Raw genomic sequence first — 53,755 nt, forward strand, 5'->3', positions numbered from 1 at the left:
GGGTCACATGGCGGGACAGGCAGAGATGCGGGGGACACATTCACGTCGCTATATCAAGCCACGGCTATGACAGCCTGCAAATATGCAGCACGAAGGTTAGGTGGTGTTCAACCCCTGCAACTGCGCTGCCAACTGTCGATCTTGGGCCTTGATGCGCCTCTTTATCTCCTCTGGTGAGGTCGCGTGCCGTCCGCGCAGCCGCAAGGGATGCTGAGGAAAGGGTAACATGGCGGGACAGGCAGAGATGCGGGGGACACATTCACGTCGCTATATCAAGCCACGGCTATGACAGCCTGCAAATATGCAGCACGAAGGTTAGGTGGTGTTCAACCCCTGCAACTGCGCTGCCAACTGTCGATCTTGGGCCTTGATGCGCCTCTTTATCTCCTCTGGTGAGGTCGCGTGCCGTCCGCGCAGCCGCAAGGGATGCTGAGGAAAGGGTCACATGGCGGAACAGGCAGAGATGCGGGGGACACATTCACGTCGCTATATCAAGCCACGGCTATGACAGCCTGCAAATATGCAGCACGAAGGTTAGGTGGTGTTCAACCCCTGCAACTGCGCTGCCAACTGTCGATCTTGGGCCTTGATGCGCCTCTTTATCTCCTCTGGTGAGGTCGCGTGCCGTCCGCGCAGCCGCAAGGGATGCTGAGGAAAGGGTCACATGGCGGGACAGGCAGAGATGCGGGGGACACATTCACGTCGCTATATCAAGCCACGGCTATGACAGCCTGCAAATATGCAGCACCAAGGTTAGGTGGTGTTCAACCGCCGCAACTGCGCTGCGAACTGTCGGTCTTATTGATGCGCCTTTTTGTCTCCTTCGGTGACATCACGTGCCGTCCGTACAGCCTCAAGGGATGCTGTGGAAAGGGTCACGTTGCGGGCCAGGCAGGGATTCTGGCGACAAATTCACCGCGCTACATCAAGGTACGGCGTTGACAGCCTGCAAATATGGAGCACGAAGATTAGGTTTTGTTCATCCGCCGCAACTGCGCTGCCAACTGTCGATCTTTGGCCTTGATGCGCCTCTTTGTCTCGTCCGGTGAGGTCACGTGCCGTCCGCGCAGCCGCAAGGGATGCTGTGGAAAGGGTCACGTTGCGGGCCAGGCAGGGATGCTGGCGAAAACTTCACGGCGCTAGATTAAGGCACGCCGATGACAGCCTGCAAATACACAGCACTAAGGTTGTGTGGTGTTCAACCGCCGCAACTGCGCTACCAACTGTCGATCTTAGACCTTGATGCGCCTTTCTGTCTCTTCTGGTGAGGTCACGTGCCGTCCGCGCAGCCGCAAGGGATGCTGGGGAAAGGGTCATGTCGCGAACCAGGCAGGGATGCTGCCGACAAATTCACAACGCTAGATCAAGGCACGGTGATGACAGCCTGCAAATATGCAGCACGAAGGTTTGGTGGTGTTCAGCCGCCCCAAAAGCGCTGCCAACTTTCGATCTTGGACCTTCATGCGTTTTTATGTCTTCTCCAGTGAGGACACGTGCCATCCGCGCAGCCGCAAAGGATGCTGAGGAAAGGGTCACGTCGCGGGCCAGGCAGGGATGCTGGCGACACATTGACGTTGCTAGATCAAGCCACGGCAATGACAGCCTGCAAATATGTAGCACGAAGGTTAGGTGGTGTTCAACCGCCGCAACTGCGCCGCCAACTGTCCATCTTGAGCCTTGATGCGCCTTTATGTCTCCTGCTCTGAATTCACGTGCCGTCCGCGCAGCCGCAAGGGATGGTGAAGAAAGGGTCTGGCGACAAATTCACTGCGCTAGATCAAGGCACGGCGATGACAGCCTGCAAATATGCAGCACGAAGATTAGGTGGTGTTCAACCCCTGCAACTGCGCTGCCAACTGTCCATCTTGGGCCTTGATGCGCCTCTTTATCTCCTCTGGTGAGGTCGCGTGCCGTCCGCGCAGCCGCAAGGGATGCTGAGGAAAGGGTTACATGGCGGGACAGGCAGAGATGCGGGGGACAAATTCACGGCGCTAAATCAAGGCACGCCGATGACAGCCTGCAAATATGCAGCACGAAGGGTAGGTGGTGTTGAACCGCCGCAACTGCTCTGCCAACTGTCGATCTTGGGCCTTGATGCGCCTTTTTTGTCTCCTCTGGTGAGGTCACGTGCCGTCCGCGCAGCCGCAAGGGATGCTGGGGAAAGGGTCATGTCGCGGACCAGGCAGGGATGCTGCCATCAAATTCACAACGCTAGATCAAGGCACGGTGATGACAGCCTGCAAATATGCAGCACGAAGGTTAGGTGGTGTTCAACCGCCCCAAAAGCGCTGCCAACTTTCGATCTTGGACCTTCATGCGCTTTTATGTCTTCTCCAGTGAGGACACGTGCCATCCGCGCAGCCGCAAAGGATGCTGAGGAAAGGGTCACGTCGCGGGCCAGGCAGGGATGCTGGCGACACATTCACGTTGCTAGATCAAGCCACGGCAATGACAGCCTGCAAATATGTAGCACGAAGGTTAGGTGGTGTTCAACCGCCGCAACTGCGCCGCCAACTGTCCATCTTGAGCCTTGATGCGCCTTTTTGTCTCCTGCTCTGAATTCACGTGCCGTCCGCGCAGCCGCAAGGGATGGTGAAGAAAGGGTCTGGCGACAAATTCACTGCGCTAGATCAAGGCACGGCGATGACAGCCTGCAAATATGCAGCACGAAGATTAGGTGGTGTTCAACCCCTGCAACTGCGCTGCCAACTGTCCATCTTGGGCCTTGATGCGCCTCTTTATCTCCTCTGGTGAGGTCGCGTGCCGTCCGCGCAGCCGCAAGGGATGCTGAGGAAAGGGTCACATGGCGGAACAGGCAGAGATTCGGGGGACAAATTCACGGCGCTAAATCAAGGCACGCCGATGACAGCCTGCAAATATGCAGCACGAAGGGTAGGTGGTGTTGAACCGCCGCAACTGCTCTGCCAACTGTCGATCTTGGGCCTTGATGCGCCTTTTTTGTCTCCTCTGGTGAGGTCACGTGCTGTCTGCGCAGACGCAAGGGATGCTGTGGAAAGGGTCACGTCGCGGGTCAGGCCAAAGCCACCTAGAAACTTCAAGGCCTCCGCACGGCGGCGTGACGTCACGCTAGTGCGATGGGCCTAGAAGTCGGCTTCACCGCGCCAGGGTCATACGTCGAGCGCAGGGACGCGCGCGGTGAATATTTTTAAAGCAGAATCAGTACGACGCGCGGAGGCATAGCCAGGGCGTGTCGTAACATGTATGGTTTTAAAAAATCCCCACTGTCCAGGAAGTAATACCAACCTATCCAAGTCAATACTTCTTTCCCTTCCACTGCATAACATGTAGAACTGCCACAGAAATAATTGACGCTGGTTGGTTCTTCCCGCTCAACACCACCATAAAGAAGTGAAATTCTGTACTACTTACATCCACTGTGTATATCCTCAAAAGGACTTCGCCAGCACTCTTACTGTCCTGCATGCTATTAGATCATTTTTGTCAAGACTGAAGTTATTTCCGCAGAATGGCGTTCATCTTCACAGCCCCCTTTCTGGGGTATTGAATAGCAAAGGAACATTTTGAAGGCCAAGAAAAAATTTATTTCATGAATATAAACAAATGTGATGCTGAAAGAATGGCACGAAAGGTACATTTATTATTAGGTTTTTCTTCACACTCCAATTAAAGGGTCGTTCACTGAAAACAATTTACCAACATGACAGCTTCAATGCACAAACTTGTCACAAAACAAGCCTTCACAGTAGTTCTTCCTGCTTTCTCACTAAAGAAGACACTTGATGATGATGATGATTGAATTTTAATGGCGCAAGGCCAGCTAGGGCAAGGAGCGCCAAAAACAGATGGTTAGCTACAACAGATTAAATGTGTATACTAAAATTGAATAGAAACAGAGGTAAAAACAAAGACAATGGAGATGGCTGGTGTAGAGGGCCAGGTTGTGATTATGCATGATATGTTACGAGTTTCAGAAATTGAACTTCTGATAGATACTTAAAAACACGTTTGACTGTAAACATTGGTTCATCGCCTAAGAAGTACGATGGGTGGAGTGGGATTTGTTGTCTGTAGATTTCCGGAAAGTGTTTGCGTCGTGTGGTGTGGAGTGCCTTGCATGTGATTAGTATGTGAACTACGGATAGGCCTTCTCCACACCTGCTGCACACGGGTCTCTGAGACCCAGTGAGCAAGTGTGAATGTGTTACATAAGTGTGGCCTATCCGTAGCCTGGCTAAGGCTACTTCCGTGTGTCTGTCTTGTTTGTCTGTTATGTATCTACCTAGGTGTGGCTTTATAGTGTAGAGTTTGTTGTCTGTTTGTGTGTCCCATGTTTCCTGCCAAGATTTGCGCAAGGCTGTCCGTACCAGTGGCTTCAGGTCGAGGTAGGGAACACACGGTACATCTATGCTACTGCGGAGAGCAGCCACAGCGGCACCCTGGTCAGCAATTTCGTTCCCCCGAATGCCACTGTGACCTGGAACCCAGCAAACAACTATTTTTAGTTTTGCGTGATCAGCAAATGTTAGAGCTTTAATTAGATGCTGCAGCACAATGTTTTTCGTAGGTCTGAAGCAATGCAAGGCTGTTACCACACTTAGAGAGTCTGTAAAGATAATGGAGTGTTCTGTTCTGGTTTGTGTAATGTGTTGTACTGCTAATAGGATACCATGCGCTTCTGCCGTAAAAATGCTGCTATTTCTGTGTAATGTCTTCGTACTGGTAAAGTTGGGGCCATATGCAGCACATGCGACGGCCGAAGAAGACTTTGAAGCATCGGTGTAGAAGGCGGTGTGCGGGTATTTGTGTTGTAACTGTAGGAAGTGCTGTAGTATAAGTTCTCTGGGCGCATTTCGTTTGTCGATGTGTTTGAAAGAAATATCACACGAAATTGCTGACCTCTCCCAAGGCGAAACGAGGTCAGCAATGGAAGACTTTATGCTCTCCTCAAATGAAATCCCTAGTTCCTCAGCGAGGGCTCTCACTCGTATAGAGAAAGGAACGGGTATCGACGGCCGTGCTGCAAACAACGGATCGGATGAAATGTTGTTTATGATAAAGCTACATGGGTGATTTTTTACAGAAGTCGCCTTAATAGCATACAGCAAGGAAGTGTAAGAACGCTGGTGTTCAAGGCTCCACCTATCACACTCTACATACAGGCTTTCAATGGGACTCGTCCGGAACGCTCCAGATGCAAGACGGAGACCCAAGTGCAGGACTGGGTCCAACATTTTCAGAGCAGTTTTACAGGCGGACCCATAGACGACACTCCCGTAGTCCAACCGTGAGCCAATAAGGCTGGTAAAAACGCGGAGGAGTATTTGTTTGTCCGCTCCGTAGGAGCAATGCGAGAGGACCTTCAGGATATTCATGGTTTTCAGGCATTTCTGCTTCAGCTGTTTTATATGCGGAATGAATGTCAGTTTTTCATCAAGTACCACGCCTAAAAATTTGTGTTTCTTTTTGAGAGGGATTGAGACACCTTTAAGCTTAATATCAGGATCAGCATGAATCCCTCGCCTCCTTGAAAATAGAAGAGAAGTACACTTTTCTGGATTCAGCTTAAATCCATTCCTGTCTGCCCAGTCAGCGACTTTGTTGACCCCAAGCTGGACTTGCCTCTCGCAAACCGACAGATTACAGGATTTGAAGGAGATTTGAACATCATCTACATAGAGAGAGTAAGAAATGGTTGGTGGCAAGCCTTTCCCAAGACAGTTCATTTTTATAATAAACAGCGTGCAGCTCAAAACACCCCCTTGAGGCACGCCGTTTTCCTGAACGTGAGCTCGAGAATATGTATTGCCCACTCTCACACGAAAAGTTCTTTCTGACATGTAACTTGCAAGCGTATTTAACATGTTGCCTGACACACCAAAAGACTTAAGGTCGCTAAGAATTCCATAGCGCCATGCAGTATCATACGCTTTTTCAATATCGAAAAATACTGTCATACAATACTGTTTATGAATAAATGCATCTTTGATGTAGGATTCTAAGGCAACGAGTTGATCATTTGTAGATCGACCTGCCCTGAAGCCTGCCTGGCAGCTCTCGAGAAGTCCGTTGTACTCCAAAAAGTACACAAGCCTTCTGTTAATCATCTTCTCGAGAAGCTTACACAGGCAGCTTGTCAGGGCGATAGGGCGATAACTGGCGGGGGAGGCTGGGTCCTTCCCCTCCTTCAGAAAAGCAATAACTATAGCCTCCCGCCAAGACCTCGGGATGTGCCCCGAGAGCCATATTTTGTTGTATAGGTGAAGGAGTGTAACAAGAGTGTCTGTGTGCAGGTGTTGTATCATTGTATATGTTATGTTGTCTGGGCCCGGAGCTGAAGGCTTACAGCCGCTCAGAGCAGCCCTTAGTTCATGAAGCGAGAACTCGGAGTTATATGAAGTGGCTGATCTGTTGTTGTCACATAATGGCTTCTTTTCAGCGGCCGTTTTATGTTTCAGGAAAGTGTTTGTGTAATGTGCGGAACTGGACACGTGTTGGAAATGTTGTGCGAGTGTGTTAGCCTGGTCTTCGAGCGTGTCTCCTGTTGGGCTAACCAGGGGCAGGCTGTGTGTCTGTTGCGCTTTAAGTTTCCGTATTCTTGTCCAGACTTTGTGGGTGTCAGTGTACGAGTTTATGGATGTGAGGAAGGCACGCCAACTCTCCCTCTTAGCCTCACGGCGCACGCGCTTCCCCCGGGCCTTCGCTCGTTTGAAAGATATCAGGTTATCTGAAGTAGGGTATCGACGAAGGATACCCCACGCCTTGTTCTGGGCCTCTCGTGCCTGCCTACAGCCCTGGTTCCACCAGGGCCTCCTTTGGTTGCGTGGGGCACTGGAGACCTGGGGAATGGACTTTTCAGCGGCGTCAAGAATGTGCGCCGTGACCAGTTGGGTTGCTTCCTCTATGTGTAGGTGTGTTATGGATGTGTGGTGTAGTTTAGATGTTTCCGTGAATGTGTTCCAATTAGCTCGCACTTCATTGAACTTCTTGTGGGAAGCGGAACTGTTTCGGCCTATATATGACAGGGAGGTAGGGAAGTGGTCACTACCATACGGGTTGGTGTCCACCTCCCATTCTAGGGAAGGGAAGAGAACTGCTGAGCCGATAGCTAAGTCTAGGTGTGAATAAGTGTTGTGTGCTATGTTATGGTATGTAGGCTGTTTCTTGTTAAATAGGCATGCTCCTGATGATGTTAAGAACCTTTCAATGAGGCGCCCCCGCGCATCTGTTCGAGAAGAGCCCCAGAGTGAGTTGTGTGCATTCAGGTCACCTAATAGTAGATAAGGTTCAGGTAACTGATCTATCAGAGTTTCGAAATCAGAACTTGTTAGCCGATGATCAGGAGGGATGTATATGGAGCATATTGTTACTAGCCTGTGAAAGATTATCGTTCGGATGGCAACAGCCTCGAGGTTAGTGCTCAGAATGACCGGATGACATGCTAAGGATTTTTGTGCGATTATAGCCACACCACCAGAAGAGGTTGGGCACCCAACTCTGTCCTTTCTGAAAACCAGATAATTGTTGAGGAAGTTGGCATGTTTTCTGTTTAAATGTGTTTCTTGTATGCACATGACACTTGTTTGGTTAGCATGCAGTAACTCGTATACATCATCAAGATTTTTAAGAAGGCCTCTACAGTTCCATTGGATGATATTTTGTCTTCCCATTATAGCCATTTAAGAGCAACTGGAGTTGTGTATGAGTGTGTATTCATGTGTTATCTCTCGGGGCTTGTACTCTTGGGAGGGGCTTTTTGGGCCTGTCTGTTGGCTTGGACGTCGAAGGCCGTTCTTTGCGCTGCGATGCAGGCAGATACGGCCCGACGTCCATCTCATCTCCAGATGTCCTGGGTGTGCCCGACAGACTGGGCTCCCTGGACCTGGATGTAGCACCCTTTAGGGCGGTTTTCTCTTCAACCACCACTGCCGAGGGCGTAGTGGGCGCCACGCGCGGGACAGGTGGTGGGGCGAGATTTGGAGAGGGTGTGGTTTCCTCCGTGTCCATTTCCACAGGGCTCTCGGGTGTGCTCGAGACCTGTGAGGCAGGAACAGGAGCGACTACGCTCCCATCATGAGTGGTCACCTCAACCACTGCCGGTCCAGCAAGTGGCGTGGTGACCGGGGCGGCTGCCACAGGCAGCCTCGTGGGGGGCGGAGGCGGGAGCAAGTCAGCTGAGCTGTATTGCGTCGCCGCCGAAACCAGGCGCCGCTCCGCCCCCCGGCGAGCAGCGTCGGCGTACCTTCCGGAGCTGAAGAGTGCAAACCTCTTCCGGGCCTCCGGAAAGCTGATGTTTTCATTGACCTTCAATGTGATGATTTGTTTTTCTTGTTTGAATGTTTCACACGATCGTGAATATGCTGCGTGAGGTCCATGGCAGTTAGGGCAAGTGAAGTTGCTAGCGTCGCAGTTGTCTGTGAGATGGTCAGGTTGACCACACTTTGCACATTTTGGTCTCCCCCGGCAAGAGTTTGTACCGTGCCCATACCGCTGGCATTTGTAGCAGCGGCGTGGGTTTGGCACATACGGGCGCGTGGGACATCGCAAGTAACCTGCCGTCACGAATTCTGGTAGTGGGGTTCTGTCAAAGGTCAAAATTACGTGCTTTGTTTTAATCTCTTTGCTATCTCGTCGTATTGTGATGCGCCGGACTGCTGTGACCCCTTGGTCACGCAGTCCTTCAAGGATGTCGGTTTCGGTTTCGTTGATTAGATCGAGTTCGGAGATGACGCCTTGAGAAGAGTTTAAGGTTCTGTGAGGTGTGATCGTAATTTCTAGACCATCGATGTTAGTTTGTTGAAGGAGCTTATTGGCCTGCTCTTTGTGGCTGACTTCAATGAGCACATCACCAGAAGTAAGTTTTTTCGCCTTGTAGTTTTTTCCAGCAACACTTTCAAGAAACTTTGCAACAAGGAAGACTGATTTTCCACTTGCAGGGGTTTCTTTGTCACGAGATTGCATAATGAGGAAGCGAGGAAAGATGTCATTGCTTCGGAGGTCAATGTTCAGAAGAGGTTTGGAAGTTACTTCGGTGCGGGCCCTTTTCAGGACCCGATCATTTGGTTTGGGGGGTTTAGATAATACCATAAGCTATAGTATAAAAGCAGGGGACGGGGGTACTTTCTTCGCTCGGGTTACCCTGATACCGAGAGAGGTCCCGGAGCTCCCTGCCTGGTAAACAGACAGGGAGCCCATCCGCCGGAGCTTGACCTGGGCTCCGACGGCCACCGTTTGAGGCTTCTACCCTTCACCTTTAAACACATCACCACGGTAGGTTACAGTTTATGTTGGGGGCTCGGGGTCCGCGGTGTCGCCAACACCGTCACCATGAATACTCAAGGTGCCCCGTGCGGGGAAAGAAGACACTTACACAAAAGAAATAGTAGCTTGATACATGAATGTTAAAAAAAGGCATACAAGCAAAACGGTATACACAAGCATACATATTGTTACCGTGTTAGTTACGGAACACTATGCCATCTGGTACGTTTGTAACAATATAGCTAAACAGAACACAACTATGTACACAAATAGTAGACAACAAATGAGTAGCACTTTTCAAGCCTTCAAGGTTTTTAGTTTTCGTTCGTTCTTGGCATGGGACAATTTATCATTTTCTCTGTGGCACAAAATCCAAGCGCATCCTTTTCTCTTCCGGTACTTCTCGAACTGGCGCTTATGGTCGGGATAAATATGCTGGGCACTTCGGAAACAAACTTGGAACTGAAGTTTGTTTCAGGCGAACAGTTTTCAGGGGAACTTCGACGACTTTTCCAGTTTTGACATCTGTGTAGGCAGTTGTGTTCACGTAATCTGTTGGCAGAAAATGCTTTTCACAGAGCTGAAATAAAATAAAAATCAAATGAGCATGAAACTGGACAAAACACGGAAATAATATAAAGCGCACCGACAAGTTCAAAGACCCTGTCTCTCAGCGGAAGAAATGAAGATCGTGAGCACGTGCGATGGTCCCGTGAGTAACTCAAATGATGCATTTGCAACCGCCAGCAGATAAATCGCGCGACGAAAGCTTCTTGTCTGAGAACACGGAGTAATGATGCAGAAAAGGAATGCTTACCACTGTGTACTTCGTTGGCAAGAAGTCTTTCCGGGGAACAGCTCTGGTCCATGCTGCCCGCATCGTCGGGTCTGTAGGAAATCTGTGCACTCGGACACTTGGACCACCGTCATAATTTGATTTGCAGTTGGGCGCACAGCAACAGCCAGGCATCGTTGCGTTCGAACCAAGGATAATCCCCCTTGGTTCGAACGGATGAAGACACAAAACAAAGGAAGTCCCCACAAAAGAAACGTTGCAGTAACAACACAGAACAGGGAGGATGTAACTAACAACGTTACAAAAACCACGAGTGATGAAAACATGACAAAAACGACCAGGAGCATCAGCAAGTGTTGCCAGCAACTGACGCAGTTAAGCTCAAACCTTCACACGAATCGGATATGATGACTACATATCTATATATACCGGTCTATATTATGATATTTCCAGCTAGAGGTGTATTCTTCTATTCTTAATTATTAAAGAGCGTAAAACTGAACGAGAAACAAAAATCGTTGTTCACATGCGCGACCCTGGAATATTATTTTCAAACCGTAGACGCAGTGAGAGTCACGTTCATCCAAGTCAAGCCAAGAATGATAAGCGCGTTTGCGGGGTTTGCGGCGCTGGGAGCGGCGCAGGCTGCGAGCGCCATCTGGGCACTCCCCCATCCGACTCGGCCATCTCACTACCGTGACGTAGCTGCCAGAGAGAGGAGGCGGCGCGGGGGCCTTGAAGTTTCTAGAAGGCTTTAGTCAGGCAGGGATGCTGTCGACAAATTTATGGAGCTAGATCAAGGCACCACGATGACACCCTGCAAACATGCAGCACGAAGACTAGGTGGTGTTCAACCGCCGCAACTGTGCTGCCAACTGTCGATCTTCGGCCTTGATGCGCCCTTTTCTCTCCTACTGTGAGGTCACGTCCCGTCTATGCAGCCCCAAGATATGCTGAGGAAAGGATCCCGTCGCGGGACAGGCAGGGATGCTGGCGACAAATTCACGACGCTATATCAAGGCACGGCGATGACAGCCTGCCAATGTGCAGCACGAATATTAGGTGGTCTCTAGCCGCCGCAACTGCGCTCCCAACTGTCGATCTTGGGCCTTGATGCGCCTTTTTGTATCCTCCGGTGAGGTCACGTGCCGTCCGCGCAGCCACGAGGGATGCTAGGAAAGGGTCACGTGGTGGGCGAGGCAGGGATGCTGGCGAAGAATTCACGGCGCTAGATCAAGGCACACCGATGACAGCCTGCAAATATGCAGACCAAGGTTAGGTGGTGTTTAACCGCCGCAACTGGGCTGCCAACTGTCGATCTTGAGCCCTGATGCGCCTTTTTGTTTCCTCTGGTGACGTCACGTGCCGTCCGCGCAGCCGCAAGGGATGCTGAGGAAAGGGTTACGTTGCGGGCCAGGCAGGATTGCTGGCGTCAAATTCACAGCGCTAGATCAAGGCACGGCGATGACAGCCTGCAAATATACAGCACGAATATTAGATGGTCTTTTGCCGCCGCAACTGCGTTGCCAACTGTCGATCGATAGCCTTGATGCGCCTTTTTTGTCTCCTCTGGTTACGTCACGTGCCGTCCGCGCAGCCGCAAGGGATGCTGAGGAAAGGGTCACGCCGCGGGCCAGGCAGAGATGCTGGCGACCAATTCACGGCGCTAGATCAAGGCACGGCGATGACAGCCTGCAAATATGCAAGACGAAGGTTAGGTGATGTTTAACCGCCGCAACTGCGCTGCCAACTATCGATCGATGGCCTTGATGCGCCTTTTTGGCTCCTCCGGTGAGGTCACGTGCCATCCGCGCAGCCGCAAGGGATGCTGAGGAAAGGGTCGCGTCGCGGGCCAGGCAGGGATGGTGGCGACAATCTCACGGCGCTAGATCAAGGCACGGCGATGACAGCCTGCCAATGTGCAGCACGAATATTAGGTGGTCTCTAGCCGCCGCAACTGCGCTCCCAACTGTCGATCTTGGAACTTTATGCACCTTTTTGCCTCCTCCGTTGAGGTCACGTGCCGTCCGCGCAGCCGCAAGGGATGCTGTGGAAAGGGTCACGTTGCGGGCCAGGCAGGGATGCTGGCGAAAACTTCACGGCGCTAGATTAAGGCACGCCGATGACAGCCTGCAAACATGCAGCACGAAGATTAGATGGTGTTCAACCGCCGCAACTGTGCTGCCAACTGTCGATCTTTGGCCTCGATGAGCCTTTTTGTCTCCTCCGGTGAGGTCACGTGCCGTTCGCGCAGCCGCAAGGGATGTTGAGGAAAGGGTCACGTCGCGGGCCAGGCAGGGATGCTGACGTCAAATTCACTGGGCTAGATCGAGGCACTGCGATGACAGCCTGCAAATATGCAGCACGAAGATTAGGTGGTGCTCAACCGCCGCAAGTGCGCTACCAACTGTCTATCTTGGACCTTGATACGCCTTTTTGTCTCCTCCGGTGAGGTCACGTGCCGTCCGCGCAGCCGCAAGGGATGCTGAGGAAAGGGTCACGTCGCGGGCCAGGCAGGAATGCCGGCGACACATTCACGGCGCTAGATCAAGGCACGGTGATCACAGCCTGCAAATATGGACAACTAAGGCGGTAAGTTGGGCGAGTTGGTTACTGACTAAGGAAATCATCGTACTAGCGAACACTAAACAGAGACAGAGGTAAAAGAGGCGACGAAACACACACTAGAACTTCAACTCAGTTTATGCAACAGAAACACGAAAAGGCTATATCTACATGAAGTGTGGAAAGGGTAAAAAGCAGTGAACAGAGACCAAATAAAATAAAATAAAATAGTATCGCACTCGTCACACTTGCTCATATAACAGAGCCACCTCACAGTGCCCGCCAATATCACTCGGCGTAAATTAAACTTACACGTGTGTTCGACTATCACCCCTCACCCGTGAACAACCTGCTCCCCCTCTCCAAAAAATCGATTTCCTTTTGAGACAGTGGCAAGGATGGATAACTGATGCACCTTTCCCTTTCTCTGTTTATCATGGAGGCCTCAAAAAGTTCGCGTTCTATCTGCGAGGAAGACCTATACGGGATGCGCGTGTGCAGAAAATCTGGAGTGCAATCCTTACACCTCCGGCAGTGATCAGCCAGGTGGCCAGCCCCCATCTGCGCCTTCACAACCGCTTGGTGCTCTTTCAGCCTTACATTAAGGCACCTGCCTGTTTGACCGACGTAGCATTTCTTGCACGACAGGGGGATCTTGTAGACTACGCCAATCGCACAATCCACAAACCTACTTTTGTGCTTCGTGTCAACACGGGGCTTTGTGCAAGGGTTGTTCACCTTACGCAGCATCTTGGAGAGCTTCTCAGGTGCCGAGAATACAACCTGCACACCGCACTTCCCACCGACCTTTTTCAGGCGGTGGGACACTTGATGCACGTAAGGAACAGCCACCACAGGCACTTTTTGCCTTTGGCTTTCCGAACCTGGCAAGCGGTCACTTTTCAAATCCTTAACAAGGTTCTCCGCCACAGAGGACACAACTTCTGATGGAAAACCTGCCGCTCTCAGTCGTTCAGCTTGCTCAAGCAAACTAGCCTGCATTTTATGCTGGCACGACCTGGTGAGCGCCGCCCTCATAACAATCTTCGCAATGCCACGTTTCACCAGCTTGGAATGGGCAGTTGACTGGTAGGGCAGGATGCCCTTTTTACTAAGAGGCGCATACTGCCAACACGGCTGATCACCGCCCAGGTGCAGGTGCAGGCCACCTGGCTGATCACTGCCGGAGGTGCAAAGATTGCACTCTAGATTTTCTGCACACGCGCATCCTGTATAGGTCTTCCTCGCAGATAGAACGAGAAATTTTTGAGGCCTTCATGATAAACTGAGAAAGGGAAAGGTGCATCAGTTCACCATCCTTGGCACTGTCTGAAAAGGAAATCGATTTTTTGGAGAGGGGGAGCGGGTTGTGCATGGGTGAGGGGTGATAGCCGAACACGCGTGTAAGTTTAATTTACGCCGAGTGATATTGGCGGGCACTGTGAGGTGGCTCTGTTATTCCGTGTGGTCATGCGGCCACGTGGCGGCCTAGAGATAGGCAAAACGCCGATAACCGACCTGCGCCGAGCCGTATTCGAGGCGGCCAAGGCGGGCGAGGAAGCCGGGCGCGAAGACACCATGCTCCCGAACCTCGCTCAGAATATTCTGGTCATCAGTACCCAGAGCTGGGAAAGAATGCTACAGTACGAAGTCGTGAAGAGGATCGCCATTGGCGGCAGAGAATACGAGACCTACGCGTACCGCGCGGCGCCGGAGGACACCTCTCGCGGCGTGATACGTGGAGTAGGCTTAGAAGACACCGCGGACGACATCTATCGCCACGTGGTAAACAAGCATAACCCCACCGCCGGTGACGCACACCGCCTCGGCCAGTCGACGGCGGTCGTCATCCTGTTTCACGGGAGCAAGGTGCCGTCCTACGTGTGGTACGGCGGCGTAGTCACGCGGTGCTACCTATACCGGCAGCACAAGGAAGTCTGTAAGATCTGCGGACAAATCGGCCACAGGAAAGACGTGTGCCCCACGCCGAACGCTCGCGTGTGCTTCGCGTGCGGACTGAAGAACCCCGGCGACGGGCACGAGAGCCAGTGCAAGCCACGGTGTCGCCTGTGCGGCGGCCCGCACCCCACGGGCGAGGGCTCGTGCAAACATAAGTTCAAGACCCCGTATCAAGTCCGCAAGCGGCAGTGGGAACGGAAGCTAGAAGAGGAACGAGCGCGAACGGCCACGCCGGCGCCAAAGATCCGACTTTCTCGAATAGACGAATTCCCCAAACTCGCCTCGCCACGCGGCAGCAGCCGCGGCAGGAGCGCGTCGCGCCGGAGCGCGGCGCGGAGGAGTGCGTCGCGAGGGGACGCGCAGCGCAGGAGCGCATCGCGCGGTCGTCGCGCCTCGTCGAGAGGCCCCGCCTCCTGGGCGGCGATCGCGACCGGCGCAGCTGGCGGAGCAGCTGCCGCGCCTAGTCGCCGGCGCTCAAAGTCCGCTCGCCGCGAGCGCTCGGAATCCAGACGGAGAAGCGCGAGCCGCCCGCCGCCGCGACGCAGCAACAACGACACGAAGCAAGCGAGTGCCTCCCCGGAGACCGTGGAACTGAGGAAAATGGTGAAAGAGCTGCAGGCCACCGTGCACGCTCAGCGAGTAACCATCGAACAGCTAACCCTAAAGCTCGAAGAACTGTGGGGACCGAGAGCGACCACGTGGTCCAAGCCCGCGCCCGCAGAGACGGCCACCGTCAAGCCGACGGAACGCCCAGCCCCGCCGCCGAAGCAGGTGGCGGAGCGCCAGGAATCCCCGGCACACGAACACGACGCCGAAGACGAGTGCGACGAGGACATCGACGACGCGGGCTCCAGCGTGTCGGCCTCCGCCTCGAACGCGATCGACCGCAGCAAGTCGGTGGGCTACGCCGGCCTGAACAACCGCTACCGCAAACTCGTAACCCAGATGAACCGTTGGGGGAGAGACCTCGAGGTCCTGGAGAAACGACTCACTAACAGGCTGATGCAAGTCATGCAGCGGCAGGTGCAAGCCTTCCAGCAGCAGCAGCAAGTCTTCCAACAAGCCATTCAACAACAACTCAGTCAACTGACGGCGCCCGCGAGAGGAGTCGTACAAGAGCACGGCAGCCAAGTCACCGTCACTGTATCGCCACCGTGATGACGACGACCCGCCACCGCACTTCGCTACGCATCTGGCACTGGAACGCCAACGGCTTTCGGTGCCGGAGGGCGGTCCTGCAGCAAAACCTTCGCACCCTGACGCCGGCGGAACAACCCGACGTCATCATGGTGCAGGAGACCCACGCCGAAGACGCCGGCGCGGTGTCCCTGCCGGGCTACAGGTCGCACGCCAGCCCGCCGAGCGCTCGCACCTGCGGGCGCGGAGCGGCGCAGGGCGTGTGGACCTTCGTCCGGAAGGGCATCGCGTTCATCAAACACGACTCGCTAATGGGCAGCCGCGGCCAGCGCGATCGAACTGTGCGCGACCGAGCTGACCGTGGCCATGGGCAAGCACAAGGACAAGAGCACGAGCACGACCGTGATGGTGGTCAACGTGTACAGTAATCCGCAGCACAACCAACAAAGGTTCAAGACGTTACTGCACAGAGCACGCGGGGCGGTCTCCGCATGCGACGGCGCCATCGTCGTCGCGTGCGGGGACTTCAACGCACGACACAAGGAACTCGGCCACGCCGCCACGACGGTCAAGGGCCGAGAACAGCTGGAGGACGCCGCCGAGGCGGACTACGTTCTCCTAACGGACCCGGCACATCCCACGCGCATCAGCACGTCCGTCGTCAAAGACACCACTCCGGACCTGGCGTTTCTTCACCTGCCCGACGACCGGTCGGCGAGCTGGACGAACACGGGAGTGAACCTGGGTAGCGACCACTACATCGTCGAAGTCGTCGTCCCGCTCCGACCCAACGGCAGGGACGGCGGCGACGCCGGAAACGGGCGCATCAAGCACCGACTCACGAATTGGCACGAGTTTCGCACCGAAGACCTGGGCGAGATTAAGGACATCGAGGAGTGGTCGCGCAACATCGTCGCGGCCGCGGCGAAGGCGACGTCCGTTACGGAGACGTCCGAGGAGACCACGCGCATGGACCCCCGGCTCGCGCACATGCTGGAGGCTCGAAGCTCGCTACAGCGACGGTGGAAGCGGCAGCGGCACAACCGCGCCCTCCGCAAGCGAATCGCCACGCTCGACCGAGAGATCGAGAAGTACAGCCGCCAGCTGTGCGCGCAGCAGTGGTTCGAGCTGTGCAACGAGGCCGACGGCCAGCTCCACCGAGGGGGCACGTGGAAACTCCTCCGCCACCTGATGGACGAAAGCCAAAGCAAGGAATACCAACGACACCGGCTCGCGCAGATCATGTACGCGGCGACGAAAGAGCTCGGGGAGCGGGAAGTGCACAAACGCCTCAACGAGCGCTACCTTCCCGAGACCGCTAGAGAACAGCACGGAGAGTACGCCGGCCCCCCCAACCCCTCGCTCGACCGCGACATCGAGGAGTGGGAGGTCCGGCGCGCCACCCAGGCCCTCAACTGCCGGTCGGCGGCGGGCCCGGACCGCGTCACGAACAAGGCGCTGCGCAACCTGAGCGACGCGGCCATAAGATCGCTCACGAAGTACTTCAACGAGCACTGGCGACCGGCAGCCTCCCGCGGCAGTGGAAGACGGCCAAGACAATACTCATACCCAAGCCCAACAAGCCGCCGGGCATAGAGAGCCTGCGCCCCATCTCCCTCACGTCGTGCGTGGGGAAGGTGCTGCAGCTCGTCCTCAACGACCGGTGGCAGCGGTATCTCGGGGACCAACGGCCTGTACCCCGACCCGATGCTGGGCTTCCGCTCGCGGCTGGGAACGCAGGACGCGATGTTGCTGCTGCAGCGCGAGGTGCTGGCTCCGCCGACGAGACCGACCTCGGACAACCGCGCCATCCTGGGCCTGGACCTGCAGAGCGCCTTCGACAAGGTGAAGCACTCGGCGATCGTGGCCCAAGTGTCCCGGCTCGGCCTGGGACAGCGTTCCTACAATTACATCCGGACCTTCCTGACCGGTCGCACGGCCCGGCTGGAGGTGGGCCAAACGCAACTCCAGGAGCGAGAGCTGGGCAGCGTCGGCACGCCGCAGGGCTCGGTGATCTTGCCGCTGCTATTCAACTTGGTAATGATCGGCGTGGCCCGTCGCCTGGACGAGCTGCCCGATGTGCGCTACACCGTCTACGCCGACGACATCACGCTGTGGGTGCCGGGCGGCAGCGATGGCCACATCGAGTCGGCGCTGCAGGAGGCGGTGGACGGCATTGAGGAGAGCCTGCGCCGCACGGGTCTCCGGTGCGCCCGGCAAAAGTCGCAGCTCCTGATCCTGCCCCCAACGGGACGTTACCGCAAGAAGACGTCGGCCGAAGCGGAGCGCAGCATCGTGGTGCGCGGGAGCGACGGCACGGCGATTCCCGAAGCGACGAGCATCCGCGTCCTCGGCATGCACGTCGACGCGAGCCGCCGCTTCAACAACATTACGGTAGAACGACTGGTAACGAAGATGGGCATCGCCACGCGCCTCGTCAAGCGACTCGCTACGCGCGCGCGCGGCATGAGAGAGGCGAGCCTGCTGCGCCTGCTGCAGGCGTTCGTGGTAAGCCAGGTGGCCTACGTGGGAGCATTCCACGACTGGCGGACCCAGGAGCGAGCCAAGATCGACGCGGCGATCCGAAAGTCGTACCGGGCGGCCCTGGGCCTACTCAGCAGCACGAGCAACGCGGCCCTCGCGTCTCTGGGAGTGCACAACACGCTCTCGGAGATCAGCGAGGCGCAGAGAACGTCGCAACTGGAACGCCTGGGGTCGACCCGGACGGGCAGAAGGCTGCTGCAGCGCGTGGGACTGAGCTGCCCCTTCGACGAGGAGGACGAGCTGGTCCCGCTGCGCGACGACATCGCCAACAGCTTGGTGGTGCCGCCGCTCCCGAAGAACGTCGCGCCGGGACGGAACCCGGAACGGAGAATGGCGCGGGCGTGCGCGCTCGCCAAAGAGTACAACGAGAGGAGCGACGCCGTGTACGTGGACGCTTCCAAACGTCGCGACAAGGAAGACGCCTACGCGGTGGTGGCGGTGCGTGCCGCCACGGGAGAACTGCTGAGCTCGGGCAGCGTGCGCGCCAAGTCCGCCAGATAGGCGGAGGAGGCGGCGATCGCGCTGGCCCTGCTCCACCCCGGGACGAGGACGGTGTTCAGCGACTCCAAGTCGGCCATCGCCAACTTCGCCAGGGGCACGGTGTGCAGGACGACGATGCGCATCCTTTCCGGCATCGGGGAGGGAGCGCGCACGAACATCGCAACGGCCGTACGGTGGTTCCCGGCCCACATGGGACGGGAGCTCCGCAACGGCCACCGAAACGTCAACGAGGCAGCCGACGCTGCGGCCCGTGATCTCGCCGCGTGCCGGGCCGCGCCAGCGACGGACGCCGACGACGACGAAGACTCGAGCAACGACGAAGAGGACAACGACGCAGAACCCCTGACTACGTACGGTGCGACGCTGTGCTGGTACAGGAGAGAGACGCAGGCCTACCCTCCGCCCCACCCGGGGCTCGTGAGGAGGGAGGCGGTGCTTCTACGACAGTTGCAAACCGGGACGGTGCTAACGCCGGCGCTCGCGCGCCACGTGTGCCCGGACATGTACGAAGATGCGGTGTGCAGTGTTTGTGCGCGTGTGAATGCGGACTTGGCACACTTGATGTGGGGATGCGACGAGCACGACCCGAGTGACGGGAGGCCGATCCTCCCTCCGGACGTTACGAACTCGATCCGCTCCTCGGAGCGCGAAAGCCAGCTGAGGGCCATCCAGCGGCTCGAGGCTGCCTTGGGCAAGCAACGGCGAAAGGGGAACCCGCACTCCTTTCGGCCTCCTCCCGCGGGAGCGAGGGCTAGGGGCGACCGCGGTGGCACTCCGAGTAGCCCGCGCCGACCGGACGCAGTCCTCGGGGTCGGCCCGACGCCGCGGTGAGCGGAGAAGACTACGGGACGGTGAAGCCCTGCGCGGCCTGATCCGTCCCCGACTGCAGGAATCTCAATAAAGTCCTTTCTCTCTCTCTCTCTGTTATATGAGCAAGTGTGACGAGTGCGATACTATTTTATTTTATCTGGTTTGTGTTCACTGCTTTTTACCCTTTCCACGCTTTATGTACATATAGCCTTTTCGTGTTTCTGTTGCATAAACTGAGTTGAAGTTCTGGCGTGTGTTTCGTCGCCTCTTTTACCTCTGTCTCTGTTTAGTGTTCGCTAGTACGATGATTTCCTTAGACTGCAAATATGGAGCACGAAGGTTAGGTGGTGTTGAATCGCCGCAACTGTGCTGCGAACTGTCGATCTTGGGCCTTGATGCGCCCTTTAGTCTCCTCCGGTGAGGTCACGTGCCGTCCGCGCAGCCGCAAGTGAAGCTGAGGAAAGGGTCATGTGGCGGGCCAGGCAGGGATGCTGGCGACAAATTCACGGCGCTAGATCAAGGCACGCCGATGACAGCCTGCAAACATGCAGCACGAAGGTTAGGTGGTGTTCAACCGCCGTAACTGCACTGCCAACTGACAAAACAATGTTTCCGCGACGTTTCTGGGCATGGGGCATATGGCAGTCGCGTCTTGTGGCTCGATTCGGGCGCTGTCTCGCCGGTAAATTAGTTTCGCACATGGGCGCGGTTCAGCACAGGTAGAAATGTTTGGCGCTCAATGGCGCAGCTGCTCCCCCCGGTACAATAGTTCACAATAGGCTTGAAACTGGCTGCATGATCTAATCCATAGTATCTCCGATCCTAATTAAGCCACCAAATGCCAATTCGCATCCACTTCTTCCCATCGAGTCATGGAGGAAAATTTGTAGAAAGCACCCAATTCCTGTCTAGGTATTTGCTGTTGCTGATGATGATGGCCCCTTCCTTTTGGCACCCACCTTTCATTCACCAGCCCCTAACTTCGTCCCGGCAACTAGCTCATCCTAGATGCCGAAACAGCCACGCTCCCCCAACATTTCTTTCCTTGAAGGAGACACGTAGGCATGCATGTTCAAGAGAGATGCGAAAATGAAGAGCGAAAATGAAGAACTTTATTGATGGGCTTTCGACCAATTCAAGAACGGTTCATCCGCTCAGAGCCTTCGCTACTGTGGTGGCAACGGTTCAGCAGTGGCGTCCTTGATGTCGTGCACCCTGAGGTAGCGCCTGATTGCCCGCCAGCAGTGGTCGTTGAGGGCGTCCAGCTGCAAGCGGCCGTCCCTGCTCGCATGGCAGGAGACGCGCTCCCTGACGACCCCGGCCAGCCGCATGAATTCGTGCAGGCCCTCGATGCGGCGCAGGCCTTGCTGGACCATGGTGGCCGCCCGCGCCTGGGCCACCTTTTCCAGCTGGGCCACCTGCTCCACCAGCTCGGGGTGGTCCTGCATCCGATCCAGGGCGAGGGCACAGCGCCTGTAAGGGAGGGCAGAACACAGGGCGAAAGGTCGTGCCTGGATGAGGAGGGGTCCTGGGCTCGATCAGAGATGCAAGACTGACCACAGTAGTGATGCCAGGGTTCATAGAGGCAAGAATTCAAAGATATTCAAAGACTTTCAAAGCCCTACCGAGGCATTTTCAAGGGTGCAGGGGAGAAATGTACCAACTTCTTACTACTGTTCTGCTCAGACGCCAAACATTTGCACCATTTGCTTTCATTTGCTAAACATTTACTTTTATAGCTAGCCAGGTACACTGCCATCAGTCCGACCTTTCTGTGTTTTTTCGTTTCAATAAAATTCCTCTCGCTCTCTCTTGAGAAAATTTTTTGGAACAGCTCCCCTAGGGAAGTGGTCAAATTAAGCACCTCCCCCAATAATACTGAGGGAGCTTTACGAAACCTATGCCATTTTGAACTTTTCTGAGCTCAGCAAATACCCTTATATACAGTCTCAAATAGGGTGGTACATGATTAATACCTTCCGCCATTCCCGGCCCCTAAATTTTTGTGTTCACCCAGGGATTGGGGGGGGATTGACTACTGACTCTGCCCAGCACCACACCCATCAAAATAGAATCTTCCTATAAAGCTTAGGAGCTAGCTGCACTGTGTTCTTACATTCACAGCCTTGCTTATGTCCTCATTTTTAGCCATCCTGGAGTGTCAACACCATTCGTTTTCAAGATGCAGTGGGGCATGGCTATGGTGGGGCACAACAACAGGAAGACATGAAAAATAAACCGGATGGGGCAATGCAGAAAGCAGTACCAAATATGGGGAGGGGGAAATCCGAATGAGCCATTGTATAAAGCAGCATGCCCGTACTCCCCAGCTGCCTCTGAATTGTAAAAGCAAATTTGTGATGGGTAGTGTGCCACACGGATGATCCATAAAAAGCACGTCACAAATTCGGGCTTTTTCGTTGCCCGAAGAATTGAATGGTTTTCGAGGAGGAAAGAACTCAAGGCTTTTTCAAGGCCCTTAGAAACTGAATTTGCAATTGCATAGGTATTCAAGGACCTGAAAAAACCTCAGCATCACGGCTGATAATGCAGGTGGCTAGCCTCAAAAGATCCTCATGCCTAGACAAGGCATGAAATTTACAACGTTGTTCAGTGTTGTGACAGCATAACAACTTAATATTGAGGCCAGATAGCGGAGGGATAACTTGGCTCGCCGAAAGATCCAGTGAAAAGACATTTTGGGCTGGCTGGTGGCTCTTGACAGCTACACGAGAAGGGCATATTCAAGACAGTGTCCGCTTTTTCTGCCACAGTGAAGAATGAGCACTACACACTCAGTCACACGTTCCTTTGGCAGTGTGGACAGGAGCCAGCAAGCCTGCCATCGGTTTTGCGAGCACCCAGAGGCATTTGAGAAGCATGTGCTGCCTAGTAACGTTCACAAGGATATAGCTGGTCACCTCCCTACGCAGCCCGGACGTTCAAGATTACGATTCAGCTCTCATTCACAACGGGTGGTGCCCACTTCACGTCCACGTCTGCCACATGCCAACACTCCAGAGTGCATGTGAAGCAAGTGCTGCAAAGCACAGCTGCTACACTGTTGCTCACCACGATCTCCGTGATGGTGTGACCGAAAACTCCCAGCTGGAACTCTGCACAGAATGCAAGAGCGTGCTCTCTCCTATCCTTTTGTTAGGCCTAGAATGCATTCAATGTGGAAACGTACGGTCACGTCACCCTCCTTGGGTACAATGCCCCCATCTCTCCGTCCACTGTTGGCCACTCTCTGCAGAGATATGCACTCAATGTAGTAGAGACCTGTGTTTGCAATGTGATCCTTTGCCTACACCAAGAAACAAGTGTTTTGCCTCTGCAGGGCTGTAAGCGGGCTTGGGCCTGTTGGAGCAGCTCAGGGAGCGGGAATAATGCCGTTTTGGGGCAGCTTTGGAGCAGTAAAAGGGTATTTTTGGAGCAGCTTGGGAGCACCAAAAGGTGAATTTTGGAGCAGTGCAAGTCTGTTTGGGAGCAGATTTCTAAAGCCTAACGTCATTCAATTGCAGTCTTTCATTTCTGATTAGCACAAAAAATATCCAAATGGCTTTTACTCAACACTGCGCCAATACTGAGCAGATAAAGCATCACAGCTGACAGAGCAATGACCAAGAAAAAACTAAAGATAAGCGATGCTTTAAACAGCTGCACCTAACTATACTTCATACAAGTGAAAAATAACACCATTAGAGCCATGAGAAACAACCAAGACCAGAGCTGGGCGAAATGGTCTGTCTTGCACCTAAGAAAAGGTTTAATTTCATTCTACACCTAACGAGACTACAGACAAATAAAAAAACCTGAGAGAGGGAGATAATCTGACTAGACCTCACTAGATTCAATAGAAAGTAAAAATAATAAGATGTCCACGTTTACAAAACAAGCAAAAACATATCCTAGAGCGTTATTGGCCAAGTAATATACACGCTTGCAAATAAGCAAAAATACTGTACAAGTGCGTCGTTTTATCCGAAGAATGCAAGTGCCAGTGCTTATCGACTTGTTTTCTTCTTGGAGTTAGAATGGGGGAGAGGATGCTCCTCTCCCCAGTCACCCCACCACCCGCATGAAGCATGCGGCGTTGGGCAAGACACACCTAGCAGCCGATAACTTGCAGATAGTTGCTAGCTTAAGAGAATCTCCCCTCTCGCTTGTGCAGATCATCACCTGTTATCTCATCCTGGAGGACAGGGCACTGTGGCATCTAACCTTTGGAATGGCGAGCGCACCTTGACAAGATAAAATGGCGAAGGTCCGACTGACCAATAAAAACTACTTAAATTATTGCTTCTTACATTAAGCACAAAAACTGCCATAACGGCTGGTGCTGACGCATGCCTCACAACGCAGTGCGTTGTGCGGCGAAGTTACATTTCGGACCAAACTTCGGGAATTCACCCACACCCCAAAATCACTCCGAAGTCCCGTGAAACCGCGCCGCCATTTGGAGACCGGGAAATTGTGACAAGCAACATCAAGCTCCGAGCATCCTTTAGGGAGTTCACCGCAGCGCGCCATGTCGTGAATGACATCTGAATGAATGGTGCCTACTGCTACGTCCTCAATGCAACTGTCATTGAACTTCACCTCACAGTGGCCTCACATTCTGCGGCGCCGCTATGGGGCACTTTTGGCGCGATTCCGCCTTTCGGAGCAGCAATGAAGCAAGAAAAGCGGATTGGAGCAGTGTGTAGCAAATGGAGCAGCACTCTTACCCCTGCCTTTGGCGACAGGAGAGAACGGTCGATAGGAACAGGAGGCATCCGGAGAATGGAAATAAACTTCGCGCTACAAGAACGGGACGAAAGAAGATGACACACCACACAGCGCTGTGTGGTGTGTCCTCTTCTTTCATCCCGTCCTTGTAGCGCGAAGTTTATTTCCATTATGTCAGACCAACTAGCCCGTCAGGATGCTTTAATGCATCCGGAGAACCCACAATTTGTTCGTGGTCGTGAAACGCCTCGGTAGATCAAAGTGGCAGAGTGCACCACGGACAGGAGGAACAGTGTTGGAGTGCAGGCCCAACACTGTCTACTCAGGAAGCAGCTCCAGCTCGAGGACATCCCCATGCCCGTGTGCTCAAAGCAGCTGTGCCATGCTAGTTGACTACCCGATGCCGGTCAGGATGCTAACAGGAGCCACAAGAGCGCCATGTCAGCAAGGGTGGACGGACACATGGCTGACACTGGCACATGTCCACACAGTCAATGGCCGAGAAGTGGGGTCCCTCTAAGTGCGCATGGCACCCGAACCGGCCTCGCACTTCCTCGGAAAGCACAAAGAGCAGGAATCACGCAACCTGTGCGTTGACTGCACCGCTCAGCACTAGCCATGCTCAGCAGGGTTTCACTGACCCTAGCAGAACTGGCCGTGTAGTGCGCCTCATTCACCTGTGCCTCGCTCACTGGGGGTGGCAGGAAATGCTGCAAAAGCGAGTTGGTAGAGTATGATGCTGATGGAAAAAACACAGTTACTACAAGGACCACGAGAAGTGCTACTGAATTTTTTTCTGCATTTACAACTTGCGCCCTGATGTTGTGACTTAAAAAGCACCAACGACCACAAAAAATCAATTTCTGCAAATTTCCCACACATCTGACAGTGTAACGCAACCTTTTGGCTCCAAAGAGAAGTACCGCACGCTTACAGAGGTGACCAACATAGCAGTGGTCACTAGACTTCTAAATCTTTACCCGAATGACCTTTACCTTCCAACAGAAGAAAATGCGACCGCTGACAGTGCACACCTAAACGGCCGCTCGCGAGTCGCAGCAGTAGTAGTAGCATGATGGTGTTTATGGCGCAAGAACATCTGCAGCCACAGAGAGCCAGAGCTATGTTAGTTGGCCATCCAGTGGGTCGTGCTGATGGTAAAATTACGTTTGAAACAGGCCCGGTATTTGCCAAGAGTTCTTTGATTCAAAACCTGAGCACGGTCACAATAGTAGATGATGTTGAAGATGCTTGAAACACGGAGGGCACACGGTGGGGCTACCTGCACACACACAAGGGAACTCTCAGGACCTCACCCAAGGCCGAGAAGGTGCGAGGCTACGCGCCGTACGAGACGACTCTCGGCACCTTCTGGTAGACCATGTTTTGTGTTGCTCTGGGGGCTGACGATTTGCTTTTCTGCTTCAAACTCTTCACACGATTGGGAGCAGGCTGGCTGGGCTATGTTACAGCCGGCACATTTCAGTTTGTCAGCTTTACGATTTTCAGACGGTTGATAGTGTCATGCACACTCAGAGCAAATTTTTCGTTCGCGGCAGGTGTTTTCACTCGTGCCGATACAGCTGACATCACAGGCAGCGGCGTGGATTTGGATTGATGGTCGGAGGTTGCCACGTGAGAATCCTGCACTGGTAATTGATGGGGGAGGAGTGCTCCGGTCAAAGGTTGGTTAGTGTTACACATTGGGTGGGTACTTTGATGCCCCCACACCTGGGCCTTATTCTCCCGACTTGCAGCACGGCCTCGCTCACACGTCCAGTGAACGATGCCAGAATTGGTTTCTTTGGCGAGTTCAGTTACAGGGGCGACGCCCGGTGAGCTGTCCCGGCTCTGGTGCGGAGGGATACAGATTTCTTGATGCCCTGTACACCAGTCTGGCCGAAAGTTTGCTAGATTGTTCTTTTGCATGTACTACACTGTAAACGCAAACTAGCCGGAAATGGAGTTTTAATCAAGTAATGTGCCCTGGAAAGTACCTATAGCAAAAAATGTACTCCCTAGGCATGATCTAAAAATGTGGACGAACCTCCATGGTAGTACCGTTGCCCATCCGTGTAGCAAAAGGGAGGATTTAGAACGACGTAACACCATTTGTGAGATGGCGTTCGGTTCCTTGTAAACTACCACGTCCACAATAAACTCCCCATCGGAGGTAATCATCTCAAGCGGGCGGTCGCCATGTTAGTCTTGTGTTGCTTCCGTGTATCAACACTTCAACCGTGGCCTAATGCCAATTAGAACGAGTAAGCAGGACGCGACGGTTGCATACAGCTACAAAACCGATACCGTACGTATACCCGTACAGATGCTTCAACCAGCGCGATCACGGGCAGACAGCGCGGCCGTGTTGTTTCAATCTGTTTATTTTGGCGATAGGTGTTGTCAAACTCTGCTGCTAACGAAGAGACAGTTCTCGCCGTTGCAAACAATTGCAATGTTCATCTGTTTCGCTTGCTTGCGCATATATAGACGATTTAAATTCTCGTGCCAGCGCGCCAACGCACCCGACTGCAGCGACTCAACTTGCCCTGGCGGCACGACTTGCTGCCCGGATGTAAACAACCTCCGCGCAATCAATGCAGCGCGGCCGGTGACTTGGTGCTGCCGGAGCTTCAAGCGCCTCGCCTTGGGCCATCATTTTTTCTTATTTGCGAAGGACTAGTAGTGCCATTTGGTGGAAAGATTTTTATGTGCCCCTGTCACACGACGAACGGCCGCTAACAGCATTTGGATACGGCGACAGTTGTGGACAGCTCGCTGGTAAGTGGTCTGTCATCAGTCAATGCGTTTGTCAAACGTTTGGATAGGCTTAACTGCGAAATACCCGTGCCGCACACAGCACGTACACGCACGGACAAGGAAAAAAGCGCTCACTCGTTTTATTTTACTTGTTTGTGGGTTTTGGGGTATGCATTCGCATTCTTTTGTAAGCCGGTTTGTAACAGGGCATTCGAGATAAAATCGCTTGTCGCGCACGGCGTCGTTTCAAAGCAACGTGACGGTTACTTCATGCTGGCGAAAATCAGCGCAGTCAGACGGAAGCGAGAAGGAACGTAGAGAGGTCGGGAAAGAGGGCGCTCATATTTAAAAGAAAGCGTAATGCAAGACGAGAAAAGGAACGCAACCCGCCTGCATTTCTCCGAACTTCAGGACAGAGCCGCACACGGGTACGTTGCCACAAACTCGAGCGTACGACGTCTAAAAGTACCGTATATTTTTTTCATTTTTTATTGTACAGGGCCTAATTCTTGTTAAGTCGTCCGATTCATTCAGTTCTGTTCTATTTGCCCCTAGAAAACGCTGGAATTTGTCGAACGAAGCGGCGCTAACGCGATCACTCGCTGGCAAGAAAATACCAAAATAAAAACTCCGCTGCTCAGCTTTCACCGAAGCTCAGTTCTGTCGAGGGGGCGAGCGTAGCTTTGCCAGTGCTAAGGCGTGTCGATGATTCTAGAAGGAAGAAAGGAAAGTGGTGCGCTCGTCGGCGGCGGGCGCGTTGCGGGTTGTGCCCTTTATCTCCGCGAAGTGCGCAGTTATAAAAAAAAGAGACTAGCGCCGAAGCAAGTTAGCTACGTTTGGGCGTCGTTCACAGGTAGCCGAATCGCCTCCGACAGCGGTGCATCGTCTGGCCTGGTAGATGAATATTGTGGGACTCTGTCTCTCATATGTATCGAACTGTTCGTGTTCTTTTTAGTTAACTGCTCTACTTTGTAATATCTATTTGTCAACGCTCCTGATTGTATGTTTTGTATTTGAACTGTTGCTGGCATTTGTATTCATTCTAAGTTACCTCTTACGTTCCTGTCCTCGTGCTTGTACCGTGTTTTGCCTGTCCAAATATAAGTCTTTGTGTTGTTTTCGTTCAAGGCTCTGACTCATTCTTACCGCTCTGGTCGGTAAGAATGAGTATTGAAATGAGTAAGAATTTTACGTGTGGGGCATTTTTTTTTCTTTTTTGCTTTTTCAGACAGATGTTCCTTTGACTCCCTGCCTGCATTCCATGAACGCGGAAGTTGGCCTCCACATCGATGGCCAGCGTGTCTTGACTGCATCATCTTTACTGGGAGGACTGTGTAGTCTGTTTGCATCGTTCTGGGTTTTGAACATTCAATATCCCAAGAACGCACACAGAGCTCTAACGTTTGCGGAACATGCCATTTTGGACCTTTCCAGCACCAAACCACGTGTGAAGGATTTAGAAATAATTAACTTTTATCGCATGAATATCGCTCACTAATATTTTATTTGTTTTCAATCCTGTAATCATTGGATAGTAGTCAAAAAGAATTCCGTATTAGGTTTCTGACTTTTTCTTTTTTCATTTTTTTTACTGAAAAGAGGCTATTTGATGGGCCGTTCTGTATGCTGATAATACAGCTATCTTTTAGTGAAGCAATAATTTTAACAAACTAATTTAAGTTGAAACAATTATCTAAATAATGTTGGCAACAGGTGCGAAATGAATCGACTAAAAATTATCCGAAAAACATGAATTTCATGGCTTTTTGTTCTCACTCTAAAGAAGCTGTCGCGATAGCACCCATTCTGTTCTATATCATTGCAATTAACCCGTCAGACTCGGTCACTTTTCTTGGCGCATTTGTGTCTTTATCAAAATGCACTGGTATTTTGTGCAGCATATTTTTTGTTCTTTATATTACTCATTTATCCATAGCCATCTCACTGCTGTCTGTCTCCTGCATCATTTATATCTTGTGCCTTTACCACCTACAAAGTGCTCGTTACCTTTCAGTATCAAATCTCTGCACAGATCTCGCTCATTTCACCACCAATTGAAAAATTGTTTTGTTGTTGTAAACCACTGCAACCATTTTTTTCTTCACTTTGTGTACTGAGTACTGATGCGTACTGATAAGTTTTGATAAGTACTGACGCGTTCTAGATCCTCTAGTATTATATAATGAGTTCACTTACCATGCGGTTGTGTTTGTGCTGATCTGTTGTTCGTGTACTTCCAGTTCTTGCATTAATATTGTTTCTACAATTTGTTCAACTAGCACACTGCTCTCGCTCATTTCACCACCAACTGAAAACTTTTTTTGTTATTGTAAACCACTGGAACCATTTTTTTCACTTTGTGTACTGAGTACTGATGCGTACTGATAAGTTCTGATAAGTACCGACGCGTTCTCCATCCGCTAGTATTATATAATGATTTCACTTACCATGCGGTTGTGTTTGTGCCTATCTTTATTTTTCGCGTATTTCCAGTTCTTCTAGTGATATTGTTTCTACGGTTTATTCAACTAGCATCGTATTGCTGTCTTCCATTCCTAACTGGCGTGTCATTTAGTAATGTACCATTTGTGCTTTCTTATAGAAGGTCGCCCTAAGTTTTTATTTCGGAACCTCCTTGTTTACACCATGTACCATGTAAACTTGTCTGCGAAAGTTCGTTTGAAATAAACCTGAAATCGACAAAAACCGTGTGAAATCAGTACTCCCGCAGGGAACTAGAAATTCTCCCTTGTGGCCTCGAAAAACTCCTTTCGGAAGGCCTACAAAACTCCCCAAGCTTTGGCAAAACTCCATGCAAAAGAAGTAAATGCTTCCCTTGAACCTCCTAAAAACGCCCCTAAAATACCTTAAGTACTTCCCAAGGGAGCCATAATAGGCTCCTATTCAACCGCCTAAAAATTCCATAAACATCACTTAAAAACGCCCTTTAAAAGTAAAGAATACTCCATTTTCAACTCCTTAAATTCTCCCGGACATTTCTTAACACTCCCTAAATACCTCCTTTCCATCACCTAAAAACGCCCTGTTTTGAGGAGGTAAACAAAACCTCCCTGTTCCATGTAGTAAAAAAACTCCTACAAGGAGGATCACTAGAGGACAAGCGAAAAAGAACCTCTAGAGAGTATATGGGAGGCAAAAAAGTTTAGAGTGTATGGCAAACGTCATCTGACTAGAGTTTCTTCCCCTGTGTGTACTTGCTGCCAACCACCCTCTCTACAAGATTTGCAATTAGACTGGTTAGTGGTGATTGGTGTTTTCTTGATATTTAGCTGACCATAGCAATCATGTAAATATACGTTATTCGTCTTTAAAAAATGATTTAGTTGACAGTAATGCTTTGCACTGTCCGATCACTACCGCGTTTCACAAGCCTGCCCTTCCAAGGAGTGCGAGCTATGACCTACAGTGATTCTCAGGTGAATTTTCTAAGCACCTACTTGTGGGTGCAATGGGCAGTTTAAACATCACAATTTTATTCTTTGGTGATTTAGAGGAAGTCCCGAGACCTTTTTCACCTGTAATGTGCACCAGAAACAAAAAGCACCAAGCGTGATGTGTTGCAGCCGCACCAACGACCGCAATGGGTTTGAAGCGTCCCTCATGCCTTTTCAGCCTCCAGACTCCAATATTTCATTTTCATACATTTTATGCTGAATATTGACTTCTTGTTTGTTTCACACGGGTTGGACACCTTCAACATGCCAGAAATCTGCTAAATTTTGTCCCGCAGGCTTGCCTGTTTGTCGCCTTAGTTGATGACAGTAGCAAATTGTTGGGGTGGATAGTGCCAGACACAGTACCACAACACTTTTGAACACTCTTTTCTCGTTAAAATATGTGCATAAATCAACTAAAGAAACTCACATGGCTTGTGAATTCCAGAATTTACCCTGGGCAAAGCTGAATTGAGAAACCCTTCTCTTAACAAAAGTGTTATGCTGCCACTACTCCCAGGAACAGAAACAAGACTATGCTGCTAGTGCAAACCTGAGACAATAAATCTGACTTAGCCTGCCCCTGAAGTTCATACACTCTCTCCAGATGAAGGAGTACGCACCTGTCCCGTCGGGCGCCCCTGGCAAAGTCGGCAGCACAGGTCATCAAGCCTTGGTTGTGCCTGGTTGCATCCATAACCTTGAAAGGGGCAAAAAGGGGCAATGTCGCCGTCAAGTCGAGGAGGGTGCAGTTGTTAGCGATGCCCTCTGCTAGTCTTCCGAGAAAGTACCGTTGTTGGTAGCTGGCTTCAACACCATAGTAGTGATCGCTAACTGTAAGCTTCAGCCTGCTGATGTTCTTGCTGGCGTTGAGGGTCTGTCCCAGGGCCTCATTAAACTCGAAGAAGTTTCCGCGAACTTCCTCCACATAGATTTCCACTTCTCTCAGGCTTGTATTGGCGGCCAGGCCGTCCATCAGGTTTTTCTGGCACATGTACAACAGGGTGTCCCAAGAAGTGCTCAGGCTGAGGGTCCTGAGCGTCTGAGTCGCTCCTAAAAAGGTGGCGAGAGACAAAGACAGTTCTGTGCCCAGGTCGTCTTCGCCGTCTTCGCCGTCAAAATTTAAGCCTAACCACGTTATGTCGCCAAGGGACGGCATGCGTTCCAAAATCCCACACACTGCTGTCTTGTTCGCATTGTTGGCATGCAAACGAACGGACAAAAATGCTTTGCACTCAAACCACTTGTCAAACTCTTTTTCACTGAGGAAAGCGTTGAAAGACACCTTTTCGCCTGCCCCCGTTTCTTTGAGGGCCGTGCAAAGTTTGTCCACAAAAAGTGGAGGTACATTGCCAAGTGCCTCGATGTTCACCCTCTTGAGGTTCTTCTTGGTTGGCAAAGCCAAAAACAACTCCTTCCAGTGGTCCTCATCCCCGATGTCGATGGGCAGGGCCACTTCTTCTAGGTTGTCGTTTTCAACAAGTGCCTTCAGGCAGCGGTCGCAGTAAGCCTTATTTGGACGTTCCTCCACCAAGGATGTTGAACTTTGAGTAGGCCAGTATATCTTGAAACTCCGCAGGTATCTGTTCTGCTTAAATATCTTTGACAGGAGCTGGACATCCGCTTGGTCAACTTCAGGTCTTTCAAAGTCGACGGCAGTAATGCTTCTGTTCCCCAGTAGCCCTTGGAGAATGCACATCACTGAATAGGGCAGGAAACTCTTCCTAACAGTCAGCCTCTTTAGCGAGTCGCTGTTCTCCAACCACTTCGTGAACGCTGTCTGCGCACTGGCTGGGGCATCGACGATGAAACTGCTTGGAAACTCCAGCTCTGCCAAGGAGCGGTTCTGCGCGAGGCCTGTGCAAAAGTCCTCAAAAATCATGCCAGTAGGGATGAGTTCTGAAAGCTTCAGCGTGGTCAGAGACGTAGTCTGCAGTCTAGTGGAAAGTCTAGCACTGAGCTGCGCTGAAGGCTCTATGTTGAATACACACTCAAGCTCTTGCAGACCTGGCAGAGAAAATGCTGCTGCGACAATGGCTTCATCACTGGTCTTTTCCCACCTGAGGTACACACTGGTGATCGATGGGCTTCCCTGAAGGGCATCTGAGAGTCGCTTGAGGTGTAGCTCATCAAACTCAAACAGATCGAGGTAAAACTCCACACGTGCAATGCAGCAGTGGGTCTTCAGCAGATGGCACACACGCTGGATGATAGAGCCCTGGTAGAGAGAGGTTGGAGCTTGGAAGGACGCCAGGGAGAGCCTGCAGCGGGTCCCCGGCACCTCTCGCAACTGCAAGCCGTCCGGGAAGAGCAACTCGTTCCAGGCCGACAGGTGGTTGACAATCTGGCACGTGGTGTCTTCAAGAGCCGTACACGGCAAGAGTTCGAAGGATCCCCTAAGGCTCTCCATGGTGGACAGGGAAAGGGGCCGCGCCTGTTGCGAATCTCTGGCCAGTGATTACCTTGGAGTAATGGAGTTGTCTATCCAGCTCTCAGAATCTGTGGAATACAAGAAACAGAAGTGTGCATAATGCGTGCCTTTTATATAAACGAGGTTTCAGATTGCCACCTCTACACATCCCATCCAATTCATTGCCCAGCAGTGTCAAGGGCTCAAGGAACCTGACCTTGTACGACTCATTCAGGGCATGGCCTCCGAGATTCCCCCGCGCGCGTTTTGCTCCGGCGGTCCCAATCGCCGCGCGCCCCAGCCAAATTTTGTAAGCGTACTGGTTCCCCACGCGCTCCGCAAGGCGGCAGCGTGCACCTATGCATCGAATGCATCGTTCAGCCCGTTGGGCCGCTGTTTATGTGGCATTTCGCGGCATATCAACGCTGCAGTTTTTTCTGGTCTTGGCACGAGTGTATTTTTCAGTTTATTTGCCGCATTTATTCTCAGCTCCTGCCGAAGATGCTGCCATAGAACACCTGTAATGGATGTGTCCTTCATTGGAACAGCCAAGAACTCGACCCCTTCGAGGCAAATGCCTCCACCCTTGCACGTCGATTGGTGCATAAAGGGGCCACCACCCCAGACAGCACCAAACATCCCAAGGACATCCCAAAAAAGGACCAAAATCCCATGTCCCAAACAGCACAGCATATGGGCATCCCTGGGAATCCGCACTGAGAGTGTCCTAAAAATGTCCAAGAATGGCTGTGATTGGGATGTATGCGGAAATGCGTCCGTGCTTTTATGTCGATTCGGTCAGCGATGTTTTATTTATGTGTATTTATTTTATTTATTATTTAAGTTTTATTTAAAGGGACAGACAACGAATTTTTGTCGAGTATACATTCTCTATCCCAAATGAAAGGGCATCACTTAAAGCACATTGACGCGAAACGGTTTTGCTGATAACGCCCTAGAACTTTTAAAATCGAAATTTTTAGATATACGACCCGTATGTGTCCCTCCCAAAAACAATGCTGGCAACCATGACATAGAGTAGCTCGGCAACATACTTTTGTCTGTATGCGAAATGAAAAAGGATATTTAAAAACTTCTCCCCAGCTAAAAAAGTTTGAATCGCAGGCTTTTCGGTCCCTTTAGTGTGTTTTAATGCAATGGTCTATTTTGCACGAATGCGCCATCTGTTGGGATAGACGATAGGTAGAATCTGGATTCACGTTGTGGAGGTGGGAAGTTCGATTCTCCCCGGGCGCGACTTTTTTTAAAGCTGCCGTTAGCGTATTTGGAAACTGAAATCAAATATTTTGGCAGAACAAACGCCCCTGACTCAGGCAGAATCGTCAAAGCTCCTTCACTGGGTCTGTTTACTGAACGCTGCCGTTGATTCTGCGCATGGAGGATCAGTTCGCCACACTGAGAGCACCCCAGCGACGGTGGGCGGAAAATTTTCAATATAATGTTTATAAACACATAGACAATTTAACCTTGTACAAATAATTGTATTAAAAGGTTTTCAATACTTAAACGTTTCAGCAGTTACAGTAGCTGCTAGGTTTGCAGGTCACGTGACAGGGACACATATTGTAGTGTCAAGTTTCGGCACTACGAACCGCCACCCTTCCGATTTCAGGAAGTTTGTTGCCAAATTAAAATTATTTCCCCAAAATTTGTTCAGAAATTGCTTGTGGTTACCGGGCTATATAAAACGCTGCCTTTCATATGAGCTAGAGAACATATACGCGACGAAAATCGGTTGTCTGTCCCTTTAAGTGGAAGAATAAAACGCATAGGCACGCATAATGCGAGTGAATTAGATACAGCCGTACAGCAAATGCCCATGGCGCGTCGAGGTAGCGCGTGATTGTTACAGGAAGGGCTTCCAAGAAAGGCCAAGGCTATTAAACTACCTGAAACCGCTGCTTTTGAGGGAGGAAAGAACCGCCCCGCTTAGATGGCCTGCTGCATGGTTCTGGGTCTGCCTTGTTGCCATTTGATTTCGTAATTATGTAAAATATTTAAAGGGGCCCTGAAAGACATTTTGAGCCCACTAAATGAACTAGCGCAATCGTTAGATTGAGTCGTCAACGTCGGCTGTGCCAAGTATTACTCTTTTACGCGCAGCGGAAAGCTCACACTTTTGTTGCAAAGTGTCGCCCTTTTCTCACCCTTCCCTGCGTGTTTTCGGGCGCCGCCATCTTCACATGTATACGTCATCGATTCCCAGATGTTCGTCATGAGCTAGACATCCTGCTATTGGGCGCCTTTTTCACGCACTTCCGGCAAAGAGATGAGTCGTCTGCTCAGCGTCGGCTCGCCGGCTGATCTGCCAGCGGAGTGCCGGAGTGCTTTGACATTTTACGACAAACGAAACAAGTGTAAACAAACGCTTAACCGTTTGTATTGAATGCAACATGGCCATAACACGACATGGACTTTATCGTACGTGAGTACGTACCATAAAGAAAGCCCGTGGCACTTCTTTCGTGCAATCGCAGAGAACGCCCTGAGCCGAATGCCCGGGTTTGACGCGTACATTTTATTCAACTTCAAAACAATCTACAGATGCGTTTCGAACGAACGCAACGTCACAACATGCGTTGCAAGTCTGAACCGCGATTGACAGACGATGGGTTGCCTCCTCCTGCCCGTCGTAAATTCGGCACTCAACTCACACCCGGTTTGCGGGGACAAACAGCAAGTCACTGAACTCTGGCGCGCAAGCGAGAAGGCTTTTAGCCAGGCACACTACACATACCCCATGCGAGGTTGAGTCGTACGTCGTTCGATAAAGATAATCCAGACCATGGGAAGCACTATCCACCCGCAGAACTACAACGTCGCATTTCATCGCGAAACGAACGCGTCCACAACACACAGGAGGCGATGCACACACACACAGCTTCGGTCACTGCATTGGCTTAGCTGCAAGCTTCGTTCGGACAGTCAGCGATGCTACGACGGTACAGAAATCTTTCCTCCATTATAGTGCCTGAAATATACTGGCTAGTGTTGCTAGTGTGCCGAGGGCACGCTCCATGCGGGCGCCGAGAGCGATGTACGCGGCCGGCTGCCGCTTGGGGCGCTGCCGTGCGGGAGTGTGCGCGTTCGTCCGGCCCGAGCAGATCGCGCGGTTGCCTCCGCGCTGCGTAACAAATGGCAGCGGCAGAACTTTACAATCCCGCTTGCGACGAAAGCGAGCGAAAGCGACGGGAATTCTGTCGCGCGACGAAAATTTGTCCCGACCATTCGACAAAAACGGTCGTCGCGCAACAAAGCGACGGAATTCCCGTCGCTTTCGCTCGCTTTCGTCGCAAGTGCGAACGGGCCTTTATGCGCAATCTCCGTCCCACATAAAACAAGCTCTTGCTTGACGCCTTAGCATATGGTTGATATGTGACTACGTTACACTCTGCTTGCGAGTGTATTTAAATGACGTCACTAGGCTTGAAACGTAAGCGCTTGGCGTGCAGCTTTGTAAACGCAAGCAGCCTCACGTACGCACGCTATTTTGCTGCTAATAGAGAGTTTTAGTACAGCGTTTGTTGCCTTTGCATACGCTAAACGCTAAATTTTTGCGTCCCGCTACGTAAACATCGCGAGGGGAGTTTTAGTAGAACGTCTCATCAGTTTTGCGTTGCGACATGCTAATGCATACGGCGCCATCTGTCAAATGTTTTCCGAAATGACTCGCCGGCTGATCTGCTAGCGGAGTGCCGGAGTGCCTGGACACTTTACGACTATCCAAACAAGTACAAACAACGCTTTCCCATCAGTGTTGAATGCAAACAACGCTGCAAACATGGGTTTGAATGTTTGAATGCAAACAACGCTGCAAACATGGGTACAGCTTGTCAGAACACGGGTGCTCGCTGCTCGAAAGGCGGCGTTGGTTTGCTCTGCGCCTTCCCGTTCATCGCCACTGATAAAGCGATCCGATCTGGCGCGTTTTGTGCACGGGTTCTGTGTCGGTTTAAAATGTCTTTTTTCACATGCCGGAGGTAGTAGGAATTACAAGCGCCGCAAAATAAGACCCGGCACCAGCGGGGCCACATCCGAGACCGCGCTTTTTGGATAAACAGTGCGCGGTGCACCAAAGCGAACGAGCGCACGATTCTTCCCGCGCAGCTGCGAGTTCGCCGCCGATACCAATTGCAGCTACGTACCCCGCGAAAGGGCAAGGCCAGGCCGCACACATGCGGCCAGGTCTTTCGTTCGCTTTTCCAGCCTTTAGAGGAGTGTCCATGGTGTAAACAAAGATGAAAAAACTCCCACCTCCCCTCGCGGGAACCCCTGTGTAGATGCGACGCATAGGCGGAGCGGCGAAGGGAACGCGTTTTATAGCGCGCATAACGTTGAGGGGACTGCGTAAGCTGGTCCCAGTCGATGACGACGTTGGCGTACTTGTAAAGCGGCGTGGACTCTGTAGTTCATATCACAAGCTAGCTGCAGCACTGTGGAGGCTACATTGTTGTCCCCCTCAGAGCGCCTAACTCACGGCGACGGAAGCGACAAAAGGCGCCGGGGCCGTGCGGTGCCACTTGCCGAGAGGGGAGAAGGGAGTGTCCTTTCAGGACCCCCTTCAAGGCGGATTAGGCGCCCTCAGTGGGCGCACTATTGATAACAATGTAGCCTCCACAGTGCTGCAGCTAGCTTGTGATATGAACTATAGGTGTTCGAGCCAAGCGTGGATGTTGCTTCGCCGGAGAACGGCACACCGGTTATATGCGCAGCGCGCCCGAAGGAGAGGAAACCGCGGAAGAGAGAGTACTGCACATGCGCCGGCCCCAGCGCGTCTGCCGCGGCTATGACGCAACGTGCCGCAGCTATGACGCAACACAATCCAACACAATCCACTTTAATCCAATCCAATCCAAATCCAATCCAACCGAATCCAAGCCAAGCCAATCCAATCAAATCAAATCAAATCCAATGCCCCTCGCGAGAGAGTGTTCGTTATCAGAGAGGAGAGGGGGTGAGCGGCGGAGAGCGGCGGAGAGCGCAGCTCGCGCGGCGACGAGAATGGCAGAGGGGTGGACAACGCCGACAACAACGACGACGACGACGCCGGAGGGACAAGGCGAGTGAATCAGATGCTCTGCATCTAAAAGCCGAAAGAGCTGGCCCGTAGCAGACGGCAGTCTGTGGGAGCGCAATAGAGGAATTACGTCACCGCTGAGGAGCGGAGCATCATGGGAGGGGAGGCCAACAGCGGAGAAACAGTTGAAAGGAGGAGGAAATAGGGCGTGACGATAATGCGCGGTTTTTAGATGCAGAGCATCTGATTCACTCGCCTTGTCCCACCTGCGTCGTCGTCGTCGTTGTCGTCGGCGTTGTCCACCCCTCCCCCATTCTCCTCGCCGCGCCAGCTGCGCTCTCTGCCGCTCACCCCCTCTCCTCTCCGATAGCGAACACTCTCTCACGAGGGGCATTGGATTGGATTGGCTTGGATTGGATTGACTTGGCTTGGATTGGATTTGGATTGGATTAAAGTGGATTGTGTTGGATTGTGTTGCGTCATAGCCACGGCACGTTGCGTCATAGCCGCGGCAGACGCGCTGGGGCAGGCGCATGTGCAGTACTTCCGCGGTTTCCTCTCCTTCGGGCGCGCTGCGCATATAACCGGTGTGCCGTTCTCCGGCGAAGCAACATCCACGCTTGGCTCAAACACCTAGTCCACGCCGCTTTACAAGTACGCCAACGTCGTCATCGACTGGGACCGGCTTACGCAGTCCCCTCAACGTTATGCGCGCTATAAAACGCGTCCCTTCGGCGCTCCGCCTATGCGTCGCATCTACACAGGGGTTCCCGCGAGGGGAGGTGGGAGTTTTTTTGGTTTGCGATTTCTCAGCTAATACTCATCACTTTAACAAAATTCTTGCAGGAGGAGATTGCTAATACACTGCTTTATTTGGTTACATGTACATCCATGCATCGGCGGAAGGCATTTCAGGACCCCTTTAAAACTATAAGTTAGAAAACTAAAATTGTTATTTTATTTTTCCACCGGGGCATTTCCCGACAAAGTCGGGTAACTTCCCAAGCACTAGATCTCCTGGGCAGGGGGTGCTTGTACCAATTTTTACTGGTTGGTGCCCAGCGGTACCGAAGTACCTCCCACATTCTCGTACCCCATGGTACAAACCGACGTGGTGGAACGGTTTCCAGTACACTGGATCCCCCGTACGGGGGGCGCCTGTCCCCATTTTTTATTCTGGTGGGTGACCAGCGGCTCCAGAGGAACCTACCACGTCTGCCGCAGTGGTAGTGCGTGTCCAAGCTTACGCAAATTTATTGAATGAAGGAGAAGCGAAGGCAAGGAGTGTAAGGTTAAAGTCTGTCTTTATTGCTTGGTGCCGTCAAGCAAAGCGTCAAGTCAAGCGAAAGCCAAGCAAAGACGCCCTGACTGAATTCCGAACGCGCGCTCCGCCGCTTATATACACACCGCCATAGGTCGGCGTACTCACTCGTGAGTACACTCATTTGTACTCAAACTCACGAGTGAGTACGATGATGAGTGAGTACAGACCCAGAAAAAAAAGTGAGTACGATGACGAGTGAGTACAGGGGTAAGTCCACTACTCGTGAGTACAGTACTCATGAGTACACTACTCATGAGTATGAGTACTCATGAGTACAGCATTCATGAGTATGAGTACTCATGAGTATGAGTACTCATGAGTACACAGTACTCGTGAGTACGCAGTACTCGTGAGTACACAGTACTCGTGAGTACACAGTACTCGTGAGTACACAGTACTCATGAGTACTGTGTACTCATGAGTACAATACTCATGATTACTGGTTTTGCGAGTGCTTACACTCTTGAGTATGTGCACTCGTGAGTACAGTAGTGCAAACAATTTTTATCACGAGCTCGAGTTTGGACGCGCGTGTACGAGTCGCAAAATTTAGCGGTGCCGCTGTGCAGCTTAACTGTCAAGGATGGCAAAATTAGACAATGAAAACTTCACCTCCCCTCTTTACCGGTCCCTGTTTGGCGCTGTAGGCGTTTCTCAGCGGTCGCTTGCAAAGGGGTCACGGTGAAGAGGGAAAAACGAGTGTGTGAGGAGTTGCTCTTCTCCTATGGCACTTGTTGACTACCGCAGTTATTTTTGTTGACGCGGCCTGTGAACGCGTGGCGGCTTCATTGCGCTTGCTCCCTTCCAGTCGTTTTAGGGGAGAGGCGGTGGAGGCGGCTAACAATGCACGCACTAGGCGTACTGAAGTCCCTCTTTTTCGATCTTCAGAAGTTTCCGTAGACGCATGTCACGCTGTGTAGTCGTTTGGTGAGCCAAACCGCTCATTTCAACAGTCGCAGTTAATTTACGTTACTCGCGTCAAACCGACTGCGTGATTTGTAACGTTTGTCTCACCGAAATTGTCCGCACCATTCCGCTGTGAGCATTCAAGCGAAAATTTGGCTGATGTACGTGCGCCCATATGGTTTTATTAGGTTCCCGTTTTGAAACATTTTGCTCAGGTTCGCTAGTAATATGGTCTCGTGTAGTGCCATTTACAAGTGAGCATATAGCCCCACCGTACGGGCTGGCGGTGGTATTTGCGCCAGCAATGGACATAAAATATCCGAGTACACCTAAGCACGTTTGTGAGTTGTGAATCGGACATCATAATATCCAGTTGAACGCGTGCGACGCCTTGTTTAGCCTCGAATATTTTGTCGAAGAGCTCTGGCATCTTGCTGCTTAGGAGCGTTTTGCTTTCGAACGGCTTTACTTTCGAGTGGCAACCCGATTCGCCGCTTCTCATTTATGCCACCGTGTAATGAGGGTGCTGACGATGACGATGAATTTCTGTGGTTGTTATTCCCCTACCTTCACTACTGTTTACAGGCGGGGCGACCACCCCTCGCTAGCAACTACTGCCGAGTTTAAGCTCGCACTGTGGGAGGCCTCGTGAAGGAATCGTTTTGAAATGATGAACGCCAACGCCAGACCCCGGGATTGTCGCTTAAGCTCGCGTCTTGGAACGTCTCGTAAAACATGTGGATTGCACATAACGACGCCACCGCACTTTTTGATCGATCGCTGTCAGCTTCATCCGCACTGCTCGAGATAAGAGCTGCAGATTTCCACTGTGCAACCAACCCACTAACACGGCAATACAGTGACGTCAGTGAAAGCTATCACGCCTCCGAAAAACGCGTCTGCAAACTTTGTTCTCGAGTACACGAAGCACGGCAGCGCAGTTCGACACTAACGGCAAGCAGCGGCAGCAACTGGGTGCCCTGCGGCCCTCGACTGCGAGCGATCCCCTTCTCACGCCCCCCCCCCCCCCGAACTGTTGGGACACACTGTTGGGACTGGGCCATTCCTGCTCAGTCACCACTGTTGCGACGTTGCCCTGCTCAGTCCGCCATCGACGCGGCGCGGCGCAGAGCAGAGCGATGAAGTTGTCGAGACGACGGTGATTTTAAGCTGCATTTATATACAATATATACAAAGGTAGCAAGAGCGTTACATCACTCGCACAAAGGCGATAGCACTTCTGAACTCAGTGCCTTCAATGAAATACCGCCGCACAGCCGCTGCTTCAGGGCTGGTTTTATACCCCCGGGGTTCCGCCGCAGCCGCTTGCAGTTCGAATCTTTCCAATCAGGACTATCACTGGCCGCAGTTTGAATCCGGCGAATGCAGGCGAAGTGATTGCGTCAGCCGAGCCACGACAAGAAAGGGAAGGCGACTCAGCGGCGCCGTCTCCAGGGTCTACTCGCTGCATGTCTTTTTCGGAATGGTCGTCCCAGGCATGATTTGGTGCGGCCGGCTCGATGGGAAAAGGAGAGTAGACTTGGAGGCGCTGTGTGCCGCCAAGTCGTGGCACGTCTGCCGCGGGCTGTTTGACCCAGCCGCGAATCGGGCCCACCGTCGGTGCGTCGCCAGGTGCAGCAAATTTGTGTCGGGCGCTCTGGTTAACCGCACACACACACACACAAATTAGTGATTAAGGTCAGACCCGTGGGAGTTTTGACCGTGCTGTTAGCGGAAATAGACACAACGACGCGTAGCGCCCCTGTCCTGTCCCTTTCTCGCTGCGGAACCTCCCTCTTTGGCTTTTCGCGCGGTAGCCGGTTTTCGTCTTTCTGTTCATCTGTTACTTTGCGGGCTGGCGGCGGTTGCGAGGGGTACGGTTGCGCAATGCTCGCAGAATGCGGAACAGTGGCGGCAGCGTCTTTTTCCAGCTGGTTTTAAAGACGATATCCTTTCTTTGGCCACTTGAGCGCGACAATGTTGGCCTGTCAGTCTGCCTGTCTGTGCATGTCATAAAGATAATTTATTATTGCAACTTATTATCACGCCCCGCTGTATACATGGGAGCTACTGGGGTCACCGTTAAGTAGCTTTATGTACATAATGTGCCCTCTCTACAACTGGCCAACTGCCCCGCGATTCAGCCGCTCGGCCAAAAGTTAAAGGAATCCTTAATCGAGGGCTTCATACTGGCAAAATATTCCTTCGCTACTAAAGCTGGTACCATGCTTCCTATTTATGAGCTTTGTTCAACAAAAATAAAACAGGGATATTTGAACCCAGACATAAATATGAAAGTGAAAGTCTCAGGCTACAACCCCGCGCGCTTCGAAGACACATGGAGTCTCGGGAGTTCTTATTTACAGACATGAATTATACACGGAACCGTAGCCATACAAGCTTGGCTAACAGCTGTGCGCTTTCTGACGCTACCGGCGTCGACAGTGCATTAATTATATGTACAGTGGAGCACACAACGATTAAAACGTTGCTGCGCTTTCGAGCTATTACGGGAACTTTACGTCATGAAAGTAAGAAAAAAGGGCCCATCTCCCCGCGAGGGGGACTCGAGTAAATGCTTCGCATAGGGGGTGGGTGTATTGCGTTAACGTTTAGTGTTTGGGGAGTTGGTGGTAGTGAATGCGTTGTATCAGCAGCTTCTTGACGTAGTTTGAATGAGTCAAGGATATAAGGCGCGTTCGTAGCCTTCCATTCAGTGTCGGCTTTGTGGCGCAATGGGTAGAGCACCATGTACCTTGCGTTCCGCCCGCAGGGTCGTGGGATCGAAACCAGGCGCCGGTAAGTATCATTTTTTTATATAGTGTAGGGGGAGGGGTGCGGACCTGTTGTTGGGAGCGAGGAGGGTAGCGTGATGCGGGAGAGGAGGAGTGGGGGAGAGGGCGCACCTGGAACGGCTGTTGCGGACGCCGAGGCACGCCAACGCCGACAACGCCGGGTGACATCGTGAGTTAAAGAAATGCTCTGCATTTAAAAAAAAACACCAGAGCGCGGCGTCAGAAATGCATCAGAAGGGCGATTTTTTTTCCCTCTTCGCTGAGCCGCCTCGCTGGCGCGCCCGCACCGGGAGCGCGAACGTGAAAGTAAAAAGAAAGGGTGTGCAACCGGCGGCACAAGGCGGCGGAAAATCCGCTTTTTTGTTTGTTTGTTTTGCTGACCCCGGTTAACCCACGCCATCGACCAATGAGAGGCATTCTATAGCCTGTTGCCCTCAGCTCCTTTCCTGGCACCGTGATAGCATCCCTGGAGAGAAAGAAAGAAGCGGCGCGCCACCCTGACGACGGACCGAGTCCGCGGTCCAATCGGTCACGTGATGAGACGTCACGGTCCGCCGCTGTCCGATCCAAAGCAGAGCGCATCCACACGGTGGGCCGGCTGAGCGGACCGCGAATGGCCGACCGTCTGAACTCACAAGCTAGAAGGTTGAACACAGGCGCCGTTTGGCCGCGACAACATGTTGTAACGCAGAAGCCTGCACGAAATATTTTATCCCCACAATAACGGCCACCCGCATGCAAGCCGGGCGGGCGTGCTCACGCAGCCGCCGCGGTCGTTTGCACGAAGGCGACACGACGAGTGGCGACGGCGGGGCGATCCGCGCTGCATACGGCTCGTCACCGCTCGCTGGAACCGAACTCTTCCCTAAATTGAGGTCCACATGCGTGAAACAAAGTGATAATCATAGCTAACATCGCGCTAGTAAGAGTCATAGGACTCGCAAGAAAAAGCGTGAATGAAGTATGCGTCGCGATTGTAAGCCTAGCCCGTCGCTTATCCAACCGCGGGTGATTTACAGGCTCCTTCGAGCGCTTCGAAACAGCCGCGCTGTTCTCTATTGGCGCACCTGGACGCGGCTCCGCCCACGCGACGCGGCCGCTGTCAGACCACGCTGATTGATGTCGTGGTCCGCCGTCGAGACTGCGGACCGAAAAGCCTGGGCGAATATTTGGACCGCGAAGGCCGCGGACCTGCACGGTCCAACGGCCGTCCGCGCGAACTGGTGACGTCCTATCACGTGATGAGCGGACCGCGGTACAAATAATCGTTTTGGTCCGCCGTGTGGATCGGCGAGCACGCAAGCCTTAGCCAAGAGGTAAACACATAAGGGAGGGAGTACTTGTGGCGGTTGCGCCGTGAAACTTGCAACTTCGTGCTGCGTAGCGCGAGGTATTGCAGTGTCGCCCGTTCCTCTTTCGCCCGTTCCTCTTTCGTGCTGTCCCGGCGCCGGTCCACGCAACTAACGACATCGCATCCGGATTGGTGGATATGGCCCCGACAAGCGAGCAAGACGCACGGCGCCCGAAATGCACCATACGTGGCGAACGACCGTGCACCAATTATAGGGGAGTTTCCTAGATAAAACGAGACGCACAGCGCACGAAACGCACCAGAGGTGACGAACGACATCCAACTTGAACCAGTGGAGCTGACCACAGCGAACGAAATGCACAGCGCACAGAACGCCGCCAAGCCAGCACACCCGGAGGAAACTGCTATTCGCGACATCCTCCGCTCCCGCTGCTGCTATCCGGACTTGGCCAGCGAATGTTACAACCGCAGAAATCACCTGGCCACAAGCAACAAAAGACCCAGCGCACGCGCTTCAACCCTACCGGAACGTACGAGCTCTCCGACACCCGCTGCTCCCGCCCGAGTCCAGCGGACGAACGACATGACACTCGTGCAAGTAGGTCCGTCAACGAGCAACGACACGGCCAGCGCATGCGGCATGTCCGAGCCAGAATTAACAAGATCACCGGCACCCGCGCTCCGATCGAGACTCACACGAAAAACACCATTTCGTACAAGACGACGCAACCGCGAGCAAGCGGACTCGCGATAAACGGATCCTGCTTGTATGGGAGAGATAGCGATTATAGCATTCTCGAAACAACGGGCAAAAGACGAGGTCTTGACCGACGACACGGACACGGCAAGAACGGCAACGAATGAACCCGATCCAGACGAAGCATGGAATGCCCTGACGATGAAGTCACGCTTGCGACGCCGAGGAATGTGGGACCGAACGGACGGCACGAACTACGCCCGCTTCCCCGCCACAACGGTTTCACTTCCGAAACAACCACGGCGACTGCGAGCACGGAGCTGCAACGACTTTGACCGATCAGCCATGCCACCCTACGAAAACGCCACGCTACCGCACACTAAACGAAAAGCCAATCGGCTCCCACACCATACGCAACGCACACGGCAATTCAAGCAACGTCCTCAACGCGCCGCACTATGCCATCCCTACACAGCGCAGCTCGCCACCGGACAAACCGGGCGTCTACGCCCCCACATGCATCAAGCACGCGACGAGCTATACGAACACAATCGCCGACGGAAGTGGCGCGACTAACGCAACGCCGTAAACACTGTCAAGTTCAGGTCTGACGAAGTGAATCCCACGGCACACACACAATAAAATAAAGCAGATTTAAAATTCACCGAAGCTCAATGAGACGAACACCCTCTTAACGAAGTTTCTAGTATCCGGAACAACAAAAAACAAACGCCAGCATCGAGCATCTGTGAATAAGCGGACAGTGATCTGGATACGAACGGACGTCAATGTACGGAAACGCTTCATTGTGCATGGGGGAAGGCACAATTCAGATTTGGAGCACGATTAGGAGAGTATCAGCGCGCCCGGAAACGAAAACGTACGACAAAAGCTGCCACCCGAAGACACGCAGAAAACCGCAGTTTACGGCCACGGCCGCACCGACAAGCCCCGAGCTCCCCTGAGCCCGACCCTGTGTTTTTCTAATTTATTAAACATTTTATTTTTTTATTTAGTCTTTCATTCGAGATACGACCTAGCTAACAGTGCAGATAAGTTGATTATTCGTGAATAATACAAATTGAGTACTCATGAGTACAGATTGAGTACTCATGAGTGCAGAATGAGTAGTACTCATGATTGCAGAATGAGTAGTACTCATGATTGCAGAATGAGTAGAACTCATGAGTACAGAAGATTGAGTACTCATGAGTACAGAGTGAGTACTCATGAGTACAGATTGAGTACGAATACTCGTGAGGACAAATGAGTTTGAGTACAAGTGAGTATGATTACAAATGAGTATTTGATGAGTGAGTACGAGTGATTTTGTGAAAAGACGAGCTTTTTGAGTCTGAGTTTGATTGAGTACAGCGTGAATGAAAAAAATTGTGACTGAATTTGAGTGAGTTCTTTCTGTTTTGCCGACCTATGCACACCGCCCGCGTTCGAGGGAGAGGAGTACGGGGGAGAGACGCGCATGCGCCCACTTCCGTACACAAGCGCGCGAACTTTCCACGCACCCACCACGCCGTTATCACGTGTACACGCTCTGCCGCCGTTACTGTTGAGCGCGACCGCAGAGCACGGGTAGCTACGACGCATGCGCGCACAGACGCGCTCCCCCCGCACCGCCGCAGCTGTTGTTGAGAGCGACGGAGCGCACGGGGTACACGCGCTCCTCCCGCACCACCGCACCTGTTGTTGAGAGCGAGGAGGGTACGGGGGAGAGACGCGCACCTGCGCCTCGATGCGACGCGCATGCGCAGTGAGCGTGTGGGCGGCGCCGACAACACCGACGAGTGACATCGCGAGCCTAAGAAATGCTCCGCATTTAAAAAAAAGCCGCCCGCATCTTCCCACGGGGGGAACTCGAGTAAATGCGTCGCATCCACTCGAGTCAAGCAAAGCGTCACGTCAAGCGAAAGCCAAGCAAAGACGCCCTTGACTGAATTCCGAACGCGCGCTCCGCCGCTTATATAACGTTGAGGGGACTGCGTAAGCCGGTCTCAGTCGATGACGACGTTGGCGTACTTGTAAAGCGGCGTGGACTCTAGGTGTTTCAGCCAAGCGCGGATGTTGCTTCGCCTGAGAACGGCACACCGGTTATATGCGCAGCGCGCCCGAAGGAGAGGAAACCGCGGAAGAGAGAGTACTGCCCATGCGCCGGCCCCAGCGCGTCTGCCGCGGCTATGACGCAACGTGCCGCGGCTATGACGCAACACAATCCACTTTAATCCAATCCAAATCCAAGCCAATCCAATCGAATCCAATCCAATGCCCCTCGCGAGAGAGTGTTCGAATCCAATCCAATGCCCCTCGCGAGAGAGTTCGCTATCGCCTCGACTCGACGCGCATGCCCAGTGAGCGTGTGGACGGCGCCGACGCCGGACATCGTGCGACTAACAAATGCTTTGCATTTAAAAGCGCAGCGAGGCAGCCGCTGTGCAAGGCGATAAGGACGTAACGTTGCGCAGGCTTGCGGTTGGAGCCAGGGCCGGAATCCCACATGGCGCACACACGCCTCAAACAACGTCCTCGATTGTGCAAAAAAAGTGACGTCACAGAAAGTCACGTGACTAGTTTAGTTTGACGTCACTTTTGCGGGGCAGGAGCCACCGCGAGGGGGCTAGATCTCGTGCCCCGCGCGGGGCACGAGACTTACCCAAAGGGGTAACATTGTTTTTCTGTTCATCTTGCATGAAGCTTCTAAATAATCCCTGACATATACATCCTCTTGGAGCTTTAATTTTACAATACTAAAACAAAATCGATTAATCTTCTGCAGTAATATTGGTTCATTTTTGCAGCCAGAGGAAACTTTATAGCCTGTTGTGAGCCATGCCAAGGACGAGTGGAACGTGCCTGTCCGGTACACGAGTCATGACGGAACACTCGGTCAAGCGCTGCTTCCCTAAACAGTGGCGCCAGATTTCCCTCTAGTGTATATTAGTATGAAACTCTATGCTGCTAAACCCAAATATCGCATTAGGGAGTATCGTAATCTCCAGCCAGTTTTTTAAACGAAATATAAGCCGTCTTGTATTAAAATATGAAGGCCCTAGGACCTTTTTAATTTTGTTCGATTTTTTTCTAGGCAGCGTCTTCTGCCACGCGCGTGGCACCAGCCACGCCCCCCTGGCAACGGCTGCTGCCACGCGTGACGTCATAATGACGTCATAACATTAATAATTGTCAATATTTTGTGTAGTGTAGTCCAAAATACACATTTTTTTTATTTGTTTTACAAAATAACGCACCATTGAACTGCTAAAACTTTTCTAAACAAACAATTTTTGTTCTTGCGGGAGCAGCCGGCGATGCTGCTGCTGCTGCCAGCTGCCGTATCGCGTACATGGAGTCGCGTATCCGAAAGCGTGACGAAGCTCCGATTTTCTCGGGCCGACAACGTAGATAAACCGAAGTTCATATTGTTAGAAGCACTATCTGAAAACGTGAGAAAGTTGCTTGCGATTATGTATTGCGTGGGGACCCAGCCAGCCTTTCCAGACCGCAGCAAAATAGCCGCTCTCGAGTAATGTTGACCCGTGACCGCTTGGTTATGCTTGGTGTACGGCGATGGTACCTGCGTACAGTTTCAGCGTACGTGAGACGACGTCGCACAGCCGACTGGCCCCGTTCGAACAAGCTACGTTCCACACAAGAAAAGTCACCGTCCGAGCGTAATTCTGTGAACCTTCCGACGCATGTCGGCGCGGCGGCATCTGCTATCAACAGTTTGCACCACGGCAAGTTTGCACCACGACCTGAAATCGCGGTGTGTGTTCTCGAAATGAAGACAACTTGGCAGCGCCAAAAGATAATCGGAATGTACAGTGCCGAGGATGAAGGGTAGTGGCGGCAACAGTTTTTTACTAGGCACATGTGCGCATTACAATTACAGACAATTGCGCCAAAAATAGGAAAGGTAATCTTTGGTGTCCCCACACATGTACCACGTATGTACCACTACAGTAGATCTCCTCTTCTGAAATATTCGCAAGGAAAACTTCCGAAAGTCGGGAAGTTCTTATTTTCTAGTGGGCGAAATTGTAGCTTAAAATTTGTTTTACACCCACGATACGTTTTATGAGCAGAAAAGTCTTGTGAGCATGCGCCACAAGCATCATAATTGCGTGATATTCAGCGCTTAAAAAGATTTCCTAGTAGAAACCAAAGATTTCCTAGTAGAATACATGATTCTACGACAGTTTAGGACCTGTGACCTTCAAAAGGTAGACTAGCTAGACACTTCATCGCATAGCCACTGCACTGGTATAACTTTCACGTCTCACTGTACCGTGGTGTACGCTATGTTGGCCAGACTTGACTGAGTCCCTCATGCAAAGGAAGTTAATTCAGGACACCCAGACAATAGGGTCAGAGAAGAGGCTGTACAGACGGTAATAGGAAGGGTGTACGCTTGGCCGGCCATCATGTCTAATACACCTACATGCACTCCAGCATATGAAAACCTATGGGTTCTGCACAGGCTCAATGAGCAACGTCAAACAGAATCTAATCTTAAGATGTGCCTGGAACGTGAAAGCATCTACGGATTGTTTGTGTAAATAGGTATAAGCAGCGAGCATGCTGCAAATGTAATTGATAGGCAAACGTCAAGGCTGTCATGGGGCGAATTTAACAAAAATAAATGGTGAAAAAGATCCCAATTTCAAACTACACTGATGTTATATGTGCATGCACTATAAACACAGTCATCAGTATGTTAACTGTACGTAAACACTCAAGTGATATGATCAAACGGAATTAGAGGCCCCACTACAATCGCCCAGTTATGTTTCTTTGCAGTGGAATAGGTCGGTATCTGTTAGTCGCACAAACAAGATTCTCTGATGGCATGGAGAAATAGCTGGAAAGTGGCTATGGAGCTCCAGCTGCTTTACACATTTTCTGTAATACTGTTATTTGTTTGAAGTTTGCAATAAAATTGATGTCATTTGTTAGTCCTTTTAATGAACGAAACTTTTCGTGGCCACAAAACAGTGGTCGATAAACAAATGCTCACTTTCTTTGGTGGCTTGTAACGATTCACTAGAATTTCACATGGCCAACCCAAGGAATACATGGCTCGTACACTGCATGGTAGTGCTAGTCTCCAAAAACATTTGACAGGACGACTGGAAACTAGCACGGCCCACACACTCCATAGGTGGAAACCAGTAGCCCACCCACACAGTGCCATAAAACAGCTAATGAATGGAGTGAGTCTCTGCTAAATATTAGGCAGGTTCAAAGGGTAGGTTCGCATTGATAGATTTTATGCCATCGTTCACTGTGCGTAGATTAACTATTTAACGGGCAGAATAGTCATTTTTGTTATTTTGGACAGTTCTTGAAGGGTTGCCTAAATGTTCTTTAACAAAACAAAAAGTGAAAGCTCTCAGTTAGGGATTTTAAAAACATTGTTTAGCTTCTCCAGCAATTGTCCCAGCCTGAAGGAACTCGGCTGATAGTTGGTGCCGACTGTCGTCCTCGCTTGCTAGCTCCCTGACCAAGCACATGAATGCAGTGACTAAGAAAGATGGTGACCAAAGTGAGAAGAGAAGGCGGATCCCGTACAACAGCCCTTGATCATCTAAACACCAGAAAAAAACGCCGATGACTCACAGGCCACGACTAGGACGTTAAAATACCTTTTGACATACATTTACAGGGCATTTACAACCTTTTATAAAAAAAATCTTATGATTACACACAGTCCCTCCATAGAAAGGTTTGTTTCAGACAAGGTCGTTGAAATTTGTTATTAGTAACAACATAAACTCATCATTGGTCCCTTTCATTCAGCACACTTACCGGCTTCGGTTTAAAAACCCTGCTGTTTCTATTTCACATATAAATGAACTGCTTATGCAATATTCTCTTATTTACCTATGTTCGAAGTAAACTGTGTTATACCGTAAAATGTGATGTGCCGAGTGCATGCAGGTGTGACATTCTTCAATCTGACATGCAGAACATGAAGCTCAGTGCTGATAAACTTAAATCAGGGAAAATAAAGCTTCCCATGTTGCTTCTTTATTTTTGTAACTATTCTCTCTACCAAATACCTTGGTGATAACTCAACTAAGCTCACCTTTACCCTAGGCCTTTTTAATTATTTTGCTCTGCAATAATACATTATCAGCTGGAGCATGCCTGCTGAATTCAGGCCCCAACCACGATTTGCTATTTCACATTTGCAGCTGTATGAAATGTTGCTCTTTAGGTTTTGCCAATGATTTCCAACAGGCCACTTCACTAGTGTCAAAACCATTTTATACCTTTAATTGCTATTTATAGCAAACAGTATTATATCATTTTTCATAACACATTTTGTTGTAACCTCATTCAATGATTTTGTTACCCCGCCAGCCTGGTTCATAAATCTTTGCATGAACATGCCCATCTTGTAGCTAATCTGCAGTAACAGACACCACATATTTTGGCTTTCCACCGTAGCTTTGGTGTCCGCAAAAAGGAATCTTTTTCTTGGCTCGTCTGCACCGCTTTGGAGAAAAAGATCACTTGCTGGTTTGGCTTTCCCGCAGGACTCTAGTGTAGTGCAAGATAGTATCGCTTGCTTATTCCTTTTTTGTTGAGGTTTTAATGCTGCATCTTCCAGAAGAACCCTGGCATTTTGTTTAGAAATGGCGCTTCACAGCACAAACGGTGCACAGAAAGTAGAGCTACTCACTTTTTGCATAGACACGGAAGTTTGGCAGATCACTTGTCATTGACAAGCGTTTGATTTCTGGCTTAAGGTGCAACGCTGGGATAGTTTACTAGTTGGGGGGAAAAAACACAGCGGTGATAAACGGTACTGAAGTACTGGAAAGGTGCCGTGACCAACATGGTTTCTATGTGTTGGCAGCTTTTTGGTCGTGTTTTTCATGAATATTTGCCAGGGGGCCTTAACATGGCCTGCTTTTGTGTAACAAAAATGTCAACAGTGAAGCACTTGTCAATGCTCACATGCTGCTCATTGATACCAGAGCAAAAGTACGTTCAGCAGTCATTTTATTGTTAAAGCCACCCATGATCCATACACCTTCCAGCTGTACTGCAACTTTCACAAACACCGACAGACATTCACATCCACGCACGTGGCCTTGGCTCCAGTTCTTGCACAAGGTATTAAGAAGTACTCTCGGGAGTGGGCAATGCCACGCTCGACACCAACCTTTACCCCGAAGTTGTACTTGATAAACTATTTTTTAAGCCTGTTGGCTTAAAGGATTGTCTTAGTGCCCGTTTTGTGGAAGAAAAAGAAACAGCTAATGGGCACACAACACACAACCCGTGAATGTGTTTTCTAGCAGCTGGCTTCTGACGAGACTTGCATCATTGTGAACGAAATGTGGGCCATTTTATAATGCCCCTTAGCACTAAGTAAATTCACTTAAGCAATTTTACAAAACAGTTTACACACTGCGGAGTTAAAAAGCAATAGAATGTGAAACGACCCCTCACAATTGGAAACTCTTCCTGTTCACTACCCCAAAGGCTTGGACAGTAGATGCTTAAGCACGCTTCACCAGTTGCGAATACAAGCATTAGTGTCAAGTTGAACTCCGCAGAGTGCTTGGGATGGGCGTATAGATGTCACAGCCACTTGGAATTTGTGCATAGACTGCAAGCCTCCGAGATAAGCTCTCATCATCATTAGCCTATCCTGCTCAGTGAATGAAAGTATTGCGGCTGGTTATGTTCAATTCCAACCAAGCCAAACACAAGAGTAAAGAAGGAACGAGCCTATCAAAATACATACTCAAAGCAGATGCAGGAGGAAGTTTTGTTGCCTAACCAGGTTAGAGGAGGCGAAGGGTACTGGAGCAAAGGAAAGGAAAATAAAAGCCAAGCAGTAATTTTAAGCCTTGCCTATCATTTCATTAAGTTGAAAGCACAATGGTACTCTAAGCAACAAATCTGAGCATAGATGAACAATAACTGAACTGTCACTTGTTAACCTTATGCACACCATACTTTTAAAGGACTATTAGCAGAAGTTCCAAACTTGGCTCACACGGCGATCTTATCGGCTGCACTTCTCCCATGCTTGCACAGTTGGAGCTTGAGCCTCCTTGCACAAGAAGCCAGCCAGTCGGCGAATGGTTTCAGTGGTATCTTGAGTAGATATCTTTGAACGGGCAGTTGGGCTCCCCCCACGGAAGTAAAGCTGCGCTCCCTGCACGGATTCTGCAGCGCCGCGTGCACAGATCGTTTCTGCAGAATAGTCAGCTGGATACAGTTCTCGGCGATAGTACTACTGCCCCGGGGGAAAAATTGCAGAAGCTACATGCGAGGTCGGATTGCGTTCGATGGTTCCGTGCGCTACCTGACGACACTCGATTCGTGCACACGCTGACACTACGTCGCTAGCGTTGGCATGTCATCAAAGACAGCTACCTCGTTAGCCACGGCGCGACGCGATGGAAAATACTGATCCCCACGTCACCCCTCCAGAATAGAACACAAGGCTTGGCATGGAAGAAGCGAGGCACAAGTAGACAACGAATGCAGGCGCGTAAAGCCGACAGCACGCGAACTGCAAGACAACGTGAAGCTTACAAAATATTAAACGGCAACACGACAGTTATAGCAGCATGTAAAAAGCGGGGCGAAGCAGCGTGCAGAAAACAATTCGTTAGGCTTACCAAGACGTGCAACAGCAAGTTCAAAAAATACCCAATCTAAATAATTACAAGCACATCTCCCAACAAGAAAAACGCGCCGCGAAGCAGCCGCTGTACAGGGAGATAGGGAAGTAAC

The 53,755-nt window shown here is 51.5% G+C and overlaps 1 protein-coding gene across 1 annotated transcript; it reads right to left on the reverse strand.

The window, feature by feature from the left end:
* Positions 1–20,681: 20,681 nt before the first annotated feature.
* Positions 20,682–32,992, reverse strand: LOC144149388 (uncharacterized). Its single transcript, XM_077680949.1, has 2 exons — positions 31,122–32,992; positions 20,682–21,025 (listed from the first exon to the last, which is right to left on the reverse strand). The coding sequence occupies exons 1-2, from the start codon at positions 32,906–32,908 to the stop codon at positions 20,719–20,721; spliced, it is 2,094 nt and encodes a 697-aa protein (XP_077537075.1). The 5' UTR covers positions 32,909–32,992; the 3' UTR covers positions 20,682–20,718.
* Positions 32,993–53,755: the final 20,763 nt, after the last annotated feature.

The sequence above is a fragment of the Haemaphysalis longicornis genome, unplaced genomic scaffold, assembly GCF_048455015.1.
Source record: "Haemaphysalis longicornis isolate Haplotype H1 unplaced genomic scaffold, Haemaphysalis longicornis Haplotype H1 scaffold_8, whole genome shotgun sequence".
NCBI classification, from domain to species: Eukaryota; Metazoa; Arthropoda; class Arachnida; order Ixodida; family Ixodidae; genus Haemaphysalis; species Haemaphysalis longicornis.

What these genes read in the sequence shown, in the direction of transcription:
- LOC144149388 (XM_077680949.1), bottom strand. Translation starts at nt 32,908, where the DNA reads ATGGAGAGCCTTAGGGGATCCTTCGAACTCTTGCCGTGTACGGCTCTT. An exon ending in AGGGGCGCCCGACGGGACAG is followed by an intron (nt 21,026 to 31,121) that starts GTGCGTACTCCT and finishes CCTCCCTTACAG; the next exon opens with GCGCTGTGCCCTCGCCCTGG.